Source organism: Stomoxys calcitrans, chromosome 5 (genome assembly GCF_963082655.1).
Source record: "Stomoxys calcitrans chromosome 5, idStoCalc2.1, whole genome shotgun sequence".
Lineage (NCBI taxonomy): Eukaryota > Metazoa > Arthropoda > Insecta > Diptera > Muscidae > Stomoxys > Stomoxys calcitrans.
This window is the reverse complement of record NC_081556.1, coordinates 113,506,565-113,578,653: the sequence shown is the minus strand read 5'-3', so window position 1 is coordinate 113,578,653 and position 72,089 is coordinate 113,506,565.

Genomic DNA, 72,089 nt, shown 5'->3' with positions numbered 1-72,089 from the left:
TCTCTAGGCGCTCGTAGAAAATATCCTTGGTCTGCTCGTCTTTGTCTTCCGTCGGGGCATGGGCACATATAAGAATGATGTTGAAGAATTTGGCTTTTATGCGGATTGTGGCTAGCCTCTCATCCACCGGCGAAAAGCTGGAGACAAGGTGTTTTAGTCTCAGACTAGCCATAAATCCACAGCCAAGCTCATGCCTCGTGTTGTGGCAGCTATGGTATAGCTCGTCACCGTTTGGTGTTGTTGTGACGCCATTCCCAGTCCATCGCACTTCCTGTATGGCGGTAATATCTGTCTAGTACTTCTCTAATACATGTCGTCATGCGGCACGCCGTTCGTAGTCGGCAATACAAAGGAGGCCCCTTATCATTGAGCTTAAACATTAATCGGACTGCTCTCATTTATATGAGAGAAGTATCCCCTGTTCCTAAATGGTCATTTTAGAGTTTGTGCTTCAAATTGTAGCTGATGTTCTTGTTGAACTTCGTTTAACCAATGTTTTATGCAAACTGTGGAGAGTGTGGTTTCCCTCCCTCTATACCTTTGTGCTGATGAAAATGCTCTGGGTTGCTTACGAAAAAGTTCGCTACAAATATGTTACTCCATTTTCGAATTTTTAAAAACACATTCTATATTTATTTTGAAATATTTGTAATATGGTCCATGTATTTCTTAGTTTGCATATTGTTATACTCTCCACAATAGGATGGGGTATACTAATTTTGTCATTCTGTTTGTAACACCTCGAAATATGCGTCTGAGACCCCATAAGGTATATATATTCTTGATCGCCATGTCATTTTAAATCGATCTAGCCATGTCCGTCCGTCTGTCCGTCCGTCTGTTCATCCGTCTGTCCATCCGTCTGTCTGTCCGTCCGTCTGTCCTTCCGTCTGTCCGTCCGTCCGTCCTTCTGTCTGTCGAAAGCACGCTAACTTTCGAAGGAGTAAAGCTAGCCGCTTGAAAATTTCCACAAATACTTTTTATTAGTGTAGGTCGGTTGGGATTGTAAATGGGCCAAATAGGTCCATGTGTTGATATAGCTGCCATATAAACCGATCTTGGGTCTTGCATGAGGTATTTTGGAATCACTCCCAACAACTGCGCTATGTTTGGTTTAAATCGGTCCATGTTTTGATATAGCTGCCATATAAACCGATCTGGGGTTTTGACTTCTTGAGCCTCTAGAGGGCGCAACTCTCGTCCGATTTGACTGAAATCTTGCACATAGTGTTTTGGTATCACTTCCAACAACTGTGTTAAGTATGATTTAAATCGGTTCATAATCTGGTATAGCTGCCATATAAACCGATCTTGGGTTTTGACTTCTTGAGCCTCTAGAGGGCGCAACTTTCTTCCGATTTGACTGAAATTTTGCACGTTGTGTTTTGGTATCACTTTCAATAACTGTGTTAAGTATGGCTCAAATCGGTTCATTTTTTCTTATAGCTGCCATATAAACCGATCTTGGGTCTTGACTTCTTGAGCCTCTAGAGGGCGCAATTCTCGTCCGATTTCACTGAAATTTTGCGCGTAGTGTTTTAGTATCACTTCCAACACCTGCACTAAGTATGGTTCAAATTGAATCATGTTTTGATATAGCTGCCATATATACCGACCTTGGGTTTTGACTTCTTGAGCCTCTAGAGGGCGCAATTCTCATCCGATTTGACTAAAATTTTGAACGTAATGTTTTGGTATCACTTTCAATAACTGTGTTAAGTATGGCTCAAATCGGTTCATTTTTTCTTATAGCTGCCATATAAACCGATCTTGGGTCTTGACTTCTTAAGCCTCTAGAGGGCGCAATTCTCTTCCGATTTGACTGAAATTTTGCACGAAGTGTTTCGGTATCACTTCCAACACCTGCACTAAGTATGGTTCAAATCGGTTCATAATCCGGTATAGCTTTCATATAAACCGATCTTGGGTCTTGATTTCTTGAGCTTCTAGAAGGCGCAATTCTCGTCAGATTTGACTGAAATTTTGCATGAGGTATTTTGGAATCACTCCCAACAACTGCGCTAAGTTTGGTTTAAATCGGTCCATGTTTTGATATAGCTGCCATATAAACCAATCTGGGGTTTTGACTTCTTGAGCCTCTAGAGGGCGCAATTCTCGTCCGATTTGACTGAAATTTTGCACGAAGTGTTTTGCTATCACTTCCAATAACTGTGTTCAGTATGATTCAAATCAGTTCATGTTTTCTTATAGCTGCCATATAAACCGATCTTGGGTTTTGACTTCTTGAGCCTCTAGATGGCGCAATTTTCGTCCGATTTGGCTGAAATTTTGCACGTAGTGTTTTGGTATCACTTTCAACACCTGCGCTGAGTATGGTTCAAATCGGTCCATGTTTTGATATAGCTGCTGTATAAATCGATCTTGGGTCTTGCGTTCTTGAGCCTCTAGAGGGCGTAATTCTCGTCTGATTTGACTGAAATTTTGCGCGTAGTGTCTTGGTATCACTTCCAACACCTGCACTAAGTACGGTTCAAATCGGTATATGTTTTGATATAGCTGCCGTATAAAACGATCTAGGGTCTTGACTTCTTGAGCCTATAGAGGGCGCAATTCTCGTCCGATTTGACTGAACTTTTGCACGTGGTATGTTAGAACCACTTCCAACAACTGCGCTAAGTTTGGTTTAAATCGGTCCATCTTTTGATATAACTGCCATATAAACCGATCTTGGGTCTTGACTTCTTGAGCCTCTAGATTTGGCAATTCTTGTTCGATTTGACTGAAATTTTGCATGAGGTGTTTTGTTATGACTTCTAATAACTGTGTTAAGTATGGCGCAAATCGGTACTTAACCTGATATAGCTACCATATAAACCGATCTTGGGCCTTGACTTCTTGAGCCTCTAGAGGGCGCAATTCTTATCCGATTGGAATGAAATTGTGCACGACGTTTTTCGCTATGGCTTCCAACAACTGTGCCAAGTATGGTTCAAATCGGTCCATAACCTGATATAGCTTCCATATAAACCGATTTTGGGTATTGACTTCTTGAGTCTCTAGGGGGTGCAACTTTCACCCGATTTCACTGAAATTTTGCACATCGTGTTTTGGTGTCATTTCCAATAACTGCGCTAAGTATGGTTTAAATCGGTCTATGTTTTAATATAGCTGTCATATAAACCAATCTTGGGTCTTGACTTTTTGAGCCTCTAGAGGGCGTAATTCTTGTCCGATTTAACTGAAATTTTGCACGTGGTGTTTTGGAATCACTTCCAACAACTGCGCTAAGTACAGTTCAAATCGGTCCATGTTTTGATATAGCTGCCATATAAACCGATCTTGGGTCTTGACTTCTTGAGCCTCTAGAGGGCGCAATTCTCATCCGATTTGACTGAAATTTTCTACGAAGTGTTTTGGCATCACTTCCAACAACTGCGCCGAGTATGGCGCAAATCGGTCCATGTTTTGAAATAGCTGCCTTATAAACCTATCATGGGTCTTGACTTCTTGAGCCTCTAGAGGGCGCAATTCTCATTCGATTTGCCTAAAATTTTGTACAACGGCTTTACTCATGACCTTCAACGTAGTGTTTTGGCATCACTTCCAACAACTGCGCCGAGTATGGCGCAAATCGGTCCATGTTTTGAAATAGCTGCCTTATAAACCTATCATGGGTCTTGACTTCTTGAGCCTCTAGAGGGCGCAATTCTCATTCGATTTGCCTAAAATTTTGTACAACGGCTTCACTCATGACCTTCAACATACGTGTTTAATATGGTCTGAATCGATCAGTAGATTGATACAGCTCCCATATAAACCTATCTCTCTATTTTGCTTCTTGAGCCCCTACAAGGCGCAATTCTTATCCAAATGAACTGAAATATTACACAATGACTTTTTCAAGGTTCGGCATTCATTTATGGTCCGAATCGGACTATTACTTAGTTGGCCTAAAAAGAGATACCACGCATAGAACTCGAGCCATGGTGGAGGGTATATAAGATTCGGCCCGGCCGAACTTAGCACGCTCTTACTTGTTCGATTTTAAAAGTGCGCCAACATGTGGCGTTATACTGCTGAGTCCATACAGTTTTATTTTTTTGTTTTTTAGTTTTCTTTACAAACAAAACAAAAAAAAAACTCAGGTTGTTTTTCACCCCCCCTAAACCCTACATGTCCAGGTGCTGTGGATGTGGCATTTGAATGCTATAGTGGCCAAATATGAAAACTCAGCAGCAATGCACATGTTTGGTTCATCAATACCAAAGTCAGACACATGGGAATTTTATGACAATAGGAATTATTATTGAAAAATATAGCCAAACATAAATATTTATTTTGTCTTAAAATAGACATGCACATGGTTTTGAAGCCACAAGCCACAATTCATAGTACTAGGAGGCAACATGCAGGGTAATACACTCGAAGAAACTTTGGTAATCAAGCCACAATTCATAGTGCTAGGAGCAAACATGCAGGGTAATACACTCGAAGAAACTTTAGCTAACAACAGAAAAGAAAAGTTGTGAATGCTATAAAAAAACATGCCGACTGTTGGTAGTTTTAGTCTCAAATACCTCTCCCATTTCTTTACAATGTTGTTGGTGAAAAATTTTATTTTTTTTTTTATGCTTATATCTCTAGTACCAAAATTCCCACCATTCATTACCTGTAAGTGTATGATTCTGAATTTCCACTCTCAAATTTTAAGTGGCACATCGCACCAAAACTTGGCAATGATTATGAAATGCATTACTCTAAGCACCAGAAGGCAGTGCCAAAAACTAAACCTACCTCAGCCAAAACGTTTTGAGTGTAGAGGTAGAGCTTTAAGGGACACATTGGCAGCCATCTTTCAAGTGTGAATCTCTGTTGCAAGTGTACTGTGCACATGAGAAAAATATTGAAAAGAGGCAGCTAAAGTGAGGCTGTTGATGTTCCATGAATGGGGTAGGTGAGATAGAAAGGCTGCTGCCAAGAGTCTGGCCCTTGTGAGTAAATGTTTTTGTGAACAATGAATCCGGAATGGCATTTGTCGGTGACAATAATGACAACAAAACCTAGATTTTATGATGATGCTGATGATAATAAGGCTAGTAATGGTGCTGGTGCTGGTGATGCTGCTGCTGCTGTTGCCGTTAATGGGGTTGAGATTTAGACTGTCCTTCTTTGGTCTGGAATAATGGGGCAATAAAACTGATGATGATGACAATTTGCCACTATTAACCCACTTTTGACAGACTGAAAGAGCTCGAAACAAGTAAAAGCGTGTTGAGTTCAGCCGGGCCGAATCGTATATACCCTCCACCATAAATCGCCTTTGTCAAGTTCTTTGCCCGACATTTCTTTAAAGGTAAACAAAGGATAATGGAAAACAAAATAAATTAGGTTCAGCCGGGCCGAATCTTGGGAGCCCACCACCATTGGATTCTGCTATAAATCGAGTGATCGGTTTATATGGGCGATATATCAGGTTATAGACCGATTAGGTCCGTACTTGTGGTTAGAAGTCAAAGCAAAACACCGCTTTCAAAATTTCAGTCAAATTAGACAAAAATTTCGGCTTCCAGGGTCTTAAGAAGTCAAATCGGGAGATCAGTTCATATGGAAGCTATATCAGCTTATTGACTGATTTGAACCGTACTAGGCATAGTCGATGGAAGTCATTGCAGAGCACTACATGCAAAATTTCAGTCAAATTGGACGAAAATTACGGCTTCCAGGAGTTCAAGAAGTCTAATCGGGAGATCGGTTTATATGGGAGCTATATCTATATCTGAACCGATATGGCTCGTTTGCAATCCCCAACGACCTATATCGATATTAAGTATCAGTGCCTAATGTCAAGTGTCTAGTTTTATGCGTTCGACCTGTATCGTGATTTCGACAGATGGACGGACGGACATGGCTAGATGGACTGGATTCGAGACAATCTAGAATATATTTACTTTATTGGGTCTTAGACGAATATTTCGACCCTTATCCTATGGTGGTTGGTATACAAATCAGGTTTTTAACGATTTGGACCATACATGGTTTGGACGTTGGATACCATAGTAGATGTCTTTGTGCAAAATTTCAGACAAATCGGAAAGATGTTGCGTCATGTAGGAGTTCATGGGTGAGAGCTATCTAAGGATATGGACCGATTTAGACCATATTTGACAGGTAGGTTGAATGTCATAAAAGAATTCGTTCAACAATGCTCCCGCGGACTAAGTTAAGAATTTCGTCCTCAAGAGGCTAAACTAATACAATCCGGAAATAGGTTTATATGGGAACTACATCAGGCTATGAACCGATTGAAACCACCAGATATTAATCCGCCCCATGCCACTATGGTCATACACCTAAGCCAGTAATCAGCTTGTTGTGCGCTCTAAAAACTATAAAGGAACCTCTAAAAAGAAAATTTTAAGTTAGGAATTCCGTGCTACTTTCAAAATCCTAAATTGTTTGCAAAACCTCTCCCCTAAGTAGGTTCATGTCTGGTATTGTATCGCCACCTAAGTGCCGGTATCTGTTAGACGCAAAAGCCGAGCAATGACAAAGGAAATGCTCCAACGTCTTGTCGTCTTACCCGCCTGCCCTACACAAGCTATCACTTGCCGCACCGATTTTACATAAGTGAGCTCGTAGTCCTATGTGTCCCGTTATGATACCAATATCTATAATGACCTCCTTCTTGCTTCCTTTCAGTAATAGCCTCGTCTTCTCATGATCTGGATCCCCCCATAGGATTTTCGCCGTCCTATCGACCGTTTCGCTGTACCACAGGGTTGCATGCACATTCATCACCCACGCCCTTAACTCGGACTGCGTCAACCCGAAAGGCTTCGGGATAACCAAGTTTATTGACTGCAGTCCTCTGGCCTTCACCTCGAAATCGTCTGCCCTTTCATTTACCCTTACGCCGTTATGGCCCGGCACCCAAACGATGCGGATTTTGCCATGCTCAGAGAAGGCGTTAATCTTATTCTTACACTGCAAGAATGATTGTGACCTTACTGTCCTGGTTGTAATTGCCCTAATGGCAATTTTGCTGTCGGTAAAGATGTTCACACTCGACGTCCTCGTGTTAGCACCACATCACTTCACGCATTTCGTGATCGCCCGGATCTCCGCCTGGAGGACAGTATTATGATCAGGCAGTCTATAACAGATCTCAGTCCCTGGGTTCTCAATGTAAACTCCCAAGTCCACTCTATCATCTAGCTTTGATTCATCCGTGTAACATGATCTTCCAGATGGCAATACTAGGGTTCCGTCAATCTAAGACTGTGCCAATGGCAGCAGTGCCTCTCTGAACCTGTTGTATGGTCCTTATGTTTCACGTTTTCTTCATAGCAGTGCACCAAACTACTGAGGCGTAAGTAAGTATTGTAGTTTGGTGGACTGCTATGGAGAAAAAGTTTAATATAAGGACCATACAACAGGTTCAGAGAACACCATACATCTGTTGGAAGTCAAAACAGAACAATTCTTGCTCAAATTCAGCTCCATCGGATAATAATTGCGTCCACTAGTGACTCAAGAAGTTAAGATCCCTTATCGGTTTATATGGCAGCTATATGAACCGGTTTAAACCATTCTTGGCACAGTTATTGGAAGCCAAAACAAGACACCTCATGCAAAATTTCAGCCACATCGGATAAAAATTGTGCTGTCTAGAGGCCCAAGAAGTCAACATCCAAGATCAGCTTATGTGGCAGCTATATCGAAACATGGACCGATATGGTCTGTTTACAATCCCAACAGACCTACACTTTTAGGCGGACAGATGGACGGACGGACAGATGGACGGACGGACAGATGGACTGACGGACAGATGGACGGACTGACAGATGGACGGACGGACAGATGGACGGACGGACAGATGGACGGACGGACAGATGGACGGACGGACAGATGGACGGACGGACAGATGGACGGACGGACAGATGGACGGACGGACAGATGGACGGACGGACAGATGGACGGACGGACAGATGGACGGACGGACAGATGGACGGACGGACAGATGGACGGACGGACAGATGGACGGACGGACAGATGGATGGACGGACAGATGGACGGATATACGGACAGACGGACGGACGGACAGATGGACGGACCGACAGATGGACGGACGGACAGCCACCCAGACAGATGGACGGACAGGCGGACGGACATACGGACGGACGGACAGACGGACGCAAAGACGGACGGACATACGAACAGACGGAGTGACATTAATCAACTTAAAATGTCAAGAAGATAAAAAATTTATGTACTTTGCTGATTCTCAGATCAAAATTTCAATGTGATACCAACGGAGTGACGAAATTAATATACCCACATTTTATGGTGGAGGGCATAAACATTCATTTATTCCACTACAAATAGTAAGATATAGTGTGAAGTTAGTGGGTGACTACTCCAGGAAAACCGTTTTGCTCCATTATAATACCCCATTTAGAGGAAAGAAAGAAGTACAGAGGAAGACAACGGATGAGAAGGAGAGAAGAGAAACGGAAATGGAAAGGCGTGAGTATCAGCGAATTGAGATCTACAGAAGTCGGAAGGAAGTCTGGAAATTCTACTAAAGAATTAAACATCAAACCGATGGCTTTGGTGCCTGCACATCCTCCTGCAGAGACAAAGTAGAAATCTGGTAACTGACACAGATAGCGTGCTGAAGATTTAATTAAAAGATTTTTCACAACTGCTAGTGTCCGACGTTGGCGGCCGCTTTGGGCAATATGGGTATCAAATGAAAGGTTTTTTTAGAGTAGTAGAGTTCAAATCTGACATAAAAAGTTATTCTTTGGTGTCTGAGTGACTCCTCACCCCACAAAACCCCCAGCAGGATATATTTACCGATTGGGATATATCCATATTATCCCAAAGAATGATATGTATTTAAAAGTAGTGTAAAAAACTGATATAAAAATTTCTTCCTTGATATACGAGGTGCCCCCCACCACCCAAATAGGGGACATGTTTTATTTACTCCATAGGTCCCCTAACCATTTGTAGAAACTTTTTTGCATCTAACAATATTTGTGGCCTCCATGGATCAAATAACAATGCTCTTTTACGGCCTTAAGGCTCTAAATCGCCAGATCGGTCTATATGGGAGATATATCCAAATATATTCCGATATGGTCCATTCAATGAAATACGGGTCTGTGCAAAATTTCAACTCAATAACTCACTTTTTAACGATTGTAGCGCTACAGAAATGAGGACATCGTTAAGTTTTTTAACAAAATCTGGTAGTACATGCGGTTTTAAAGGTTTAAGATCCTCTAATGACTGATATTTCTATATGGCAGTTATATCTAAATACGATCCGTTTTAAGAAATGGGAGTCCTAATCTAACTCACTGTTCCAAATTTGAACGAAATCGGGTGGTAAATGAGGTTTTTTGGGGCTTAAGACCCTATAACGGAAGATTAGTCTATCAGGCAATTTCATCCAAATATGATCCGATGTAGACCATTTTCGGTTTACACAACCGGAGTGCTAGTCCAATTCACTGTTGTAAATTTCAGTGAAAGCGAGTAATAAATAACGCTTTAATATACTTAAGACCCTATATCGGCAGATCAATCAATATGGCAGCTATACCGAAATATAGTCCGGTCTGGACCCATATTTGGGTCGAATGTCGGGAGGCTTAATTCAAATCAATGTTCCCAATTACACCGTAATCGGTTAAAAGTGCAGCAGTTATGGGCTCAAGACCCTTAATCGGTAGATCGATCTTTATGGCAGCTATATGCAAATATGGGATGATCTGGACTATATTCGTGTCACACGACGGCTGGCGTATTAGAACCCGCTGTTTCAAATTTCAGCGAAATCGGGTAAAAAATTAGTTTTTTAGGGTCTTAATACCTTAAATCGGCAGATGGATCTATTTGGCAGCTACATCCAAATATGGTCCGATTTGGCCCGATCAAGAAGTTAATCATCATATGGAAAAATTACGGAGCAGTGTCGACTTTCAGCTCACCTTTCATTTTCTTTGTAGTTTGACTACAACAGACGGTTAGCCAGAAAGACGAACAAACTTACGGACGAACAGACATAGACATCCTAGGTTAGGTAAGGTAAGAGTGGCAGTCCCTTACAGACTCACTTACTTATCTTTAAGCCCATTGTGATAGCACAGTAGCGACAGACCAGGGACTCTGGTGGAAATCGAACCCAAGACCCCCACACCGGCAATCCGAGCACGCTACCAACTAACACATACATCTTAACACAGAAATACTAACACAGACATCCTAACACAGACATCCTAAATCGTATTAAAATTTTGCGACTTCCTCCAATTTTAAGAGACTTTGTCTCTAGACCGAAAAATGGTTTGTGCTAAATTTTAAGATAATCTAATCACAAATATGCTTTGTACACAAATTGCCATGAAAAGACAGGCTGACATATAGAAAAAAGACAAACAGACAAAAACAAGCAAAAAGGCACTAAGTTAGGCCGGGCTGAACTTTGCGTATATATGTAAACCCCCTTTCGCCACAATCTAGTGAAAAATGCATAATCTATGCCCCCATATCGAATTATAAATGCGCCTTTTGTGGGGCCAAGACTTTAAATCGAGATATCAGTCTATATGTCAGCTATATCCAAATCTGAACCGATTTGGGCCAAGTTGCAGAAAAATGTCAAAGAGCCTAACACAACTCACTGTCCCAAATTTCGGCGAACTCGGACAATAAGTGCTCCTTTTAAGGGTCCAAAACCTTAAATCAAGAGATCGGTCTATACGGCAGCTATATCCAAATCTGGACCCATCATAGCCAAATTGAAGAAGAATGCTGAAGGGCCTTACACAACTCACTGTCCCATATTTCAGCGACATCGCACAATAAATGCGTCTTTTATGGGTCCAAAACCTTAAATCGAGATATCGGTCTATATGTCAGCTATATCCAAATCTGAACCGATCTGGGCCAAGATGCAGAAAAATGTCGAAGAGCCTAATGCAACTCACTGTCCTAAATTTCGGCGAACTCGGACAATAAATACGCTTTTTATGGCCCCAAAACCATAAATCAAGAGATCGGTCTATACGGCAGATATATCCAAATCTGAACCGATCCAGGCCAAATTGAAGAAGGATGTCGAAGGGTCTAACACAACACACCGTCCCATATTTTAGCGACATTGCACAATAAATGCGCCTTTTATGGGTCCAAAACCTTAAATCAAGAGATCGGTCTATATGGCAGCTATATCCAAATCTGGACCGATCAAGGCCATATTGAAGAAGGATGTCGAAGGGCCTTACATAATTCACTGTTCCAAATTTCAGCAAAATCGGTCATGAGAGAATCCATCGTACAAAATTTCAGGCAAATCGGATAATAATTGCGACCTCTAAAGGCTCAAGAAGTCAAGATCCCAGATCGGTTTATATGGCAGCTATATCAGGTTATAAACCGATTTGAACCATACATGACACATTTGTTGGATATCATAACAAAATACTACGTGCTAAATTTCATTCCAATCGGATAAGAATTGCGCACTCTTGAGGCTCAAGAAGTCAAGACCCAAGATCGGTTATATGTCAGCTATATCAGGTTATGAACCGATTTGAACCATACTTGGCACATTTGTAGGATATCATAACAAACCACGTCGTGCAAAATTTCATGCCAATCGGATAAGAATTGCGCTCTCTAGAGGCTGAAGAGGTCAAGACCCAAGATAGGTTTATATGACAGCTATATCAAAACATGGACCGATATGGCCCATTTACAATACCAACCGACCTACACTAATAAGAAGTATTTGTGCAAAATTTCAAGCGGCTACCTTTACTCCTTCGGAAGTTAGCGTGCTTTCGCCAGACAGACGGACGGACGGACAGACGGACGGACGGACGGACAGACGGACGGTAATGTCTAGATCGACATAAAATGTCGCAACGATCAAGAATATATATACTTTATGGGGTCTCAGACGAATATTTCGAGTAGTTACAAACAGAATGACGAAATTAGTATACCCCCATCCTATGGTGGAGGGTATAAAAAAAGAATCTGATCAAAGCTTCTGCTCAATATCTCTATTTTTAAGTTCTGTGCTGAAGTTTGAAACAGTGAGTAGTTTAAGGCTTCCCGAAAACTGACCCAAAAATCGTTCAGATCGGACTATATTTAGACACAGCTGTCATATAGACCGATCTGTCTATAAAGGGTCTGAAGCCCATAAAAGCTTTATTTACTACCCGATTTCGCTGAAATTTACAACAGTGGGTTATCTCTATCCTCCCGACGTATCACGTAAATATGGATTAGATCGGTATATATTTAGATATAGCTGCCATATAGACCGATCTCTCGATAAAGGGTCTGAAGGCCATAAAAGCTTTATTTATGACTAGATTTCGCTGAAATTTAAAACGTTGGTTTATTTTAAGCCTCCCAATACCTGACGTAAATATGGTTCAGATCGGACTATATTTAGATATAGCTGTAATATAGACCGATCTCCCGATAAAGAGTCTGAAGGCCATAAAAGCTTTATTTATGACTCGATTTCGCTGAAATTTTAAACGGTAGGTAAGTTTAAGCGTCCCAATACCTGACGTAAATATGGTTCAGATCGGACTATATTTAGATATAGCTGCCATATAGACCGATCTGCCGATAAGGGGTCTGAAGCCAAAAAAGCTTTATTTATGACTCGATTTCGCTGAAATTTGAAACGGTGGGTTAGTTTAAGCCTCCCAATACCTGACGTAAATATGGTTCAGATCGGACTATATTTAGATATAGCTGCCATATAGACCGATCTGCCGATAAGGGGTCTGAAGCCAAAAAAGCTTTATTTTTTATCCGATTTCGCCGAAATTTAAAACCGTGAGTGGTTTTAGACCTACCAATATTTGACCCAAATATGGTTCAGATCGGACTATAATTACATATAGCTGCCATATAGACCGATCTCCCGATAAAGGGTCTAAAGCCCATAAAAGCTTTATTTATAGCCCAATTTTGCTGAAATTTAAAACAGTAGGTTATCCTGACATCTGATCTAAGTATGGTTCAGATCGGACTATATTTAGATATAGCTGCCATATAGACCGATCTCCCGATAATGGGTCTGATGCCGATAAAAGCTTTATTTTTTAACCGATTTCGCTGAAATTTAAAACAGTGAGCTGTTTTAAGCCTCCTAACATAGGATCCAAATATGGTTCAGATCGGACTATATTTAGATATAGCTGTCATATAGACCGATCTGCCGATAAAGGGTCTGAAGGCCATAAAAGCTTTATTTTTTAACCGATTTCGCTTAAATTTGAAACAGTGAGTAGGTTAGGACCTCCCAACATCCGACCTAAATATGGTTCAGATCGGACTATATTTAGATATAGCTGCCATTTAGACCGATCTGCCGATAAGGGGACTGAAGCCCATAAAAGCTTTATTTATTCCCAGATTTCGCTGAAATTTTAAAATGTGAGTTTTTCTGAGCCCCACGATATCCGCACTTAATATGGTTCAGATCGATTTATAATTGGATATATCTGCCAAAGAGACCAATATTTTATTCTACAAAATTGAAAAGTGACATATATGTTGGACCACTCAATGTCCGTGCCGAATTTGGGTGCTTAAGTTATCCAATTTTCACCGGATTGTGACGAAATGGGATTTACATTTATACCCGAAGTGGTGGCTATCCAAAGTTCGGAACGGCCTAACTAAATGCCTTTTTACTTGTTTTGGCTTATCTATTTTGCTACTGAGTGATATACCTAAGTAATGGTGTTTTTACAAATCTTCCCTTTAAAAATCTCCCATTGTGCCTTCACAATCGAAAGAACAATGCCGTCAACTTTGTTTGTGTTCATGGTATGCTTCGCTTACCTCTTAATGATGTTGGTTGGTTGGTTTGTTTTTCCTTTTTGTTTGGTTTTGTTTTTTTAATATTTTTCTTCTTGGTGTCGCCGGGCTGTTGTTGTAGTTTTTTGGTCCAAGCTCGATTTTTAGTATGTTTTAATTCGTTCGTGTCTGTAGGGGGTTTTCCTTTCAAGTCTCAAGTTGTTTGTTATGCACTTTTTGTGCTCCTTTTACGTTTCGGCTGAGGCGTTTTATGAGAATTGAAAAACAAATTTAAGAAAATATTAAAGCACACACAACGCATTTGATTCGGGGTTACCAGACTTGGCAAAATCCAAGCAACACTTTAAACGTAAACAGAGATTATTTCCAAGAAGGGAAATCTTTTCGAGTTTCTTTGGGTGTAAGTGTGTGTTTATCTTTATGGTCTTATATAAACATAAAATTCCTTGGTGTGAGAAGGATTATAAGAAAACAAAACAACAACAAAAAAAAAAATAATGCCGAAAGCCGCAACAGAGAAACGCACGCGAGAGCAACAACGACGAGGGCGACAATGTTGACTAGTAAATAATTCCGTTTTGCATTATTTACATATTTGCTGAGACATACAGACACCCCCTCACACCACACTAAAACACGGTCCTACACACACACACACACCCATACACACACAGTGGTTACAATGAAAACAACAATACTTTTACGCTGTACTTGCTACTATGTTAGAGTACAAGACAATAACAACACCAACAACAACCGTTATTTTTACGAGCTATGTGCAACAACAACAAAGCTATGCAAAGCTATTTGCCGTTTAGTGTAACGTTGATGCGTAGAATAAGGAAACGGATGCGGAAACAAGGACTGCGATTACGCCTGGTCTACTACTGCACGACACTGAGTGCCTACATTGCTCTAACTACTCATAGTAGCAATGAAGATGAAGATGATGATGGTATTGCACGGCATTGTTGTTTTCCTTTTTTTCGGTTAAATAGAAAATAAAATTGATTTTCTTGATTTTATTTACTTTTCGCTCGCGGTGTTTGTATAACTATTTGATTTAAATTTAATACCCGTTACAATTTTGGTTTGGTTTCTTTTTTTTTGAATTTCAATTAAATTTTGATTAATTGCGGTTGGTTTTTGCTTTGATTTTTGTCACATTTTTGTGCCTTCACTAAAAGTATACATATTTCCTTTTATTTTTTTTGGGGGGTTTTTTCTATTTTCTTTCTATGCGGTACACCAATCACTTTAATTTAAGTATTAGGGATTCTGTTAAGTGTTGTTCTTGTATTGCAATGGCTCCTTTGGCTAGCCAGCTTTGATGGCATTTGCGATTGTTGTTCTTGTTTTTGTTATTGTCCTCACTGCCGCTGGTGCTTGTGCTGCTGCCGCTATCTTGACCATAATCACTTTGTTGGTACACCACCACACACATGTTTGCAGTGATACACTCTTAGCGACTGATACACCTGTTCACGCTTCGTTTAAATGACAAACTAGTTTTTTTTCATTTTAAGGCACACAAAATCACATCAAATTGTGGCCAACAGCTGATTGCCGTTTGGAGACTTCAGCACTGCGCATGTCACACATTTCGATAACATCAAAATTCACTGAGAGCCGTGAGAAATGAGTTATTTTCGAAGAGTATGCGAATTTCGAAATCTCCAATCTCTCCATGGGCATGATGAAGCCCATCGCTAGCATCTGTTTGTATTTCAAGTTTAAGTTGAACAAACTGTTGGTATGGAATCTTTCCTCACTTTTGTTGGCGGAGTCCCCACATAAGCTCTATGGGTTATGTGTGAGTGTGTGTGACTGTGTGTTTGTGAATAAAGGCCCATTGCTAGCGTTTAAGTTCGTTTAGGCCATGGCATTTATTCCGGGAAAAAAAAAGAAAACTTTTATCTGTTGAATGACGATAAGCAGACAGCACCAGAACATAACACACACACAGAGAGAAGAGCACAGAGAGTTCCCTTAGCTTTGTTTGGGCCCCGGAAGGGCCAAACCCTCACCATGGAGGCATTAAGCAGCAGTGTTACCACAAATACTTCAATCTAATAGGCCAATATATTTTTTGAAATGAATGAGAAAAAAACTAAATTTGTTGAAACTCAAAACAAAAGTTTGGAAGCAAAGAATCACAGAAAGATTGAAAAACAAGTAAAAAGACATAAAGTTCGGCCGGGCCGAACTTTGGATACCCAGCACCGGATGCGGTATATATGAAAACCCCCTTTCGTCGCAATCCGGTGAAAATTGGATAACTTGTGCACTCAAATTCGACACGGATATAAGTCACTGTTGAATTTTTTAATATCAAATTTCAACAAAATCGGGCAATAAATAAAACTTTTATGAACTTTAGACCCTTAACCGATATATCGGTCTATATGACAGCTATATCCAAATACAGTCCGATCTTTACCATATTTAGGTCGGATGGAGGGTGGGTAAACTACTCACTATTTAAAATTTCAGCGAAATCGGATAAAAAATAAAGCTTTTATGGGCTTCAGACTCATTATCGGCAGATCGGTCAACATGACAGCTATATCTAACTATAGTCCGATCTGATTCATATTTGGGTCCTATGTTGGGTGGCCTAAAACTACTCATTGTTTAAAACTTCAGCGAAATTGGATAAAAAATAAAGCTTTTATGGGCTTCAGACCCTTTATCGGCAGATCGGTCAATATGGAAGCTATATCCAACTATAGTCCGATCTGATTCATATTTGGGTCCTATGTTGGGTGGCCTAAAGCTACTCATTGTTTAAATTGTCAGCGAAATCGGTTAAAAAATAAAGCTTTTAGGAGCTTCAGACCCTTTATCGGCAGATCGGTCTATATGGCAGCTATATCTAAATATATTCCGATCTATACCATATTTGGGTCGGATGTTGAGAAGCTTAAAACTGAGCACTATTCCAAATTTCAGCGAAATCGGATAAAAAATAAAGCATTTAAGGGCATCAGACCCTTTATCGGCAGATCGGTGTATATGGCAGCTATATATATAGTCCGATCTGAACCATATTTGGGTCAGATGTCGGGATGCTTAAAATAACTCACTGTTGCAAATTTCAGCGAAATCGGTTAATAAATAAAGCTTTTATGGGCTCCAGACCCTTTATCGGGAGATCGGTCTATATAGCAGCTATATCGAAATATGAACCGATGTAATCCATATTTAGGTCAGATGTTGGGAGGCTTAAAATAACCCTCTGTTTCAAATTTCAGCGAAATCGTATAATATACAAAGCTTTTATGGGCTTCAGACCCTTTATCGGCAGATCGGTCTATATGGCAGCTATATCTAAATAAATTTCGATCTGTACCATATTTGGGTCGGATCTTGAGAAGCTTAAAACTGACCACTATTCCAAATTTCATCGAAATCGGATAAAAAATAAAGCTTTTATGGTCATCAGACCCTTTATCGGAAGATCGGTCTATATGGCAACTATACCTAAATACACTCCGATCTGAACCATATTTGGAGCAGATTACGGGATGCTTAAAATAACCCTCTGTTTCAAATTTCAGCGAAATCGGGTAATAAACAAAGCTTTTATGGGCTTCAGACCCTTAACCGGGAGATCGGTCTATATAGCAGCTATATCTAAATATGAACCGATCTAATCCATATTTGGGTCAGATGTCGGAAGGTTTAAAATAACCCTCTGTTTCAAATTTCAGCGAAATCGGGTAATAAACAAAGCTTTTATGGGCTTCAGGCCCTTAACAGGGAGGTCGGTCTATATAAAGGGTGATTTTTTTGAGGTTAGGATTTTCATGCATTAGTATTTGACAGATCACGTGGGATGGGTCCATATTGGACTATCTTTAGATGTAGCTGCTAAAGGGTGATTTTTTTTGAGGTTAAGATTTTCATGCATTAGTATTTGACAGATCACGTGGGATTTCAGACATGTTGTCAAAGAGAAAGATGCTCAGTATGCTTTGACATTTCATCATGAATAGACTTACTAACGAGCAACGCTTGCAAATCATTGAATTTTATTACCAAAATCAGTGTTCGGTTCGAAATGTGTTCATTCACCGTAACGTTGCGTCCAACAGCATCTTTGAAAAAATACGGTCCAATGATTCCACCAGCGTACAAACCACACCAAACAGTGCATTTTTCGGGATGCATGGGCAGTTCTTGAACGGCTTCTGGTTGCTCTTCACTCCAAATGCGGCAATTTTGCTTATTTACGTAGCCATTCAACCAGAAATGAGCCTCATCGCTGAACAAAATTTGTCAAAATTTGAACACATTTCGAACCGAACACTGATTTTGGTAATAAAATTCAATGATTTGCAAGCGTTGCTCGTTAGTAAGTCTATTCATGATGAAATGTCAAAGCATACTGAGCATCTTTCTCTTTGACAACATGTCTGAAATCCCACGTGATCTGTCAAATACTAATGCATGAAAATCTTAACCTCAAAAAAAATCACCCTTTAGCAGCTACATCTAAAGATAGTCCAATATGGACCATATTTGGATCAGTTGTCGGGAAGCCTTAAACTACTCACTCTCTATATAGCAGCTATATCCAAACATGGTCCGATTTGGCCCGTTCAAAAACTTAACCAGCGTACATCAAAAGAACGTATCTGTGCCAAATTTCAGCTCAATATCTCATTTTTTGAAGGCTCTAGAGTGATTACAACAGACGAAAGGACAGACGGATAGACGGACAGACATACGGACATCGTTAAATCGTCTTAGAATTTTACGACGATCCGAAATATATATACTATGTAGAGTCGGAAATTAATATTTCGGTGTGTTGCAAACGGAATGACTAAATGAATCAAATACAAGCGTGCTTAGTTCTGCTGGGCTGAATCGTGGGAACCCACCACTATGGATTCTGCTAAAAATTTATGCAAAATAAATTAAGCTGTAGGGCATAACATTGTTTTAAGCTTATAGAAACCGTACAAGGTTGATCGAGAGATGGGTTTATATGGGAGCTATATCAGGTTATAGACTGATAGGCACAGTTGTTGAAACACAACACTGCATGCAAAATTTCAGCCAAATCGGGCAAATTGCGGCTTCCAGGGGCTCAAGAAGTTAAATCGGGAGATCGGTTTATATGGGAGCTATATCAGGTTGTGAACCGATTTGGACCGTACTTAACACAGTTGTGGGAAGTCATAACAGAACACTACAAGCAAAATTTCAGCAAAATCGGACAAAAGTTGCGGCTTCCAGGTGCTGAAGAAGTCAAATCTGGAGATCACTCTATGGCAGCTATATCAAAATCTGAACCGATCATGATCAAATAACAGAAAGATATCGAAGAGCCTAACATAACTAACTGTCGCAAATTTCGGCGAAATCGGACAATAAATGCGTCTATTATGGGCCCAAGACCTTAAATCGAAAGATCGGTCAATATGGGAGCTATATTCAAATCTGGACCGATCTAAGCCAAATTAGAGAAGGATATCGAAGATCCTAATACAACTCACTGTCCCAAATTTCGGCGAAATCGAACAATAAATGCGACTTTTATGGGCCCAAGACTCTTAATCGAGAGATCGGTCCCTATGGCAACTATATCCAAATCTGGACCGATCTGGGCCATATTGCAGAGAAATGTCGAGGGGCCTAACTAAATTCGCTATCCCAAGTTTCGTCGAAATCGCACAATAAATTCACATTTAATGAGCCCAAGACCAAAAATCGAGAGATCGGTCTATATGGCAGTTATATCCAAATCTGTGCCGATCTGGGCCAGATTCCAGAAAGATGTCAAGGAGCCTAACACAACCCACTGTCTCAAATTCGGCTACATTTGACAATAAATGCGTCTTTTATGGGCCCAAAACCATTAATCGAGAGATCGGTCTATACGGCAGCTATATCCAAATCTGGACAGATCGGGGCCAAATTGTAGAGGGATGTCAAGGGGCCTAACACAACTCACTGTCTTTAATTTCGGCTACATCGGACAATAAATGCGCATTTAATGAGCCCAAGACCATAAATCGAGAGATCGGTCTATATTGCAGCTATATCTAAATCAAGACCGATCTGGTCCAAATTGCCGAAAGATGTCAAGAGGCCTAACACAACTCACTCTCTCAAATTTCGGCTTCATCGGACAATAAATGCGTCTTTCATGGACCCAAAACCACAAATCGAGAGATCGGTCTATATGGCAGCAATATCTAAATGTATACCGATCTGGTCGAAATTATCGAAAGATGTCAAGAGGCCTAACACAACTCACTGTCTCAAATTTCGGCTTCATCGGACAATAAATGCGTCTTTCATGGACCCAAAACCACAAATCGAGAGATCGGTCTATATGGCAGCTATATCTAAATCTATACCGATCTGGTCGAAATTATCGAAAGATGTCGAAGAACCTAACACAACTAACTGTCGCAAATCTCGGCGAAATCGGACAATAAATGCGTCTTTTATGCGCCCAAGACCTTAAATCGAGAGATCGGTCTATACGGGAGCTATATTTAAATCTGTATCAATCTGGGCCAAATTGAAGATGGATGTCAAGGGGGCTAACACAACTCACTGTCATAAATCTCAGCGACATCGGACAATAAATGCGCTTTTTATGGGCCCAAAAACTTTAATCGAAAGATTGGTGTATATGGCAGCTATATTCAAATCTGAACCGATCTGGGCCAAATTGAAAAAGAATGTCAAAGAGCCTAACACATCTCACTGTCCTAAATTTTAGCAAAATCAGACAGTAATTGTGGTTATTATGCACCTAAGACCTTAAATAGGCGGATCCGTCCATATGGGGGCTATATCAAGACATAGTCCAATATAGTCCATCTTTGAACTTAACCTGCTAATGAAAAAAAAGAATCTGTGCAAAGTTTCAGCTCAATATCTCTATTGTTGAAGACTGTAGCGTGATTTCAACAGTCAGACGGACGGGCATGGCTAGATCGTCTTAGATTTTTACACTGATCAAGAATTTACATACTTTATAGGATCGGAAATGGATATTCCGATGTGTTGCAAACGGAATGACAAAATTAATATACACCCATCCTTCAGTGGTGGGTATAAAAAGATAGTGATGCGCGAATTAGACTCCAATTGTTTAAAGAAACATTAATTGAAAGATATACTCTACTGAGTTAACTTGAAGGAGAAGTTGAATAATGACCAAGAGGTAATTTTTGAATCTGTATTGTGTTGCTAGTTTGATGTTAGCCGTGAGGGAGCACATTCCAGAAACGTACAGAGAAATGCCAATCAGAGACAAGGCTTCGATAACGAATACGAATAATACTCCTGCCTTTATTCGACCTTGCAAACCGAAGTGCCAAAAAAAAGTGCTTTATGCGAATAAATAATTTTATGGAGAAACCAAAACCGACTTAACCTCCAGCAGCATATCAAAAGTTATCCCAAATAGCAAAAAACCCATATCTTGAAATACGATCATAGCGCCTCAACCCATAAACGTAAATGCAAATGCAAATTTTGCCCATGAACATTCCACCAACGAACAGGGGCAAACCTCATCACATATCAATGAGTGCAGTCCGATTCAAGTTTAAGCTCAATGATAAGGGGCCTCCTTTTCATAGCCGAGTCCGAATGGCGTGCCGCAGTGCGACACCTCTTTGGAGAGAAGTTTTACATGGCATAGTATCGCACAAATGTTGCCAGGATTGGGAGAGGAAAACCACCGCTGAAAATATTTTCTGATGGTCTCGCCAGGATTCGAATCCAGGCGTTCAGCGCCACAGGACATGCTAACCTCTGCGCTTTGGAGAAAATTATAAAAAATGTTGAGCTGTGTTAATCCCCACCTAATGCTGGCGACATTTGTGAGGTTAGGTTAGGTTGAAAAGAGGGTGAAGATATTGATCCGCACCATGCCACTATGGTCATACACCTAAGCCAGTAATCGGCTTGTTGTGCGCTCTAAACATTACGTCATCAGCCAACGTCTCGTCATCTGCCCCGCATGCCCTACCCATGCCATCACTTTCCGCAACGATTTTACATACGTAAGCTCGTAGTCCTATGTGTCCCGTTATGGTGATACCAATATCTATACTGACCTCCTTCTTGCTTTCTTTCAGTAATAGCCTCGTCTTCTCACGATCTGAATCCCCCCATAGGATTTTCGCCGTCCTATCGACCGTTTCACTGTTCCACAATGTTGCAGGCGCTTTCGTTGCCCACTCCTCCTTAACTCGGACTTCGTCGACCTGAAAAGCTTCGGGTTAATCAAGTCTATTGACGGCAGTCCTCTGGCCTTCATCGCCAAATCGTCTGCCCTTTCAATTCCCCTTACTACGTTATGGCCCAGCACCCAAACAATGTGGATTTTGCCATCCTTAGAGAAGGCGTTAATCTCCTTCTTAAACTGCAAGACAGTTTGTGACCTTACCGTCCTGGTTGTTATTGACCTTATGGCAATTTCACTGTCGGTAAAGATGTCCACGCTCGACGTCCCCGCATTAGCACCACACCACTTTAGGCATTCCGTGATCGCCCGGTTTTCCGCCTGCAGGACCGTTTTATGGGCGAAGCAGTCTAAAACAGATCTCAGTCCCTGTGTTCTCAATGTAAACCCCTGGGCCCACTCTATCCTCTAGCTTTGATCCATCCGTGTAACATAATCTACCAGATGGCAATATTAGGGATCCGTCAATCCAAAACTGTGCCGATGGCAGCAGTGCCTCGCACTCGACTTCAAAGGTCATCTCAGGTATGCGATCGGAAACTTCTTCCCTTCCTTCCAGGTTTCCCATCGTCGCCTCGATATATCGCGATGGTAAGAGCTGCTCCCATCATCAATCCATTCACCCATCGCCTTAAGTCTCACATTTGTGAGGTACTATGCCATGTAAAAACTTTCCCTCTAACAGACGTCGCCCTGCGGCACGCCTTTCGAACTCGCTATAAAAAGGAGGTACCTTATCATTGAAATTATTTCCATTTTATGTTCTAGCATGATTCCTTAAGCAAATAATTCGCCTACCAATGACATTATAAACGGCAACTCTGCATACAAAAAATCTACCAACGGAACAGCTATTCAGTCAGTCAGCCTGCCTGACACTCACTTCAATGCCAAAATGGGGATAAAAGTGCCAAATTCTTAAAGTTAAGATACTTTTGATGTTTGAAGCCCTGACTGAATGTTGCTGCCGCACAGATATGGGGGCCATTTGATGTTAACAATGATAAGTTTGGCTGTAACAACTTATTGCTCTTTTGTTGATATCAGCCAGTGAAATGTATACATTTTCATTTCATATCCTTTCGCTTAATATTTTGTTGTTTTTTTTTTCCTTATTTTTTTCTGCCATTGAAATTTATTTCATATTGCATTTCTATTGTTTCCTTATTTTTTGGTATTTTGGTTTTTTTTGGAAGTTTGTCTGTTGGAATTTAAGTTGGAATTTATTTTTTGAATAAACTCGTAAAAATGAAATGGAGTGTAAAGTGATTTCACCAAATTCTTTAAAGCTGAAAACAAAAACTGAGCAAAGATTTTCTAAATCTGTCAATTCTTGATTTTATCAAGCAAATTATATCTCATGTCATTACATTCCTATGAGGTATTTCTTTGTCTGTCTACCTTTTGCTTTTTCAGTTTTCTTTTCTGCTGGTCTATGCAAACATTTATCCTTTCGTCATCCTGTCTATGGCTTCATCTTCTATGGAGGTTAGATAACTACAATTAAACTGTCAGGCATCTGAGGAGTTGTGTTAGAGTTGGGTCACATTGTTTTCAGCACTTAAGAAATGACGTCATATCATGCCTATTGCCCAGTTGTTGTTGTAATGGAGTGTTGTGCCTTCACTCTTAATTTGTTAGCGAGGTCTGGCACAAATAACTGGATCAAGCAACTCTTCAAATGAGGGTAGACTGTTTACAAAGTGATCTGGTTATACCCTACACCACCACAGTAGTACAAGGTTTTACAACTTTGTGCATTTGTTTGGAATGCTAAGAAGAAGAAAAAGAAGAAGGGCTAGACCCACTGATAAGTATATCGATGGGCTTGGAATCACTTCCTGATTCGATTTAGCTTTATCTGCCTGTCTGTCTGTCCGCCTGTCTGTCTGTCCGTCTGTCTGTCCGTCTGTCTGTCCGTCTGTCTGTCTGTCCGTCTGTCTGTCCGTCTGTCTGTCTATCTGCCTGTCTGTCCATCTGTCTGTCCGTCTGTCTGTCCGTCCGTCTGTCTGTCCGTCTGTCTGTCTATCCGCCTTTCTGTCCGTCTGTCTGTCCCTCTGTCTGTCTATCTGCCTGTCTGTCCCTCTGTCTGTCCGTCTATCTGTCCGTCTGTCTGTCTGTCCGTCTATCTGTCCGTCTGTTTTTCTGTCTGTCCGCCTGTCTGTCCGTCTGTCTGTCTGTCCGTCTGTCTGTCCGTCTGTCTGTCCGTCTGTCTGTCCGTCTGTCTGTCCGTCTGTCTGTCCGTCTGTCTGTCCGTCTGTCTGTCCGTCTGTCTGTCTGTCCGTCTGTCTGTCCGTCTGTCTGTCTGTCCGTCTGTCTGTCCGTCTGTCTGTCCGTCTGTCTGTCCGTCTGTCTGTCCGTCTGTCTGTCCGTCTGTCTGTCTGTCCGTCCGTCTGTCTGTCTGTCCGTCTGTCTGTCTGTCCGTCTGTCTGTCCGTCTGTCTGTCCGTCTGTCCGTCTGTCTGTCCGTCTGTCTGTCCGTCTGTCTGTCCGTCTGTCCGTCTGTCTGTCCGTCTGTCTGTCCGTCTTTCTGTCCGTCTGCCCGTCCGTCCTTCCGTCTGTCTGTTGAAAGCACGCTAACTTTCGAAGGAGTAAAGCTAGCCGCTTGAAATTTTGCACAAATACTTTTTATTGGTATAGGTCGGTTGGGATTGTAAATGGTTCAAATCGGTCCATGTTTCGATATTGCTGCCATAAAAACCGATCTTGGGTCTTGACTTCTTGGGCCTCTAGAGGGCGCAATTCTTATCCGATTGGAATGAAATTTTGCACGACGTATTTCGGTATTACTTCCAACAACTGTGCTAAGTAAGGTTCAAATCGGTCAATAACCAGAGATAGCTGTCATATAAACCGATCTTGGATCTTGACTTCTTGAGCCTCTAGAGGGCGCAATTCTTATCCGTTTGGAATGAAATTTCGCACGATGTGTTTTGTTATGATATCCAGAAACTGTGCCAAGTATGGTTCAAATCGGTCCATATTTTGATATAGCTGCCATATAAACCGATCTTGGGTCTTGACTTCTTGAGCCTCTAGAGGTCGCAATTCTTATCCGATTTGACTGCAATTTAGCATGAAGTGTTTTGTTATGACTTCCAATAACTGTGTCCAGTATGGTTTAAATCGATCCATGTTTCGATATTGCTGTCATATAAACCGATCTTGGGTCTTGACTACTTGAGCCTCTAGAGGGCGCAATTCTCATTCGATTTAATTGAAATTTTGCATGAGGTGTTTTGTTATGACTTCCAATATCTGTGCTAAGTATGGTTAAAATCGGTTCTTAACCTGATATAGCTGCCACATAAACCGATCTTGGGTCTTGAATTCTTGAGCCTCTAGAGGGCGCAATTCTCATCCGATTTGACTGAAATTTTCCATGAAGTGTTATGTTATGACTTCCAATAACTGTGCTAAGTATGGTTCAAATCGGTACATAACCTGATATGGCTGCCACATAAACCGATCTGGGATCTTGACCTCTTGAGCCTCTAGGGGGCGCAATTCTCATCCGATTTGGGAGAAATTTTCTCAACATACATGTCTAATATGGTCTGTACCGGCTTCTCTCAACATACATGTCTAATATGGTCTGTACCGATCAATTGCTTGATACAGCTCCCATATAAACGGATCTCCCGATGTGTCGCAAACGGAATGATTAAATGAGTATACCCCCTATCCTATGGTTGTGGGTATAAGTGGGAGTGTAATGAACCAAAATCGGCAAATCGTTCACTATATTAGCTGAATAAATAAATGAACTTTTAAAGCCTGTATCGTGATTATTGAACTGATGTAGTAGCCGTTGAGTCCGCTTCACACTTGTTTTTATTTCACTCCTCAAAGAAAAAATAACAAAATATCCGTATCTCGGAATAGGTACTACCTATTACGACAAAAAATTTAAAGCCTTTTGCGGTAGGCTAGAAATGGACTCCAAAGACTCAACATCTGCGGTGGAGGCTTGATGTCCTCCCCTCCCATAGGTGTGGGTGCCTTGGCACCTGTAGTCAAGCGCACAACTAGTAGTCAGACTAATTAATGAGGAAGAGACGGATAAACCAGCGGAATGCACAGTTCCTCCCCAGCCTTTAAGTAAAAGCGGTGTTTCTAACTCGGATTCAGACAGCGGCTATGTTTATTTGGGATGTGTATTACACACGGCTCAAGGAATACAATAAGATTACCAGAGCGGCAAAACGTGCCTCCTGGAAGCTCATTCTGTGAATGACGCCGCCAAGATAAAAACGTTTCTCTCAAAGACCCATATCCTAACTGAAACTTTAGTAGACGATATGGGAGTGAGAGCAGAGACAGCGGAGGACATGTTGAGGCTTTTGATGAAAACCCATTTTCCACAGGATACGACGGGACTCACAGAGACAATGGAATCTTGGAATAATGACGTTGATCAAAGGTTTATCATAACGGAATTTATGGCCAAGGAAGCCTTGTTGAGCTTCAAACCATTTAAGTAACCCGGACTGATGGAATATTTCCGGCGTTACTACAAAAGGAGGCCCGACTATCTGGCGCCCCACATCGTCACTTTTTTCACAGCTTGCATAGGACTTGCATATACTCCGAAAGCCTGGCAGGACGCAAGGGTGGTGTTTACACCCTGATGCCAGGTAAGGCAAGTTATGCGACACCAAAGGCCCGCAGACCCATAAGCCTTACGTCGTTTCTACTCAAAACCATTGAACGCAGTGTAGATACCATGATAAAGAGTAGGACATCCAGCGAACTGCTCAAATACAAACAGCATGCCTATGTCAAGGGAAGGTGGGTGGAGACTGTCCTTCGGCAGATTGTACATAAAATAGAAAAATCCTTCGATGCCAAAACGTACACATTGGAAGTTTGCATTGACATCGAGGGGGCGTTTAATAATGTGAGGACCGACACATTGATCGAATCCCTAGACCAGTACCGGGTGGACCCAGTCCTTAGAGTCTGGATAAACCATATGCTAAGAAGCAGGTGGATGAATTGCGGATCCCATGACATACATATATAAGGGAGAAAGTGGCACAGGGCTCGCCTTATGGGGGCATTTTATCGCCACTCCTTTGGGTGACCACCATAAATAATCTATTGGGTTGCCCAAAAAGTAATTGCGGATTTTTCATATAGTCGGCGTTGACAAATTTTTTTCACAGCTTGTGACTCTGTAATTGCATTCTTTCTTCTGTCAGTTATCAGCTGTTATATTTGATTAAAGTTCACTCTAAGTTTTATTAAAAATGCATTTACTTTCTTTTAAAAAAATCCGCAATTACTTTTTGGGCAACCCAATATTACGGATGCTGACTGAGGAGGGACTTGAACCCGTCTGCTATGCGAACGATGTTATAATACTTATTAGAGGTAAGGATTCGAACCAGCTATGCAGAAGAGCCGAAAGGGTCTTGCATATGGCATATGACTGGGCCAGACCCAGAGATCTCATTGTTAACCCAGAGAAGACTGAAATTTTCCTGTTCACAAGGAAGACGAAGGTGGGCCAATTTAACTCACCACGTTTCCTCCATAAGACGATTTCGATATCTGACAAGGTCAAAACCTAGGTGTGATCTTGGACAGGAAACTGAATGGGAAGTGTCACATTCAGGAGCGTACTGAGAAGGCTCACAAATGTTGGGCAATATGTGGAAATGGGGTAAAGGCCTAGGGGCCGGCAGCAAAAACTAGCCCCAAAGGAAGGATGTCAACCGATGTCGACAATATGGAACTCAAATCAGTGGTATTTGAGAGGAAAATAGGAATCTGGTGTTAGGTTATTGTCCTAGCATCCAAGATTTATGTCCTAGCATCCGCGTAGGCCATCATGTGACCCATTGTGCTTCCTCGGGAACTCTTCCTCTTCTTTCATCAATGAAGAAGACAGTTTTCAATACCCTTTCTTGTACCATTTTGCCGCTTTGAGAAAGGCCTTGTATTTGACTGACTTTACGCCTCTGAGTTCATCTAGTGCCTGAAAGAAAAACGAACCAAATATCCTATTTCTAGTTTGGGATAGAGCAGGGCATTGGCATGGGAAATGAAAGCTGTCCTCTTCAGCGTCTGTTAAGTGACACCATCTGCAGAAACCATCATTTCCAATGCCTATGTGAGACTTGTGTTTACTTGACTTGTTATGTCGACTTATGATCCCAATGACTGCCCATCTTCTCCACTGACAATAGAGCGTCTATGTTCCACCTCGAACGTTCGTCGCACATCAACTTTGTTTGCTCACAACTTTCGATCGCATTCCAGCTATTTAACCAAGTTCTTTGAAGCCCTCGTAGAGACTAATAAATGATTGTGAGAGAGAGAGGGAGAGGGGGTGGTACTCATCCATGACCGACACAAGGGGTTGATTCACTCCGGCCTAAGCAAGTCCATCTGCCCTTTCATTTCCCTTTATATCTTTGTGCCCCGGCAGCCAGCATAAGGTCAAGGTATGGTACTCCTTTAGACGCATCAGGAACTCCCGACAGCAGCCCAGGAACTTGGATCTCACGCACGTTTTATTTAACGCCGAACTGCCGCCGAAAATGTGAATTTCCGATCGATGTCCAACGTAGGCTCCGCTGCTGCAGCCATCGCATACACATCTGCCGGAAAATGCTGCAATCAACTCTCATCCGTAAGGAGACGTTGATATCGAGTTCACTGCAGTAGATACCACACCCTTTTTCATTCTCCATTTTCTACCCATCTGTAAAACATTGCAAATTGCAAACTTGCCCACGAACATTCCATTAAGGAACTGGGGAAAACTTCCCACAAATCAATGAGTGCTGTCCGATTCAATTTTAAACTCAATGATAAGGGGGACCTCCTTTTTGTAGCCGAAGCCGAACAGCGTGCCGCAGAGTGACACCTCTTTAGGGAGAAGTTTTTACACGGCATAGTGCCTCACAAATGTCGCCAGCATAAGGAGGGGATAACAACTGCTGAACAATTTTTTTATGATGGTCTCGTCAGGATTCGTAAAACATTAATGACTGAAAATCCAACCCGCCCTTTCTGCCACTCCGTCAGTGTAGGTAATATTACTTGCAATCCCTTATCCATCTCATATTTTCCTATCTGAAAGTCCGTCTGAGAGATCGCCGTGGTACTACCCAATGTAAGTGTGTGTGTCGCCGGTGACCCACGAATCAATCCAAGCTGCGACAATGTGAAAAGAGTTCCCTCTGTTGTCTTCCTTACAATTAAATCCATAGGCTGAATACTCATCTTTACCTCTAATGACCCAGTCGCAGTGGTTCCCATAGGTTCAGGAACCAATCAAAGTGTAAGTTTTGCGCCACGTCCCAGGAGGACGTCCCCTTGCCCTGATATGATAAAATGAAGTTTGAAAACTGTTTAAAAATTCTCTTCGAATTAAAAAAAAAACTAACAAATTAGCTAAGAAGCACTCAACCATTTACGATCCATTAAAAAAGCAAATTCTTCATAATTTTTCTTATTACATGGCTTTGTACCGCATTGGCTTTACACATAGTTTCACTAAAGGCCAAATTTACCATTTTGTTGACTGCTACGTTTTTGGCAACAAAATTGTTAATAGGTTTCTTCATTTCAATTTCTGTTCATTTAATGATTTTTTAATTGGGATGCAATTACGTGATTTCAGCTGCTTCCACAAATGGCACAATGGTATGGCCACAGTTTCATGAGCATGGTCAGTGACAGGTTAGCAGTATAGCAAATTTACTGCTTGCATATACAAACTTGCATTAATGTTAACGACCCGGTAATAAACAACAGATTTTGAAAAATGGCAATGGATGTCGTCAACACAATTGCCCAGTCTTGCAGAAATGCAAAGATTTATAAATGGAAAAAGGAGTCAACAAGTATATGGACATTAAGTTTGGTTAGGCCGACACGGGATAACTATGAGCACCACACAGGATGGAACTTGGACTTGTGTGGTGTCCATCGTTACCACCGGAAGCTTAGCTGAAAGCTATCGGGCGCGTCCACAGGTTGCGGATGGTGGAAAGCTCCAATTTCATGCGGAGTAGCTGCAAATGCGGCCGCGGGCAGTCAGCGATTTTCGAGAGGAGAGTCTCAGTGAGGAGTCAGGTGGCACTGGCTCTTAATTAAATACTGAGTGCCAATGATACTCGAGGTGACAAGGCGTGTTATTGGCGCCTTCAAATAACCAATGGCCAACATCAGCGTTTGTTCCCAGTTTAGGGGTGGCTGGAGGCGAGCGACGGATCTTGGAACAAGCGGCTTGCCATAACGAGGGGTACATGTGCTATCCCACCAAACCCATGCGGTGGGGGCGCTGGGCCAGTTACCTGCCCAAAGAAAACTATGAGAACTACTATGAGAAACAAAGGAAAAGTAAAAACGGACCCCCCCCCCCAACATTGACGACCCACGCAAACGAAAAAGGACCATGATTTGCGAATCTGCACCTGGAATGTCCGCACTCTTATAGAGAAGGTGACGACCCACGCAAACGAAAAAAGGGCCATGATTTGCGGATCTGCACTTGGATTGTCCGCACTTTCTATAGAGAACGTGCTGTATACGCTTTGGCGGATGTACTAGAGAAGTACAAGGCAGATATTACCGCCTACCAGGAAGTGCGATGGACTGGGAATGGCGTCACTACAACACCAAACGGCGACGAACTACACAATAGCTGCCATAACACGAGACATGAATTTGGCTGTGGATTTGTGGTTAGTCGGAGACTAAAACACCTAGTCTCCAGCTTTACTCCGGTGGATGACAGGCTAGCCACAATCCGCATAAAAGCCAAATTCTTCATCATTAGCCTTATTTGTGCCCATGCCCCGAGGGAAGACAAGGACGAGCAGAACAAGGATATTTTCTACGAGCGCCTAGAGAGAGAATATGACCGCTGCCCTAACCATGATATCAAAATCGTTCTGGGAGATTTTAATGCGTAGATAGGGAAGGAAGACATCTTTGGTCCAATAGTCGGAAAGTTTAGCCTCCACGAGATAACGTCCGGTAATGGGTTGAGGATGATAGATTTCGCCGAGGCAAAAAACCTGGTACTCTTAGAGAGAGGATATGACCGCTGCCCCTGACCATAAATTAAAAATCGTTCGAAGATAGGGAAGGAAGACATCTTTGGTCCAACAGTAGGAAAGTTAAGCCTCCACGAGATAACGTCCGGTAATGGGTTGAGGATGATAGATTTCGCCGAGGCAAAAAATATGGTACTCAGTAGCACCAGATTTCAGCATAAAAATATTCACAAAGCCACATGGCTGTTACCCGATCAACACACGAGGAACCAAATTGATCACTTTTTGAGAGATGGAAGGCACTCACCCAGAGCGTTAGATGTACGATCGATCCATGGAGCAAATATAGACTCGGATCATTACCTTGTTGCAGCAAAGGTTCGCCCCCGTTTGAGTAGGGCGAGAAAAGTTCAATTTGACACTGCACGGAAGCTCGACATTTAAAAGCTGCAAACACATCAGATGGCAGCGGCATACTCCACTCGACAGACCCAACTGTTTGATGAAAGCACTCCTTGTTCCGATGATATAATGGCGCAGAGGCACACTATTGCCCACTCCATAGAAAATGCTGCGAAATCCGTACTTGGGTACAGGAAGCCTCCTCCAAGAAACCCATGGTACGACCAAGAGTGTTGAGATGCTACTGGAACCAAAAATGCGGCGTATAAAGCAACCCTGCAATCAGTAGCAACGCGCCAGATGAAGGAGAGCTATAGGGAGAAAAGGAGAGACGAGAAACGTCTATTCCGCAGAAAGAAAAAGGGTATGGAAAGATGTGAGTGTGAGCGAATTAAGATGTACAGGAGTCAGAATGAAGTCCGGAAATTCTACCAAAGAATTAAACACCAAACCGTTGGCATTGGTGCAAGCACATCCCCCTGCAGAGACAAAGAAGGAAATCTGGTAACTGACGCAGATAGCATGCTGAGGATATGGAAAGAACATTTTACCCAACTGCTAGTGTCCGATGTTGGCGGCGAAGAGGATACCGCAGAACCAATCCCTGATGATGGTATAGAATGTTTACCTCCTAGTCAGAATGAGATCCAAGTAGCAGTGACCCGACTAAAGAACAACAAGACAGCAGGAACCGACGGGTTACCCGCTTAATTATTTAAGACCGGGGATACACGATGATAAGGCGTATGCATCAGCTTATATGCGCAATCTGGCTAGAAGAAAGCATACCTGATGATTGGAACCTCAGCATACTATGTCCCTTACACAAGAGTGGAGACAAGACGGAATGTGCCAACTACAGAGGAATAAGTCTCCTCCCCATCGCTTACAAGATAGTCTCGAGCGTACTGTGTGAGAAATTAAAACCCAAAGTCAATGAGATAAATGGACGATTTAAATGTGGTATTAGGCCTGGTAAACCCAATATAGACCAGATATTCACCCTGCGCTAAATCCTGGAAAAGACCCGAGAAGGACAGATCAACACGTACCATCTCTTTGTTGACTACTAAGCTGCTTTCGATGCTCTTTTATTTTCAAAGTTATTTCAAGCAATGTCTGGGTTTGGTATCCCTGCAAAATAAGTAAGACTCTGCAGGATGAAACTTGCTGATATACGTTCCTCAGTAAGAATAGGAAGTAATCTCTCCGAACCATTTAATACCAAACGAGGTTTCAGACAAAGAGACAGCCTGTGATCGTGTGATCTCTTTAATATCCTGCTGGAGAAGATTATACGATATGCAGATGTGAATAGATATGGCACACTAATCACAAGAGAACACACGTACTCGCCTACGACGACATCATAGGTCGGTCACCGGAAGTAGTAACTGTTACCTTTGAAAGAATAGAAAGAGAGTCAGTGAAAATGGGCCTGGAAGTAAATGGAGATAAGACGAAATGGATGGTTTCAACTCCCACAAAGCCTTGCAGAACCGAGCAGATAAAGAAAATGGAGAACGTTGGGAACCACAACTTTGAGATAGTCAAATGCACATTTTGCCCATGAATATTCCACTAAGGAACAGGGGCAAACAAATCAATGAGTGCTGTCCGATTCAAGTTTTAGCACAATGATAAGGGGCCTCATTTTTATAGCCGAGTCCGAACGGCATGCCGCAGTGCGAAACCTCTTTGGAGAGAAGTTTTACATGGCATAGTACCGCACAAATATTGCCAGCCTTAGGAGGGGAAAAACACCGCCGAAAAAAAATTTTTTAGATGGACTCACCAGGGTTCGAACGCAGGCGTTCAGCGCCATATGCAGGACATGCTAACCTCTGAGCTACGGTGGCCTACAAAATATTGAGATAGTCAGCAACTTTATCTACATCGGCACTGCCGTAACCGAAACGAATGACACCAGTTTTGAGATTAAGCGAAGAATAATACTGGCAAACAGATGCTACTTTGGACTAAGCAAGCAGTTTAGAAACAAGGCCACCTCTCGACAGACGAAGACTACACTTTACAAGACACTGATACTACCCGTGGTGTTATATGGTTCTGAAGCATGGACACTTATGAAAACAGATGAGGCAGTACTTGGAGTATTTGAGAGAAAGATTCTTCATAAAATATATGGACCAGTTTGCGTGAATGGAGAATATAGGTGACGTATGAATCACGAGCTGCATGAGCTGTATGACGATGATAACATAGTTACACGCATCAAAATACAACGGCTGCGTTGGCTAGGTCATGTTATCAGAATGGATGAAGAAGCTCTAGCAAAGAAGTCTTTTGAAGGCAAACACGATGGTACACGCAAACCGGGAAGACCAAAAGCCCGATGGAAAATCAAGCAGTGGGAAACACCTCGAACCTTGTCAGAGAGAGATTTTAGAATGAGTGCAGAAGATCGAGGCGCTTGGAGCGCTATTCTACGTTCGGCTAGTGGAACAAATGCTCGGTTGTAGCCAATTTAAGTAAAGTAAAAGTAAAGTAAGTAGGCCGAAGCTTATATAACATACTCTATGAATTGCGTAGGTCTCTTTGTATTGCCAATGGATTGAGACTTTTTTTTCGAGATCTGAATTTCATGAAGATTTACTTGGGAGGCCACCGCAGCGCAAAGATTATCATGTCCGCCTATGACGCTGAACGCCAGCGTTCGAATCCAGGCGAGACCATCGGAAAAATTTTCAGCGGTGGTTTTCCCCTCCTAATGCTAGCAACATTTGTGAGCTACTATGCCATGTAAAACTTCTCTCCAAAAAGGTGTCGCACTGCGGCACGCCGTTCGAACTCGGCTATAATAAGGAGGCCCCTATTCGCTGAGCTTAAACTTGAATCGGAGTGCACTCATTGATATGTGAGAAGTTTGTCCCTGTTCCTTAGGGGAATGTTCATGGGCAAAGGCATTAAGTTCGGCCGGGCCGAACTTTGGATACCCACCACCTCGGGTATATTTGTAAGCCCCCTTCCGTCACAAACCGGTGAAAATTGTATAACTTATGCACCCAAATTCGACACGGATATGGAGTGAGCTAATAAATATAAGTCACTGTTGAATTTTGTATTTCAAATTTCAACCAAATCGGGTAATAAATAAAGCTTTTATGAGCCTCAGACCCCTAATCGGCATAACGGTCTATTTGACAGCTATATCTAAATATAGTCCGATCTGAACCATATTTGGTTCAGATGTTGGGAGTCGGAATCGGATACAAAATAAAGCTTTTATGGACTTCGGAGCCTTTATCGGTAGATCGGTCTATATGGCAGTTATTCGGTTGCCCAAAAAGTAATTGCGGATTTTTTAAAAGAAAGTAAATGCATTGTTTATAAAACTTAGAATGAACTTTAATCAAATATACTTTTTTACACTTTTTTTCTAAAGCAAGCTAAAGGTAACAGCTGATAACTGACAGAAGAAAGAATGCAATTACAGAGTCACAAGCTGTGAAAAAATTTGTCAACGACGATTATATGAAAAATCCGCAATTACATTTTGGGCAACCCTACATATCTAAATAAAAGTAAAAGCGTGCTAAGTTCGGCCGGGCCGAATCTTATATACCCTCCACCATGGATCGCATTTGTCGAGCTCTTTCCACAGCATCTCTTTTTAGGCAAACAAAGGATAAACGAAAAGAATTGCTGTGTTATTGGAACAATCTCAAGCTATAGTTCATTTCGGACCATAATTGAATTGAGTATTGGAGACCATAGTAGAAGTCATTGTGGAAAATTTCAGCCAAATTTAGTAAGAATTGGGGCTTAGGGGCTGAAGAAGAAAAATAGTGAGATCGGTTTATAGGAGGGAGACCACCGTTAGCATGTCCGCCTATGACGCTGAACGCCTGGGTTCGAATCCTGGCGAGATCATCAGAAAAAATTTTCAGCGGTGGTTTTCCCCTCCTAATGCTGACGACATTTGTGAGGTACTATGCCATGTAAAACTTCTCTCCAAAGAGGTGTCGCACTGCGGCTCGCCGTTCGGACTCGGCTATAAAAAGGAGGTCCCTTATCATTGAGCTTTAACTTGAATCGGACTGCACTCATTGATATGCGAGAACTTTGCCCCTGTTCCTTAGTGGAATGTTCATGGGCAAAATTTGCATTTTTTGGTTTATAGGGGAGCTGTATTAGGCTATAAACCGATTCATTCCATATTCGACACGTATGTTAAAGGTCATGAGAGAAGCCATTGTACAAAATTTCATCCAAATCGGATAGGAATTGCTTCCTGCAAGGGTCAAGAAGTCAAGATCCCTTATAGGTTTATATGGCAGCTATATCAGGCTATGGACCGATTTGAACTATTCTTAGCACAGTTGTTGAAAGCCATAACAAAACACCTCATCCAAAATTTCAGCCAAATCGGATAATAATTGCGTCCTCTAGAGGCTCAAGAAGTCAAGACCCCAGATCGGTTTATATGGCAGGTATACCAGGATATGAACCGATTGGAGCCATACTAAGCACGTCAGTTGAAAATCATAACAAGACACCTCATGCAAAATTTTAGCTAAATCGGATAATAATTGTGCCCTCTAATGGCTCAAGAGGTAAAGACCCCAGATCGGTTCATATGGCAGCTATATCAGGTTATGAACCGATTTTAACTATTCTTAGCACAGTCGTTGAAAGTCATAACAAAACACCTTATGCAGAATTTGAAAAAAAAATCGGATAATAATTGCGCCCTCTAGTGGCTCAAGAAGTCAAGACCCCAAATAGGTTTATATGACAGCTATATCAGGTTATGGACCGATTTGAACTATTCTTGGCACAGTTGTTGGAAATGATACCAAAACACTACGTGCAAAATTTCAGTTAAATCGCAAGAGAATTGCGCCATCTAGAAGCTCAAAAAGTCAAGACCCGAGATCGGTTTATATAGCAGCTATATCAAAACGTGGACCGATATGGCCCATTTACAATCCCAACTGACCTACACTAATAAGAAGTAATTGTGAAAATTTTTAAGCGGTTAGCTTTACTCCTTCGATAGTTAGCGTGCTTTCGGCAGACAGGTGGATGGACGGACGGCGGACGGACAGACGGACGGACATGGCTAGTTCGACTTATAATGTCACGACGATCAAGAACATATACTTTATGGGGTCTCAGACGAATATTTCGAGAAGTTACAAACAGAATGACGAATTTATTATACCCCCATCCTATGGTGGAGGGTATAAAAATTATAACTTAAATAGTCTACGACTACATAAAATTTTGGTTTTTTTTAGAAATGTAACCTACTTCACTCACTGATTTTCTCCTACAAACGAACACAACGATTGCTTTTAAACTTTTAATACAATTTAAAATTTTATACAACAATTGTCGTTTACTCGATTTGTGTTGATGCCACATGATTTACAACAGAGTCGTGTCTCTTTGAATTATCTATGACTTCATTAAGAATGTTGACAGTTAATTTAAATCAAATTCATTATTAACTAGCAGAAACTAAAATGCTTTCGACAAAGTTTCAAATGGTTTGAGTTTGTGGTTTTTTTTCCATTTTTTTTTTTATTTCAGCAAGTGCAGAAAAAATGGAAACTTAATTAGCAATTGTAGCCAAAAATTGTAAGAACTTTAAAATGAATTTCCGACCCAGAGACAGAAACGAGTAGAGTGCGTTTAGAAAATTCGAAATATACTTGTGTGAAGAAAATTAGATCTTCTCGGTGGGTAAAGAAAAACAAGTGAGGATGAGTTAAAGTTGGGAAAAACCCTACACCACTTTGGGTATGTAGGCCAAGTCGTCGAAATTAAAGTTTGCTTAAATTTGAAAAGAAACATTTTGCCAAAATTTTACATATTGATGGAGTTGTGCTGGAAATGGCTATGAAAATTTTTGAGAAGATAGGTTAATATTGGGTTGCCCAAAAAGTAATTGCGGATTTTTCAAATAGTCGGCGTTGACAAATTTTTTCACAGCTTGTGACTCTGTAATTGCATTCTTTCTTCTGTCAGTTATCAGCTGTTACTTTTAGCTTGCTTTATAAAAAAAAAGTGTAAAAAAAGTATATTTGATTAAAGTTCATTCTAAGTTTTATTAAAAATGCATTTAAAAAATCCGCAATTACTTTTTGGGCAACCCAATAAATGCGCTTGCAAATCACTCTACAGCCTTAAGCTCAAAAATGTACAATATTTTGACATAAAAAACTTTATACCGATCCCCGATGAGAAATTTTTAGTTCATAAAGTCTTACTTCTGCCCCAATGAACAACCGTGCCGAGTTTGGATAGAGCGATCTCCCAATTTAAGTGTTTGATCCCTCAAAGGCCTTTTTTAAAACCCATTTCCGACTTTACACTGAGTTGAATGGGCCAGATTTGACCATATTTGTATGCAGCTGCCTTATATGACTGTTTTCCGACTGAAGGCATTGAACGCACAAAACCGCATTTCCTACCCAGATTTACGAAATCTATTGGGTTGCCCAAAAAGTAATTGCGGATATTTCATATAGTCGGCGTTGACAAATTTTTTCACAGCTTGTGACTCTGTAATTGCGTTCTTTCTTCTGTCAGTTATCAGCTATTACTTTTAGCTTGCTTCAGAAAAAAAGTGTAAAAAAAGTATATTTGATTAAAGTTCATTCTAAGTTTTATTAAAAATGCATTTAATTTATTTTAAAAAATCCGCAATTACTTTTTGGGCAACCCAATAGAAGAGATTTCTTAACACTCGTACCTTTTATAGTCAACACCAAAACATACGCCCGTTTTCCTGAAATTTGAAAAAGTGAGACCCCCTGGTAAAGTAACATCCATGATTTTGTTCTGCGCTCCTAACAAATACAGAGAATAGACATGAAGTGAATAAGTTTTGAGTTATTCCCGGCGATTTTTCAGTAATTACAATAATACTGGAATACTGGAGGCCACCGTAGCGCAGAGGTTAGCATGTTCGCCTATAACGCTGAACGCCTGGGTTTGAATCTTGGCGAGGCCATCAGGAAAAAAAAATCAACGGTGGTTTTCCCCTCTTAATGTTGGCAACATTTGTGAGGTACTATGCCATGTAAAACTTCTCTTCAAAGAGGTGTCTCACTGCGGCACGCCGTTCGGACTTGGCTATAAAAGAGAGGCCCCTTATCGTTGACCTTAAACTTGAATCGGACTACACTCATTGATATGTGAGAAGTTTGCCCCTTGTTCCTAAGTGGAAAATCGCTGACGATTTTCTCTGATGGTCTCCAGGCCAGGATTCGAACCAAGGCGTTCAGCGTCATAGGCGGACATACTAACCTCTGAGCTATGGTGGCCACCAACCTGCCAAGAGAAAAACCTACCAATTTTAGTAGGAACCTACCAAAAGCGGCAATACTGGTCAGGTTATGAATCGATTCGGGCCATACTTGGCTTGGATGTTAAAGACCCATTGTGCAAACCAAGTCGTATAAGAATGGAACCCTAGAGGGACGTCAGAAGTATAATGGGGAGATCGATATGCATGGGAGCTATATCAGGTTATAGACCTATGCAGACCTTATTCGGGCCATATATAAGAGAGCATAAAAGTTGTCATTGTGTAAAATTTCAGCAAAATCTATTAGGAATTACGCCCTCTAGATGCTCAAGATGTAAAATCGGGATCTCGGATTATATGGGAGCTATATCAGGTTATAGACCGATTCAGACCATATTTGGTATGTGAGGTTAGAGGTCATAGATACAATGGCTGTGTCAAATTTCAGCAAGATCCGATAAGAATTATACCCTTTAGAGGCACAAAAAGTAAAATCGGGAGGTCGGTTTAGATGGGAGATGTATCAGGTTTTAGACCCAACTTGGTACATCCATTAAATGTTATAGAAGACGTCATAGTACAAAATTTCAGCCGATTCGAATAAGAACCGGGCCCTTCAGAGGCTCAAGAAATCAAATCGGGGATCGGCTTGCATGGGAGCTATGTCAGGTTTAAGGCTTGGCAAGTAAGTTGGAGGTCATTGAAGAAGTCATTGTGTAAAATTTTAGAAAAATCGAATAAGAATTGTGCTCTCTAGAAGCTCAAGAAATAAAACCTGCAGATCGGTTTATATGACAGCTTTATCTTAATATGGACCGATATGAACCATTTATAATCCCAACAGACCTGCGCTAATAGAAACTGTTTGAGCAAAATTTTAAGCACCTAGCTTTACTCCTTCGAAAGTTGGGGTGCTTTCCACAGACAGACAGACGAAAGGGCACGGCTTGCAAATTTGCCAGTGAATATTCCATTACGAAACAGGGACAAACTTCTCACAAATCAATGAGTGCTGTCCGAACCAATTTTAAGCTCAATGATAAGGGATCTCCTTTTTATAGCCAAGTCCGAAGGGCGGGCCGCAGAGCGACACCTCCTTGGGGAGAAGTTTTAACATGGCAAGGTACCTCACGAATGTTGCCAGCATTAAGAAGGGATAACCACCGCTGAAAAGTTTTCTGATGGGCCTGCCAGTTAAAGTAAAGTAAGCCATTTACTATAATTGGCTATGAGAGAACATTTGTTCCATTAGCCGAACTTAGAATAGCGTTCCAAGGGTCTCGATCTTCTGCGCTCCTTCAATAATCTATGACACCTAGTCATAGATTATTGAAGCCAACGCAGCCATTGTATTTTGTTGCGTGTAACTATGCTATCGTCGTCATACAGCTCATACAACTCGTGGTTCATACGACGCCTATCTTAACCATTAACGCAAACTGATCCATATATTTCACGAAGAATCTTTCTCTCAAACACTCCAAGCACTGCCTCGTCTGCTTTCACAAGTACCCATGTCTCATGACCATATAACAACACGGGTAGTATCAGTGTCTTGTATAGTGTAATCTTCGTCTGTCGAGAGGTGGCCTTGTTTCTTAACTGGCTACTTAAGCCCAAGCGGCATCTATTCGCTAGTATCATTCTTCGATTTATTTCAAAACTGCTGTCATTCGTTTCGGTGACAGCGGTGTGAATATTTGGTCCAGGGTGGATTTACCAGGTCTAAAGCAGCATTGATAGGGCCTAATTACCTCATTGACTCTTTCATACAATATGCTCAAGAGTATCGTGTATGCGATTGGAAGGAGATTTATTCCTCTGTAGATGGCACATTCCGTCTTGTCTCCTTTCTTGTGTACGGGACATAGTATGCTGAGGTTCCAGTCATCGGGTATGCGTTCTTCTAGCCATATTGCGCAGATAAGCTGACGCATACGTCTTATCAGCGTGTCGCCTCCGGTCTTAAATAGTTCAGCGGGTAACCCGTGGGCTCCTGCTGCCTTGTTGTTCTTGAGTCGGGCAAACATTATAGTAGGCAAACATTCTATACCACCAACGTCGGACACTAGCGGTTGGGTAAACTGTTCTTTTCAAATCCTCAGCATGCTATCAGTGTCAGTTACCAGATTTCCATCATTGTCTTTGCAGGAGGATGTGCCTGCATCAAAGACATCTGTTTGATGTTTAATTCTTTGGTGGAATTTTCAGACTTCATTCTGATCCGTATTAAGATGTACATCTTAATACGCTCACACTCACGTCTATCCATTTCCTTTTTCTTTCTGCGGAATAGACGTTTCTCCTCTCTCTCTGTTTCTCCCGATACCTCTCTTTCATCTGGAACTTTGCTACTGATTGCAGGGTTGCCCAGTATGCTGCATTTTTGGCTTCAGTAGCATCTCGACACTCTTGGTCGTGCCATGGGTTTGAGGAGACTTCTGGTACCCAGATACGGATTTCGCTGCATTTTCCATGGAGTGGGCAATAGTTTGCCACTGCGCCATTATATCATCGGAACAAGGAGTTCTTTCATCAAGCAATTGGGTCAGTTGAGTGGAGTATGCCGCAAGTCACTGAAGCGGCGATTGGTATACTCTGTGAAGCCAGCCCAATCGGCCTTCTTCTAATTGATAAACGTCCGGCGCTCAGAGGTCATGAAGTCGGGTAGTCGGTCTATGATGGGAATTATGGGAAGGTGGTCTGACCCCGAAGAGATGACGGATTGCCAGGTTCTTCACTCAGAAGATCAGGGGATGTAATGGAAATGTCTGGCGAGTTGCTACACCTCCTCGTAATCCTAGTGGGGGCATCCTCATTCACCGCGCAAAACGTGGAGCCTTTAAACTGCTCTTCGAAAGCTATGGCTCAGCTGGTCGTTACCTGGACTATGAAATGTGATGCGCGTTAAAGTCCCTTAGAATCAGACGATTATGGCCTGATTGTAACCCACTTATGTCGGGGTTGTAAGCTTGGCCATTAATTGGGACACAGCTACCAACCGGCGATATGTACACGTTGTATAGCTCCATCTAGGCAGTACCGGACCTGACTGCTATCCCCATGCACTCCATATAGGGGTCAGTAGCACCAGGCGTAGGCGAGATGGGTCTACACTGCACGGAATGGTGTATCATGAAGGCCATTCCCCCAACTCCACTCCTTGAGCGATCATTATGTAGCACATTGTACCCGTGACAACTGTGCAAGCTTTAGATGTTGGTCAGCTTTACATAATTTTCGAAGGGAATGTAGATACCAACACCATACAATAGAAGGTTTAAGCATTGAAAATGTGAGCAACAAACAGACACTGGCCTTAGCAACTTAGGAATTTTGTGTAAACAAGTTACCGTTATCCCGGAGAGTATAAAAAGGGACATTGAAGTGTGAAGTTTAATCGCGGCAGTATCCTGGTAGGTGAAGTGAAAAAGACTTTAGTGTGCTGAGCCTGAGTGTCAGAGCCTGTAGATAAACATAGTCGCCAGCGTTTTGCCCGGTGTCCACTAGACATAGGAGCCGCTGAGTCAGTGAACACTCGAACCATCATCCCGTGACGTAGTGCCGTATTTCCACCGTGAGTGAATCACGTCTCTAAAACCAACGTAGCCAGCACATCGCCTTTAACCTTCAGACATAAGAGCCGCTGAGGCCGCGAACACACCCACGTGCCGTCTGTTTACGACCATCACCTCGTGACTTAGTGCAGTATCCGTGCTGTGAGTGAATCACGTCTCTGAAACCAACATAGCTAGCACATCGACTTTGTCCTTCAGACATAAGAGCCGCTTAGCCCACGAATACACCCACGTGCCGTCTGCCGTCTGCCTTCGACCATCACCCAGGAACTTGGTGCCGTATCCGTGCCGTGAGTGAATCACGTCTACAAAACCAATATAGCCAGTTCCACGCATTGGTCCTTCAGACATAAGAGCCGCTGAGCCCCCGAATACACCCACGTGGCGTCTATCCACGACCATCACCGCCGTATCCGTGGCGTGAGTGAATCACGTCTCTGAAACCAACATTACGAGCTTCTCGATTTTGTCTTTCAGACATAAGAGCCTCTGAGCCCCCGAATGCACCCACTTGCCGTCTTCCTACGACCATCACCCCTGTGACGTAGTGCCGTATTCCCGTCGTGAGTGAATCACGTCTCTAAAACCAACATAGCCAGTACATCGCCTTTGACCTTCAGACATAAGAGCCGCTGAGCCCGCGAACACACCCAAGTGCCATCTGCCTACGATCATTACCTCGTGACTTAGTGCCGTATCCGTGTCGTGAGTGAATCACATCTCTGAAACCAACATAGCTAGCACCTCGACTTTGTCATTCAGACATAAGAGCCGCTGAGCCCGCGAATACACGTCTACACCCTCGTGCCATCGACCTGGCACCGCCTCACCGTGACTTAGAGGCATATACACGCCGTGAGCGAATCACGTCTCCAGGATTGACATTGCCAGGACGCAGATCTCCTCCTCATTGAAAACAATACAAACCGCATTTTCTCTCTCTCTGTCACTGACACATATAAATTTCTGTGACTGACCCTGCCCCCGGTGAGCTGTACCCCAGCAACTAGAGGTAAACTCGTCCTTACAAGGATTCCAACAGGTCAATCCGGAAGTACAACCGGCTGCCATGGAATTGACCATGGATACCGTATTAGGGAACGGTGACACAGTCTAATGTGCATACCGCACAAAAACATCGGTCCATGCCCACTTCAGTATCAACTCGTCAGCATCATCAATATGGAAAGCTTGTACTTCTGCAGGATATGAGCAAATCAAGTGCTCAATTGTGGGGCACAAGGGAATAAGGATCCCTTGTGCCCCACCATATCGCCTATCAAGAGGAACCAGGGTTGACACCTCTCATAATGTTCAGTGACTGATTGTAAAAGCAAGCAATTCGTCCGTCTTTCTTCGATCGGTCGATGTTAAAGAGTTCTGCCAAACCAACCTTCATGTACAGACTCGTACCTCCGCACTCGCCATCTTTTGTAAAAGGCTCAGTATTTCGTTGACTGGTTCACTCGGCGACGACCACTTTCTAATTTTTATACTCTCCACCATAGGATGGGGGTACACTAATTTCGTCATTCTGTTTGTAACTACTCGAAATATTCGTCTGGGACCCCATAAAGTATATATATTCCTGATCGTCGTGACATTTTAAGTCGATCTAGCCATGTCTGTCCGTCAGTCTGTCCGTCCGTCCGTCCGTCCATCCATCCGTCTGTCGTAAGAACGCTAACTTTCGAAGGAGCAAAGCTAGCCGCTTGAAATTTTGCACAAATAACTCCTATTAGTGTAGGTCGGTTGGGATTGCAAATGGACCATATCGGTCCATGTTTTGATATAGCTGCCATATAAACCGATCTTGGGTCTTGACTTCTTGAGCCTCTAGAGTGCGAAATTCTCAGCCGATTTGAATGAAATTTTGCACGACGTGTTTTGTTATTATTCCCAACAACAGCGCCAAGTATGATTGAAATCGGTCCATAACCTGATATAGCTGCCATACAAACCGATCTTGGGTCTTGACTTCTTGAGCCCCTAGAGGGCGTAATTCTTATCAGATTTGAATGAAATTTTGCACGACGTGTTTTGTTATGATATCCAGCAACTGTGCCAAGCATGGTCCAAATCAGTCCATGTTCTCATATAGCTGTCATATAAACCGATCTTGGGTCTTGACTTCTTGAGCCTCTAGGGTCTTGACTTCTTGAGCCTCTAGAGTGCGCAATTCTTATCCGATTTGAATGAAATTTTGGAAGACGTGTTTTGTTATGATATTCAACAACTGTGCAAGTATGGTTCAAATCGGTCCATAACCTGATATAGCTGTCATGTAAACCGATCGTGGGTCTTGATTTCTTGAGCCTCTAGAGTGCGCAATTCTTATCCGATTTGAATGAAATTTTGCACGACGTGTTTTGTTATGATATCCAATAACTAGGCCTAGTATGGTTTAAATCGGCTCATAACCTGATATAGCTGTCATGTAAACCGATCTGGGGTCTTGACTTCTGGAGCCTCTAGAGGGCGCAATTCTTATCCGATTTGAATGAAATTTTGCACGACGTGTTTTGTTACGATATCCAATAACTAGGCCTAGTATGGTTTAAATCGGCTCATAACCTGATATAGCTGTCATGTAAACCGATCTGGGGTCTTGACTTCTTGAGCCTCTAGAGGGCGCAATTCTGATTCGATTGGAATGAAATTTTGCACGACATTTTTCGTTATGATATTCAGCAGGTGTGGCAAGTATAGTTCAAATCGGTCCATGTTTTCATACAGCTGTCATATAAACCGATCTTGGGTCTTGATTTCTTGAGCCTCTAGAGGGCGCAATTCTTATCCGATTTGAATGAAATTTTGCACGACGTGTTTTGTTATGATATCCTGCAACTGTGCCAGGTATGGTTCAAATCGGTAAATATTTTGTTATAGCTCCCATATAAACCGATCTGGGGTCTTGACTTTTTAAGCCTCTAGAGGGTGCAATTCTCGTCCGATTTAACTGAAATTTTGCACGTGATGTTTTGGTATCACATCCAATAACTGCGCTAAGTATAGTTCAAATCGCTGCATGTTTTGATACAGTTGCCATATAAACCGATCATGGGTCTTGCCTTCTTGAGCCTCTAGAGGGCGCAATTCTCATCCGATTTGGCGGAAATTTTGACCAACGGCTTCTCTCATGACCTTCAACATACGTGTTTAATATGGTCTGAGTCAATCAATAGCTTGATACAGCTCCAATATAAACCAATCTGCCGATTTTGCTTCTTGAGCCCCTACGCAAGGCGCAATTCTTATCCGAATGAATTGAAATATTACACAATGACTTCTACAATGTTCAGCATTCATTTGTGGTCTGAATCGGACTTTAACTTGTTATAACTCCAATACCATAACAGTTCTTATTCAGTATTCTCTGTTTTTCCTAAAATGAGATACCGCGCATAGAATTCGACAAATGCCATCCATGGTGGAGGGTATATAAGATTCGGCCGGGCCGAACTTAGCACGCTCTTGCTTGTTTGGAATATCATTGCTGGTGTCCTGGTGTCTATTCAAGAATTCAACTGAAGTTGAGTTGCTATCTATATTCAACCTATTGTGCAGTTTCAGCTTCATACTAATATTAATCGCATCGACCCAATGCTGTTCCCGTACAAATGCTGAAGCCGTCAGTGAAGATTAAAACCATCCTCTGCCTTCCCTCCGCATATATAATATACGAAATGCAACTGTCGCCACACCCTTGGGTTTGTCGTCAACCCATTTCTTGTAGCCCTCCGAAGCGAAATAGGTAAAATATTATCCTTCATCCCCCCTCTATCAAAAAATTACTACACAAAAATAATTATTTGCCCTTCTTTCAATTTGAATAAGATTGTATTTTTGTGGGATAAGTAAGCTTTCTTTCATTTAAGACTTCAATCAATCTCATAAATTTCGACAGACTCACACATTCTCGGTCCTGCAATTGATAAGGCATCATGCATTATGTGTAGTACGTGAAAGTGTTTGCCAATTTCATCGCAATTTTATTTTACACTACCACAGCATAGTCGCACTCCCAAAATTTCCATGGGGTATGTTTGCCTAATTGATGTTGTGTTAAACCTCCTTTTTGATTGCAAACAATAAACCATCGTTGAAATTTTCACGGTAAGACTTGTGGGATTTCCTACGGAAGATGCTCTCTCAAAGACATGCTTGTTAGCGTGGGTGTGTGGCTTCGCAGCAGGCGAAATAAAGCGAATGATTCCTCCATTCCACCAACAGACTTTGCCAAATATTGGAATGCAACCGTGTTTAAAGAAATTCCATAGCGACATGGTTTCATTTCACACTTTTTAATGAAACCATATAAATTTTGATGAGCGATGATGGGGTGTGAGGCAGAGATGCGGCAATGCCAAATACAATGCTCGTTTCCACAGGCACGCATAACGCAACACAAAACACACAGATATTTCGCTGTGAGCTGAAGGTATACAAGCGAATAGTCACACACACACACACACATACATATACCTATGCTAAATGACAAACACGTTTAAATTCAGCGTTGAAAAGGAAACCTAAGCAATAACGATGACACTGCATTGAAAGTAAAACATGTACGAAGGATATTTTGGCAATAAATTTTTGTCTAAACATTACACATTAGAGTGTTATGAGATACACAACAGGGAAACAATGTTGTGAACATATACTTGACAACGTTTTAGACTTTAGTGAGGGAAAATATCAAAACGTATTTTTTGACTTATTGGCAACTTCTTTAAGTATTCTAGCTTCGTCAAGATTATTTATAAGGCTTGGGAGCTGTGCGGTACACCATATTTGGTACAAAAATAAGAAAATTTCACATTTTTGGTTACAATAGGAATCAAAATTCTGAGAAAATAATTCAGTACAAGTATGTGTTCGTTAATTCCCCCATACCATTAAAGGCATGCACCTAAGCTAGTAATCGGCTTGTTGTGCGCTCCAAATAGTAAAAGAAGTAACCCGAAAACAAAGAGCTATGCTAAGTATTTTTTCAAGTACTTAGAGCTATAAAGTATAGTGAATGTCGCAAAATTCTAAAACAATTTTCTATTATAATCAACCAACTGCCAGCATTGGAATTATACTACAATGAAAAAATTTATGTCTAAACTTCAAAGATTCGAATAAAAGATTTGCAAATTTAAAGAAGATCAATTTTCCACATTTTTAAGCTAACATTCCTTTTGGTGGAAAACACATTCCTTCACATCAGGGAGTTTTTCATTTTAAACTAGCTGAACCGGGCCCACTCCGCTGCGCCTTCTTTTACTTTATATGGAATAAAATTTTGAATATTTTTTTTCTACATTTAAAAATCTTTTAGCGAAATACCATGATACGAAAATAGCATATCGCTTGGCAAACAGTTTAGCCTTTATCTGAATCCCATATGATATTTGTTGGTCTACGAATTTAAGTTTGGATTTAAGGTGTACACCATTCTTAAAATACTTTATTTCAGCCCGCTACTCTCATGATATTTGATTTAGGGGTGTTTTCGGGGGTGAGGTGGTCCCCCAGGCACTTGGCCCTGAAAAACTATCAGTATCGTGCTCTTCTTTCAAATACCATTTATTTAAACCCCATATTACCATTGGTTTAGGGGAGTTTACACGACGAGGCGTCCCCAAACATTTGGCCCAAAATAGGTTATCAAATTCGTTTTCTAGTCTTAAATACCACATATTGGCATGGTCGAAAATTTTTTACCCTTTGCGGGGTGTTTTGGGAAGGGGTGATTCCCTAAATACATGGTCCTAAATTTGGATATCAAATACGTATTCTACTCTCAAATACCTTTATTTGAGCCCCATTTTGCAATGGTCACTAAAAAATTGCTGTTTGTGGGGTATTTTATGAAAGGGGTAGACCCCCAGAAAAGTGGTCCCGAAAGTGGGTATCAATTCTTGCTGTACCCCCCAATACCTTTCATTTAATCTCCACATTGACATGGTCGGTAAATAAGGCCGATTTAGGGGTGTTTTGGGGATTGGGGTGGTCCCCCAAAAACTAAACCCGGAAAATATATCAGCCACGTGCTCTATTCTCAAATATCTATATATCATTTATTTGAACCCCATATTGCCATTGGTCTCAAAATTGGATATCAAATTCGTTTTCAAATCTCATTTAAACTCCTTATTGCAAAAGTCAGCAAATATGTCCGGTTTGGGTTCGTGCTTTACTCCCAAAGACCTTTCATTTGAGCTCCATATTGTCCCCTTTGGGGGGTGTTTTTGGGGAGAGTAGGCCCCCCACCAAAACATTAGGCCCCCCATATTTGGATATCAGATTCGAATTCTATACTTAAATACCTTTCATTTGAGTCCCATATTGCCATGGTCGGTAAAAAAGTCCTGTTTGGGGGGTGTATTGGGGAAGGGGTGGACCCCCAGGAACTTGATCCCACAATTGGATATCAGATTTGTATTTTACTCGCAAATACCTTTCATTTGAGTCCCATATTGCCATGGTTGGTAAATATGTCCGATTTTGGGGTTTTTTTTTGGGGGGTTGGGGTGATCGCCCAAACACTTGGTCCGACAATTGGATATGAGATTCGTTTTCTAATCTTAAATACCTTGCATTTGAGTCCCATATTGTGGTGATTGGTGTATATATATATATATTTGGTAGGTTTTAGGGAGGGGCGTCCCCCCTAGGAAACCCATCCAAAATTTGGGTACCAATTTTTGTTTGTTTGGGTCCGGACGGACTATTTCGATAAAGTGAAGTCACCCACACCCAAATTTCATTCCATGAAGTAAATCACCGTATTCCGTACAAATCTTTAAGATGATTTTTAAAACCACCATCATTGGATGGGGGCATACTAATCTAGTCATTCCGTTCGTAACACCTCGAAATAGTCCGTCCGGACAGACGGACAAAAATTTGGTACACAAACAAACAAAAAATCGGTACCCAAATATCGGATGGGGTTCCTAGGGGGGGTGCCCCTAGGAACCCCATTATAAACGGAATGACTAGATTAGTATACCCCCATCCTAAAGTGGTGGTTTTAAAAATCATCTTAAAGATTTGTATAGAATACGGTGATTTACTTCATGGAATGAAATTTGGGTGTGGGTGACTTCACTTTGTCGGCTTTCCTGGACATAGAAGGTCCGCTCAAAAACAAAGCTCAACGCGCTGATTCTGTTTTAGCCTGTAGAGTTGTGAAGCTTGGGCCAGCTGCTGGTTTTCGATGGTGGTGGCGACAAATATGAAACCGATCTAATCCCTGAAGATGTTACATATAGTACGCCGCCTAAAAAGAATGAGCTTAACTTAAGAATAGAGCGGCGAAAGGGTTTAAGATAGGGCGGCGAAAGGGTTTAAGACTGGATGAGGCGTATGAAACAACTCGTCTTACCATCAGATCGAAACTAACACATCAAAACTACACATTAACATGTGTTTCAAGCAATATGTGTGCTTCGTGTCATCTACAAGATTTCATGTTTCTCCATGGCCAGACGAGGTTTTATTCTAGATGGCAATTTATCGTGTGATCTATTTGATATTCTGCCCAAAACTTATGTGCAAGATGTAGGTGCGAATCGGCATCAAAATACAAACAATGATTAAATTGGTTAGGTAACGTTGTATCAAATTCTGAACACAAATGAATGTATTTGTCGCCTTCACTTTTCCATCAGTTTTTGTATGGCTTCATCAAACATTTGTTTGGTGTTAAAAAATTTGTCTGAGTGTATATATATCTTCAGAATATAACAGAGATATTCCCACATGTTTCTTGTATAATAACAAAACTTTGGTCAGTATATAAATAGGAAATGTAATTTGATTTGTGGTTTTCATATTGGGTTGCCCAAAAAGTAATTGCGGATTTTTCATATAGTCGGCGTTGACAAATTTTTTCACAGCTTGTGACTCTGTAATTGCATTCTTTCTTTTGTCAGTTATCAGCTGCTACTTTTAGCTTGCTTTAGAAAAAAAGTGTAAAAAAAGTATATTTGATTAAAGTTCATTCTAAGTTTTATAAAAAATGCATTTACTTTCTTTTAAAAAATCCGCAATTACTTTTTTTGCAAACCCAAAATATTCTAGTTTTCATTCATACTTACTGTGCAAGGAGGCGTATGACAAATTTCGTTGCGTTGTTGACGTAACGTATACCACACAGTGGCCGTCAAGAGATTTGCATTTTCCGGGGTGATCAATAAACCGCCTTTTCCAAAAAGGGTTTTCGAACTATTGGAAAATTGAGCTATTTTAAAAAACCGGTTCAAGTTATTGGGATTTTCAAAAACCGGTTAAGCTGACTATTTGTTCTATAAATGTTAAACCCGTTTTAGTTAGAGGCAAAAGTCAACCAGCATACATTATTTTGTTTCTGAGACATCATTGATTCAGAGTGGAGACTCCATTGAACGAAGAACGTTTCGATGAAATTTTGCTGAAAAGAAAAAAAAATATTTATATATAAAGTTTTCCGAGCCGATATTTTTAATTACGTATTCCCTAAAGACAAAATTTGGGTTACATTTCCTTAGACAAATTTTTTTAATACAAAATATTTTTTGAAAGCTTTCCAATAGAGAATTGACAAAATTTTCTATAAAGACTTGCGTCTTCGATGAAAATTTCTTTGGAGACAAAATGATGACAGCAGTTCGCAAAAATGTTTAAGACTTTTGCACTTAAATACAAAGTCCAAGAACTTTTATAAAAAGAAAAGTTTTAATAAAATATATCTGTTTAATATCCCAAAATGAGATAAGAAGTGCATCAACAGTAAGAAACCGGTAAAATTTTAGCAAGAAACCAATTAAAAAAAAAATAAATAAATTTTTTAAGAACCCGATTAGTATATTAAGCTTAACAAGTAAAAAGGCGTGAACTTGGGCCGGGCCGAACTTTGGAACCCACCACCTCGGGTATATATGTAAACCACCTTTCTTCAAAATCCGGTGAAAATTGCATACCTTATGTCCCATAGCAGTTATGTCGAAATATGATCCGATTAGGACCAAATACTAATAAGTACAAGTCATTGTTCAGAGAAAATCCCTCCTGCCGAATTTCGGGAAAATCGGTTAAAAAAAGACAATTTTATTGCAATATTACTGCAAATCGGACGAACATATATATGGGAGCTATATCTAAATCTGGACCGATTTTGACCAAACTCTATGTATATTGTGGTAGTCATCGAGGAAAGCGTTGTGCAACATTTTGGCAAGATTGGTCAACAAATGCGCTTGCAGTGGCTCTTAAAGTGAAAATCGGGCGATATACATATATGACAGCTATATCTAAATCTGAACCGATTTCCATGAAATTCACTATTAATGTCGATAGTCGTAAAAAAATCCTTCCTGCCAAATTTCGAGAAAATCGGTTAACAAATGACCACTTTATTAATGCATAACTCCAAATCGGACGAACATATATATGATAGCTATATCTAAATCTGAACCGATTTTTATGAAATTTATCAGTAATATAGACATTCATAAGAAAGTCCCTCCTGCCGAATTTCGGGAAAATCGGTTAACAAAAGACCATTTTATTGCAATATTACTGAAAATCGGACGAACATATATATGGGAGCTATATCTAAATCACCACCGATTTCGAGCAAACTTCTCAGATATTGTGGTAGTCATCGAGGAAAGCGTTGTGCAATATTTTGGCAAGATTGGTCGATAAATGTGCTTGCAGTGGCTCTAGGAGTGAAAATCGGGCGATATATACACATGAGAGCTATATATAAATCTGAACCGATTTCCATGAAATTCACCAGTAAGGCCGATATCCGTAAAAAAATCCTTCCTGCCAAATTTCGTGCGAATCGGTAAAGAAATGACCATTTGATTGCGTTATTACTGAAAATCGGATGAACATATATATGGGAGCTATATCCAAATCTGATCCGCTTCTTGCCAATTTCAATAGGCTTCGTCTCTAGGCTGAAAAACATGCATGTACCAAATTTGAGGACGATCGGATGAAATCTGCGGCCTGTACTTTGTACACAAATTAATATGGGGCCAAGACTTTTATGGGGCCAAGACTTAAAATCGAGATATCGGTCTATGTGGCAAATCTAGATTGATCTAGACCAAATTGCAGAAATATGTGGAGGGGCTTAACTCACTGTCCCAAATTTCGGCAACATCGGACAATAAATGCGCTTTTTATGACCTCAAAACTTAAAACCGAGAGTTCGGTCTATATGGCAGCTATATCCAAATCTTAACCGATCAGTGCCATAATGCAGAAGCATGTCAAGGGGCTTGACCTAACTCGCTGTCCCAAATTTCGACAACATCGGACAATAAATGCGCCTTTTATGGGCCCCAAAACATAAAATTGAGGAATCGGTCTATATGGCAGCTATATGGAAATCTGATCCTATCAAGGCCAAATGGAAGAAAGATTTTGAAGGACCTAAGACAACTCGCTGTCCAAAATTTCATCAAAGTCGGATAATCAATGTGGTATTGAAGGGCCTATGACCCTAAATCGGAGGATCGGTATATATCTGAACCGGTCTATATCTGAACCGGCAGCTATAACCAAATCTGGACCGATCTGGGCCAAACTAACGAAGCATGTCGAAGGGTCTACAACAACTCACTGTCCCAAATTTCAGCAAAATCGGATAATAAATGTGGCTTTTATGGCCTAAGACCCAAAATCGGAGGATCGGTCTATATGGCAGCTATAACCAAATCTGAACCGATCCGGGCCAAATTAACGAAGGATGTCGAAGGGACTAACCTAACTTACTGCCTCAAATTTCAGCAAAATCGGATAATAAATGTGTCTTTTATGGGCCTAAGACCCTAAACCAGAGGATCGGTCTATATGGCAGCTATATCCAAACCTGGACCGATCTGGGTCAAATTTACTAGGGATTTCGAAGGGCCTAACACAACTCACTGTCCTAAATTTCAGCAAAATCGGATAATAAATGTGGCTTTTATGGGCCTAAGACCCCAAATCGGAGGATCGGTCTATATGGCAGCTATAACCAAATCTGGACCGATCCGGGCCAAATTATCGAAGGATGTCGAAGGGCCCAACCTAACTCACTGCCTCAAATTTCAGCAAAATCGGATAATAAATGTGGCTGTTATGGGCCTAAGACCCTAAATCGGAGGATCGGTCTATATGGCAGCTATAACCAATCCTGGACCGATCCGGGCCAAATTATCGAAGGATGTCGAAGGGCTAACCTAACTTACTGCCTCAAATTTCAGCAAAATCGGATAATAAATGTGGCTTTTATGGGCCTAAGACCCAAAAACGGAGGATCGGTCTTTATGGCAGCTATATCCAAACCTGGACCGACTTGGGTCAAGGGCCTAACACAACTCACTGTCCTAAATTTCAGCAAAATCGGATAATAAATGTGGCTTTTATGGGCCTAAGACCCCAAATCGGAGGATCGGTCTATATGGCAGCTATAACCAAATCGGGACGAAGGATGTCGAAGGACCCAACCTAACTCACTGCCTCAAATTTCAGCAAAATAGGATAATAAATGTGGCTTTTATGGGCCTAAGACCCTAAATCGGAGGATCGGTCTATATGGTAGCTATATCCAAATCTGGACCGATCTGAGCCAAATTAACGAAGCAAGTCGAAGGGCCTAACACAACACACTGCCTCAAATTTCAGCAAAATAGGATAATAAATGTGGCATTTATGGGCCTACGACCCTCAATCGGAGGATCGGTCTTTATGGCACCTATATCCAAACCTGGACCGATCTGGGTCAAATTTACGTGGGATTTCGAAGGGCCTAACACAACACACTGTTCCAAATTTCAGCAAAATCGAATGACAAATGTGGCTTTTATTGGCCTATGACCCTAAATCGGCGGATCGGTCTATATGGGGGCTATGTCAAGGTATAGTCCGATACAGCCCATCTTGGAACTTAACCTGCTTATGACCAAAAAAAAGAATCTGTGCAAAGTTTCAGCTCAATATCTCAATTTTTAAAGACTTTAGCGTGATTTCAACAGACAGACGGAGGGACATGGCTAGATCGTCTTAGATTTTTACGCTGATCAAGAATATATAGCTCTCCCAGTGGAGATCTTACCGATTTCCTAGCAAGGTCTATGGAAATTAGCGATCCATCCCTAGTCAGCTCGTAAGTGCGAGGCAGCAACTGAGGTTATGAGACTAAAGGCGTTGAAAGATTTCATAGATAGAAGATGGGAGCAGGTCACAAGATCGCTGTATAGTCGGGGCGGCGAGGGGAAGCCTTAAAGGAATGGAAAAGGTTTCCAACCGGATACCAGAGACGACGCTTGAGGTCATATGCGAGGCACAGTCTTGGATTGACGGATTGCCTGTCTGGAAGATTATGCTACACTGATGGATCAAAGGTAAAGAACAAAGTGGGTCTAGCGGTCTTAATTGAGAACCAAGGTACTGAGATTAGTTTTATACTGCTTGACCATAATACGGTTCTCCAGGCGGAGATCCGTTTGATCACGGAATGCTAGAGGTGTTGTGGTGTTAACGCGAGGACGTCGAGTGTGAACATCTTTGCGAACAGTAAACTGGCCATCAGGGCAATAACAAGCAGGACGGTAAGGTCACGAATAGTCATGAAGTGTAAGAAGGATATTAACGCCTTCTTTGAGGATGGCATGATCAGCATTGTTTGGTTGCCGGACCATAAGGGGTAATGAAAATGGAGACGATTTGGCATTGAATGATGGAGCACCGCCTGTTAACCCGAAGACCTGGGCTCCCCAGTAGCCAAGTTGGTAGAGTGCTTGGATTACCAGTGCAGGGGTCGTGGGTTCGATTCCCGCCAGAAGCCTTGGTCTGTCGCTACTGTGTTATCACAATGGATTTAAAATTGTCTAAGTGAGTCTGTAAAGGACTGCCACTTTTACCTAACCTAACCCGAAGCCTTTCAGGTCAACGCGATCCGAGTTAAGGGAGTGAGCGTAGAACGAATGATGAAATGGTCGGTAGGACGACGAAAATCCTATGAGAAGATCCAGATGATGAGTAGACGAGGCTATTACTGAAAGGGAGTAGGAGGTTAGTATAGTTTTGGATGTCATAACGGATGCAAAATAGCTGCCGCAAATGATAGTACACATGCCAACACTTGCCTTGTGGGAAAGATGATGCAACATTGGAGCATTGACTATGTTATTGCCCGGCTTTCGCTGCAACAAAAAATTTGCTGCTCTGGGAAAGCATTTTTTTGCTAAAACAGGTAACGTTTTTGTCAAAAAAAAATACCTTCTAAGTAACATTAAATTTTGATCTATACTGTGGGAACAAACTTATACTTCTATTGGGTTGCCCAAAAAGTAATTGCGGATTTTTCATATAGTCAGCGTTGACAAATTTTTTCACAGCTTGTGACTCTGTAATTGCAATCTTTCTTCTGTCAGTTATCAGCTGTTACTTTTAGCTTGCTTTAGAAAAAAAGTGTAAAAGTTTAAAAGTGTAAGTTTTATTAAAAATGCATTTACTTTCTTTTAAAAAATCCGCAATTACTTTTTGGGCAACCAATAGTTATACATCTCCACATAAGCGCAGACATTTTAAGCTAGCACTTTGCATATTTAATCTATTATGGTTGTTAGACATCATTTAAACATTTAAATGTTAAGGGCCATGAAAACGTTTCGCTTTCAGTTCATTTTGGCTTTGGCTAGTCAATCTCCGGCGGTAACTGGTCATTTAGAATTTTAACAGCACATTACTTTAGTCTTTCCTTTGGGATATTTTTTAGTGGGACCATTAAATGTTGTCCTTGTAGTGATTTTCCTTCCATGTAACTAATTTCGTTTGACTAATTAGATGGAAACCGTTAAATATTTGCATAGGCCCACAAAGTGTTTGTTGTTGATTTAGTAACACAGCGACGACAGTGACTATAATTAATATTTGTTTTTTTTTTTTTTTCGCCCGGTAAACATAATGATAAAACATTCTACAAACTGCAAATGTTAACAAGGCCTTGTTAAACGGAAATTAAAAAAAAAATCGTGTGGTAGAGATTTTAAAATTGATTTAAAATAGTCGGTCAGACAAAATTACAAAAATTATATTTTTAAAGACTTTGTTGTGTAATGGATACCTCTCCATCCAATCCAAGTTTGTTGACATACGACTTTTAAGTAATTTTTTACCTTCCTTCCTTTAATGGGAGTATACTAATCTAGTCATTCCGTTTATGCTAATGTTGCCAATGACCACTCCACTAAGGAACAGGGGCAAATCACATATCAATGAGTGCAGTCCGATTCAAGTTTTAAGCTCAATGATAAGGGGCCTCCTTTTTATAGCCGACTCCGAACGGCGTGCCGCAGTGCGACACCTCTTTGGAGAGGCACATGGCATAGTGCCTCACAAATGTTGCCTGTATTAGGAGGGGAAAACCACCGCTGAAAAATTTTTTCTGATGGTCTCGCCAGGAATCGAACCCAGGCGTTCAGCGTCATAGGCGGACTTGCCATTGACAACAATGTCAACAGGATTACGATTGCATTGGTGGGGTCTTTCGAAGACAGAAGTCCTCTTCGGGAAAGGACAATAGCCCAAAAAAAAACAACAGGATTACGATTGCATTGGTGGGGTCTTTCGAAGACAGAAGTCCTCTTCGGGAAAGGACAATAGCCCAAAAAAAAACCCTGGGCGACCGGGAAGATTCGCAATATTGGGAAAGGGGTCCGCAGACTTTTTAGGAGAAAACGTCGCAAAAAAGCTAAAATATTGACGACAATGTCAACAGGATTACGACTGCATTGGTGGGGTCCTTCGAAGACAGAAGTCCTCTTCGGGAAAGGACAATAGCCCAAAAAAAAAACCCTGGGCGACCGGGAAGATTCGCAATATTGGGAAAGGGGTCCGCAGACTTTTTAGGAAAAAACGTCGCAATAAAGCGAAAATATTGAGGGACGGCTCAAAGAAAACCATTAAATAACCAGAGCGTGAAAATGTGCCTCCTGGAAGCTTTTCATCGTGCAGGCCGACAGCGTTAATGACGCCACCGAGAAAAAAAATTCTCTCAAAAACCCATGTCCTAACTGAAACGTTAGTAGACGACATGGGAGTCAGAGCAGAGACAACGGAGGACATTTTGAGGCTTTTGATGAGAACCCATTTTCCGCAGGATACGACGGGAATAACGGGGATACCGAAATCTTTGAATAAAGAGGTTGTACGAAGGCTTGTCATTACAGATTACATGCTGAAGGAATCCTTGAGGAGTTTCAAACCATTAAAATCAACCGAACCTGATGGAATACTTTCGGCATTACTACCAAAGGAGGAGGCCACGGTAGCGCAGAGGCTAGCATGTCCGCATAAGACGCTAAAGGCCTGGGTTCGAATCCCGGCGAGACCAACCGAACAAATTTTTAGCGGAGGTTTTCCCCTCCTAATGCTGGCAACATTTGTAAGGTACTATGCCATGTAAAACTTCTCTCCAAATAGGTGTCGCACTGCGGCTCGCCGTTCGGACTCGGCTATAAAAAGGAGGTCCCTTATCATTGAGCTTAAACTTAAATCGAACTGCACTCATTGATATGTGAGAAGTTTGCCCCTGTTCCCTAAAGGAATGTTCATGGGCAAAATTTGCATTTTACTGCAAAAGGAGGCAGACTATCTGCCGCCTCATCCGGCCAATATTTTCACAGCATGCCTGGGACTTGCATATACTCCGAAAACCTGGCAGGAGGCAAGGGTGGTATTTATACCCAAGCCCGGCAAGGCAAGTTATGCGACACCAAAGGCCTACAGACCTATAAACCTTACATCCCTTCTACTCAAAACCATGGAACGTATTGTGAACACAATGATAAAGAGAAGGATATCCAGCGAAGTGCTCAAACAGCATGCCTATTTCAAGGAAATGTCGGTGAAGATAGCCCTGCATGAGGATCTGCATAAAATAGACGAATCGTTCGATGCCAAGTCGTACACAATGACGGTATGCATTGACGGTATGCATTGACATCGATAGGGATTTTAACAATGTGCGGAGCGACACACAGATTCAATCCTTAGACCAGTACCGGGTGGACTGGGTCCTTAGAAACTGGATAAACCATTGGCTAAGCAACAGATGGATAAATTGTGGGTACATGACATAAATATAGGGGAGAAACTAGCACAGGGCACACCATAGGGGGGGGGGGGGGGGGGGGGGGGGGGGGGGCATTTTATCGCCACTCCTATGGGTGACCACCATAGATTACCTATTACGGATTCTGACTTAAAAGAGATTTGAACCCGTTTGCTATGCAGACGATGTTATAATACCTCTAAGGGCGAAGGGGCTAGACTCAGGGGTCTCAATGTTAACCCAGAGAAAATTAAAATCTGTCTGTTCACGAGGAAGACGAAGGTGGACCAATGTAGAGCCAGTGGACTATCCTCGGATTCAGGCCCCATTTCCAGCCAACGGCCCGTCTACATAGTGCCCAACATCTGTGAGCCTTCTCAGAACGCTCCTGAATGTGACACTTCCAATGCAGTTTCCTGTTCAAGATCGCACCTTGGCTATGAGACTTAAGGCGGTGGGAGAATGGATTGAGAATGGGAGCAGCTCATACCATCGCGGTATAATCGAGGCGACGATAGGAAACCCGGAATGAATAGAAGAGACTTCCGATCGGATACCTTTAACGACACTTGAGATCGAGTGCGAGGCACAGCTTCCAGCGGCACAGTCTTGGACTGACGGAACCCCAGTATTGCCATCTGGATGTTCATGTTACAGGGATGGATCGAAGATAGCGGACAGAGTGGACCTGGGGGTCCACTTTGATAACCCTAACTTTCGAAGGAGTAGAGCTAGCCGCTTGAAATTTTGCACAAATACTTCTTATTAGTGTAGGTCGGTTGGTATTGTAAATGGCCCATATCGGTCCATGTTTTGATATAGCTGTCCTAAAAACCGATCTTGGTTCTTGACTTCTTGAGCCTCTAGAGTGCGCAATTATTATCCGATTGGAATGAAATTGTGCACGACGTGTTTTGTTATGATATCCAACAATTGTGCCAAGTATGGTTCAAATCGGTTCATAACCTGATATAGCTGCCATATAAACCGGTCTTGGGTCCTGACTTCTTGAGCTTTTAGAGGGCGCAATTCTTATCCGATTGGATGATATTGTGCACGACGTGTTTCGCTATGACTTTCAACAACTGTGCCAAATAAGGTTTAAATCGGTTCATAATCTGTTGTAGCTGCCATATAAACCGATCTGCGAACTTGATTTCTTGAGCCTCTAAAGCCTCTAGAGGTCGCATTTATTATCCGATTTGCGGAGGCCACCGTAGCGCAGAGTTTTGCATGTCCGCCTATGACGGTGAACGCCTGGGATTCGAATCCTGACGAGACCATCAGCAAACATTTTCAGCGATGGTTTTCCCCTCTTAATGATGGCACCATTTATAAGGTACTACGCCATGTAAAACATCTCTCCAAAGAGGTGTCGCACTGCAGCACGCAGTTCGGACTCGGCTATAAAAAGGAGGCCCCTTATCACTGAGCTGAGGAATCGGACTACATTATTTGATATGAGAGAAGTATCTCCTGTTCCTTAGTGGAATGTTTATGGGAAATTTTGTAATATTTTGTAATTTAGTATACACCGATTAGGACCGTACTTGACACAGTGGTTGGAAGTCATAGCAGAACACAATGTGCAAAATTTCAGCCAAATCGGACAAAAATTGCGGCTTATAAAGGCTCAATATGTCAAATCGGGGGATCGTTTCATATGGGAGCTATACCAGGTTATAGACCGATTTAAACCGTACAAGGCACAGTTGTTAGAAGTCACAGCAGAACACTATGTGCAAAATTTCAACCAAGTTGAACAAAAATTGCGACTTGTAAGGGTTCAAAAGAAACAAATCAGGAGATTGGTTTATAGGGGAGCTATATCAGGTTATAGACCGATTTAAATCGTACTAGGCATAGTTGTTGGAGGTCACAGCAGAAGACTATGTGCCAAATTTCAGCCAAATCAGACAAAAATTGCAGCATGTTAAGGCTCAAGAAGTCAAATTGGGAGATCGGTTTATATGGCAGCTATATCAGGTTATAGACCGATTCGGGTCGAAATTGGCACAATTCTATAAAGTCATAGCGGAACACCACATTCAAAATTTCAGCAAAATCGGAGAAAAATTACGGTTTTTAATGGTTCAAGAAGTCAAATCAGGAGATTGGTTTATATGGGAGCTATATCATGTTATAGACCGATTTTGACCGTATCTGCCACAGTTGTTGGAAGTCTTAACAGAACACTACTTGCAAAATAACAAGTAAATCGGACAAAAAGTGCGGCTTGTAAGGATTCGAGAAGTCAAATCAGGAGATCGGTTTTTATGAGAGCTATATCAGGTTATAGACCGATTTGGACCGTACTTGAAAGTCATAACATAACACTACATGCGAAATTTCAGCCAAATCCGACTTCCGGGGCTAAAGAAATAAAATCGGGAGATCGGTTTAATGGGAGCTATACCTAAATCTTAACCGATATGGCCCATATGCCATCCCTAACGACTTACATCAATATTAAATATCTGTGCACAATTTCAAGCGGCTAGCTTTACATGTTCGACCGCTATCGTGATTTTGACAGACGGACGGACGGACATGGCAAGATTGACTCAGAATCTATAGACGATCAAGAATATATACATTATGGGGTCTTAGACGAATATTTCGAGATGTTACAAACGGAATGACTAGATTAGTAAACCCCCATCCTATAGCGGTGGGTATAATAAGTTTGCATAACAAATTTATACAGTGCTTATCAAACATCAGATTTATGTACTCTTACGCATTTGTCTACAAAGTTCTCTTACTATTGCTTGCAATCAGAATTTCAATAACTCCTAAATCAGTGGCGGGCAAAAACACGCACGCTCTCTATTGTGTACATGTACAAAAGCAATAGGGTGCACATGTGTTAGTGAGCTCACCACAGCTCTACCTACCTATCATTTCTATAACATGTTATGCATAATTTTCATTCAATTTCTCCTCACCTATACAAATAACTGAGTAGATTGTAATTAGTAAGGGATTTCTCAGAAATTCACCAAAATTATTTTCTTTTCGAATATGGTTTAGTGTATGCATTATGAAACACTTCGATTACTATTTGGAATTACATGGCAATATTCTTTGCAATATTCTGTGAAAATTTTAATGAGGGAATATGAATGAAAGGTGTATGCATTGCTAAAAGTTTAATTGAATTCTAAAACAACAATCCGTAAAGTCAAAGGTAAATTGGAATTTAATTTCATTTTTATCCCTAAATGCAAAGCAATTTCAAAGAAATTAAATAGTTTTAGAACAAAATTGGCAAAACGAAATACTTTGAAAGTTGTAAAAATAATTGATTGTATAAAGAAGAAGAATAAGTGTGGAATTTTTGAAGAGAGCGTAAGAAAAAGTGAAATTAAGGACAGAGACATGGATGAAAAACAGCCAAAATCCACTCAAACCGATATTTTGATCGATTGGCATAATATGGCTATCAAATGAAATCTATTTGGGAACAGAGATCGAATCCTATTTAAAAATTTGGCCCCAATTTGGCTCCACGCCCCAAAAGAGTCCCCAAGATGGCATGTGACACAGTTAAAGCAATATGGGTGTTAAATAAAAGGCATTTCCATGAAGAGTAGTGATCTCATACCGAGATTTTTCTGCAGGACGTTACTTCCCTACAAAACTTAAAAAAAATCACTTTGAGAATAATGTACGAATCTGATTCCCCAGTTAGCAGTGAAGTCTCTGAAGCTTCGCGTCAACATCAAAAAAAAAACAAGTAAAAGCGTGCTAAGTTCGGCCGGGCCGAATCTTATATACCCTCCACCATGGATCGCATTTGTCGAGTTCTTTTCCCGGCATCTCTTCTTAGGCAAAAAAGGATATAAAAAAAGAGTTTCTCTGCTATTAAAACGATATCAAGATATGGTCCGGTACGGACCACAATTAAATTATATGTTGGAGACCTGTGTAAAATTTCATCCAATTCGTATAAGAATTGCGCCCATTGGGGCTCACGAAGTAAAATAGAGAGATCGATTTATATGGGATCTGTATCGGGCTATAGACCGATTCAGACCATAATAAACACGTTTGTTAATGGTCATGAGAGGATCCGTCGTACAAAATTTCAGGCATATCGGATAATAATTGCGACCTCTAGGGGTCAAGAAGTCAAGATCCCAGATCGGTTTATATGGCAGCTATATCAGGTTATGAACCGATTTGAACCTTATTTGACACAGTTGTTGAAAGTAAAAATAAAATACGTCATGCAAAATTTCAGCCAAATCGGATAGGAATTGCGCCCTCCAGAAGCTCAAGAAATCAAATCCCCAGATCTGTTTATATGACAGCTATATCAGGTTATGAACCGATTTGAACCATACTTGGCACAGTTGTTGGATATCATAACGAAATACTTCGTGCAAAAATTCATTCAAATCGGATAAGAATTGTGCCCTCTAGAGGGTCAAGAAGTCAAGACCCAAGATCGGTTTATATGGTAGCTATATCAGGTTATGGACCGATTTGAACCATACTTGGCACTGTTGTTGAATATCATAACAAAACACTTCGTGCAAAATTTCATCCCAATCGGATAAGAATTGCGCACGCTAGAGGCTCAAGAAGTCAAGACCCAAGATCGGTTTATATGGCAGCTATATCAGGTTATGGACCGATTTGAACCATACTTGGCACAGTTGTTGGATATCATAGCAAAACACGTCATGCAAAATTTCATTCCAATCGGATAAGAATTGGGCACGCTAGAGGCTCAAGAAGTCAAGACCCAAGATCGGTTTATATGGCAGCTATATCAAAACATGGGCCGATATGACCCATTTACAATACCAACCGACCTACACTAATAAGAAGTATTTGTGCAAAATTTCAAGCGGCTAGCTTCACTCCTTCGAAAGTTAGCGTGCTTTCGACAGACAGACGGACGGACGGACGGACGGACAGACGGACGGACATAGCTAGATCGACATAAAATTTCACGACGATCAAGAATATATATACTTTATGGGGTCTCAGACGAATATTTCGAGTAGTTACAAACAGAATGACGAAATTAGTATACCCCCCATCTTATGGTGGAGGGTATAAAAAGGCAATGGAAAGACGTGAGTGTGAGAGAATTGAGATGAACAGGAGTCAGAATGAAGTCCGGAAAGTCGACCAAAGAATTAAACATTAAACCGATGCCTTTGGTGCAGGCACATCCTCCTGCAGAGACAAAGAAGGATATCTGGTAACTGACACCGATAACATGCTGAGGATATGGAAAGAACATTTTATCCAACTGCTAGTGTCCGACATTAGCGGCGAAGATGATACCACAGAACCAATCCCTGATGATGGTATTGAATGTTTACCTCCTAGTCAGAATGAGGTTCAAGTAGCAGTCACCGGACTGAAGAACAACAAGGCAGCAGGAGCCGATGGGTTGCCCGCTGAACTATTGAAGACCGGAGGCGACACGCTGATAAGGCATATGCATAAGCCTGTGTGAACAAACTGGCTAGAAGAACGCTTACCTGACGATTGAAACCTCAGCGTACTATGTTCCCCACACAAGAAAGACGACAAGACGGAATGTGCCAACTACAGAGGAATAAGTCTCCTCCCCATCGCATACAAGATGCTCTCGAGCGTACTGTGTGAAAGATTAAAACCTAAAGTCAATGAGACAATTGGGTCCTATCAAAGCGGCGTAAGATCTGGTATATCCACCCTGGGCCAGATATTCACACTGCGCCAAATCCTGGAAAGACCCGTGAAGGACAAATCAATGACTTTGTTGACTACACAACCGCCTTCAATACTCCTTTACGTTCAGAGGTATTTCAAGCCATGTATGAGTTTGGTATCTCCATTTAATACCAAACGTGGTTTCAGACAAGGAGACTGCCAATCGTGTGATCTCTTTTCCTTTCTGCTGGAGAAGATTATACGAGATGCAGATGTGAATAGATATGGCACACTAATCACAAGAGAACACATGCTACTCGCCTATGCCGACCACATCGACATCTTAGGTCGGTCATCGGCAGTAGTAACTGCAGCCTTTGAATGAATGAAAATGGGTCTGGGAGTAAATGGTGATAAGACAAAGTAGAGGGTTTCAACTTCCAAACGCCTTGTACTACCGAGCAGATAAAGAAACTGGAGAACGTTGGGAACCACAACTTTGAGACAGTCAATAACTTTATCTACCTCTGCACCGCCATAACCGCAAGGAATGACACCAGTTTTGAGATTAAGCGAAGTATAGAACTGGCAAACAGGCGCTATTTTGGAATAAGTTAGCAGTTTAGAAACAAGGCAACCTTTCCACAGACGATGATTACACTATGCAAGACACTGATACTACCAGTGTTGTTATATGGTTTCGAAGCATGGGTACTTGTTAAAGCAGAAGAGGCAGTACTTGGAGTGTTTGAGAGAAAGATTATTTGTAAAATATATGGACCAGTTTGCGTTAATGGAGACTATAGGCGTCGTATGAACCATGAGTTGTATGACGACGATAGTATAGTTATAATATCAAAATACAACGGCTGCGTTGGCTGGGTCACGTTGTCAGAATGGATGAAGAAACTTAAGCAAAGAAGTATTTTGAAGGCAAACACGGTGGTACACGCAAACCAGGACGACCATAAGCCCGATGCAAAGATCAAGTGGTGAGAGACACCTCAAAACTTGGTGTTAGAGATTATAAAATGAACGTAGAAGATCGAGGTGCTTGGAACGCAATTCTACGTTCGGCTAGTGGAACAAATGTTCTGTCATAGCCCATTTAAGTAAGTAAAGTAGCTGTTGTAGGTATCCAAATGCAATCTAAAAGTAACAGCTGATAACTGACAGAAGAAAGAATGCTATTACAGGCTGTGAAAAAATTTGTCAACGCCGACTATATGAAAAATCGGCAATTACTTTTTGGGCAACCCAATATATCAACCACCGAAGGACTGCGGTATACAACGACGATATAGACATTTTCGTCCATCCTTTCGTCTGTCGAAATTACTATAGCGGTCGAACGAGTAAATCTATGCGCTTGAAATTTTGTACATATACTTCTTATTGATGTAGGTCGTTGGGGATTGAAAATGGGTTCTATTTGGATATAGCCCCTATATAAACCGATCATCAGTTTTGACTTTGAAATCTAACGCAAGGGCGTCTATCTTGATTTTCAACATCCGGTAAAGACCAAATTCCGGACGGACGGACAGACGGACGGACAGACAGACAGACAGACAGACGGACGGACAGACGGACGGACGGACGGACAGACGGACGGACGGACGGACGGACAGACGGACGGACGGACGGACAGACAGACGGACGGACAGACGGACGGACGGACGGACGGACGGACGGACAGACGGACGGACGGACGGACAGACGGACGGACCAAACCCGTTAAAATTTGTTTATAAACAGATTTAAACGCTCCATATTAACCGGAACTCGGATTATTTTTTCTAGAAGGTTAACAAATAAAACGCGGCTTTAATTGTCAACCGATTTGTTTGATTTGTTTGTGCCGAGTAGAGCCCAAATTGGTCCATAACCTCATAAAGCTCTCATAAAAACCGATCTCCCGATTTCACAGCCACAATATTTGCCCGATTTGACTGAATTTGTGCACCTATTAGTAATCTTTAACGATCGTGTCAAGTGAGGTTTAAGTAGATCTTTAAACTGATATAGCGCTCCTATAAATCGATCTCTCGATTTTTCTTCTACAGTCACTAGAAGCTTAAATTTTTGTCTGATTTGGCAACATTTGGGTACATAGAGGTGTAACCACGTTCATATGTAAATATTTGCAGCAAAGTCCAGGGTGTTGGTTTTGCTGAATATTTTGTTGCTTCTGGCCGAATTTAGCCCGAATTGCTAACCTTGGCAACCTGACACATCAAATGTTCGCTCTACTGGTTTACCATAGTTGGGCTGGAGGTACCAACTCTAGTGTGAAAGAAGAAGTTCAACAAACTCTATCCGAATTCACCCAGAGCCAGAACATTGTCCAAAGTATAGGATCCACTACAGGCTACATTGAATTCGGACAGTCCAAGCTTAATACCTACGTTATTGTTTCTTTGTTAAATAAACTTCCTTGCCGCCATTAATGCTTCATCACCTTCATTGCCTTGTTTTATGAGGTGATATGTTTTACTTATATTTCAGCAACTTTGATTCCTTGCAAACATTGTTGGTTTTGACTGAGGCCATTTGTAGAAAAACGCGTTCAACTCCCCAGTTGCTCTTTTCAACAGGACCATATTTATTGTTATGTTCTCGTCTTAAGTAGTTTGTGCAATTTCCGTTGGCTAAATTTGCCAAAAACCACTTTATTTCCCCCATCCACCCAGTGGGTGGTGCTGCAGAGGGCGTATGCTTATATTTATTAGAGGAACGTGACAATCTGTGCCAAGGCGAATCTTTTCATTTTGACATGGCTCATACGGCGATTGCAGTTACGCCTCTGACTTGTTTTTTGTAGGCACCCCCCCCCCTCCCCCCCCCCCCCAAAAAAAAAAAAGTCAAACGTATTAAAGAGATTTGTATAATGCTGTCCCCATGGCTTGACATTGACTTGAGATTTGTGTGATCCAAGCATAGAATTCAAGTGTCAAAACGCACACACACACACACACCCACACACCAACACACATATCGCTCTGTGGGCAAATTACCATAATACCAAAACTAAATAACATTTTGAGTACAAATCTCGACACTTATGTTGCCTTTTATGAAATTACATTTGTCCTCCCAAGGATGTTGTTTAATGGCCAACCTGTGTGTGTGCAGCTGTGTGTGTGTGTGCGTTTGTGTGAATGAGTAGCCACATCACCTCGTAAACATTTGGCGGAGGTGTTAACCCCCCTTGAAACTACAATGGCTTCCAAGTAATGAATCCTTTTCAAATTGTTTTGTGTACATTTTTGGGGCATGTCCAAATGAATGTACAAATATTCATTTGGTTTCTTGTCTACTGCTAGGGTCCTTCGATGTTTCTGGTCCTGTTGTGCGTGTGAGTTTTGTCTTTTTCATTGTTGTCCTTGTCGTCTGCTCACCCTGCATTGTGGTTTTAATAAATGTCTTTTCTTTATTAAACCCCAGATAATCAATGTGGCGAACACCGCCATAATTACAATAAACACGACCCCTTTGTAGACCACAGTGTAGATCTGCCACAGCACAGTGCCCGGAGCCATGGTAAGATATTCAATAAATGCTTTACAAAACATTTAATTTTTTACGTTGTGTAAAGAGTTAGAAAAAGTAGAACGGATTTCTTTGAAATCTTCACGAAGGTGTTAAAGGTCATGTGGATAAACTGGAATACTTCATATTCCCTTTTTATACCCTCCATCTTAGGATGGGGGTATACTAATTTCGTTATTCTGTTTGTACCACCTCGAAATATACGTCTAAGACCAATAAAGTATATATATCTTGATCGTGTTGCCATTTTAAGTCGATCCAGCCATGGCCGCCCATCCGTCCGTCCGTATGTCCGTCCGTGCGTCTGTCTGTCGAAAGCCCGCTACCATTCGAAGGAGTAAAGCTAGCCGCTTGAAATTTTGAACAAATACTTTTTATAAGTGTAGGTCCGTTGGAACTGTAAATGGGCCAACTCGGTCTATGTTTTGATATAGCTGCCATATGAACCGATCTTAGGTTTTGACTTCTTGAGCCTCTAGAGGGCGCAATTCTGATCCGATTTGAATGAATTTGAATGCACGTGGTGTTTTGGTATCACTTCCAATAACTGCGCAAAGTATGGTTCAAATCGGTTCATGTTTTGATATAGCTGCCATATAAACCGATCTTGGGTCTTGACTTCTTGAGCCTCTAGAGAGCGCAATTTTCGTCCGATTTGACTGAAATTTTTGCACATAGTGTTTTGGTGTCACTTCCAATAACTGCGCTAAGTAAGTCGGTCTATATTTTGATATAGCTGCTGTATAAACCGATCTTGGGTCTTGACTTTTTAAGCCTCTAGAGGGCGCAATTCTCATCCGATTTGACTGAAATTTTGCACATAATGTTTTGGTGTCATTTCCAACAACTATGCGAAGTATGATTCAAATCGGTCTATAATCTGGTATAGCTGCCATATAAACCGATCTTGGGTTTTAACTTCTTGGGCCTCTAGAGGGCGCAATTTTCATCCGATTTGACTGAAATTTTGCACGTGGTGTTTTGGTAGCACTTCCAACAACTGTGCTTAGTATGATTTAAATCGGTCCATAATCTGGTATAGCTGTCATATAAACCGATCTTGTAACTTGATTTCCTGAGCCAATAGAGCGCCCAATTCTTATCCCAGTTGGCTGAAATTTTGCATGAGATGGTTTGTTATCACTTTCTATAACTATGCTAAGTATGTCGTAAATCGGTATAGAACTTGATATAGCTGCCATATAAACCGATCTGGGATCTTGACTTTTTGATCCTCTTGAGGGCGCAATTCTCATACGATTTGGCAAAAATTTTGTACAGGGTGATTTTTTTGAGGTTAGGATTTTCATGCATTAGTATTTGACAGATCACGTGGGATTTCAGACATGGTGTCAAAGAGAAAGATGCTCAGTATGCTTTGACATTTCATCATGAATAGACTTGCAAATCATTGAATTTTATTACCAAAATCAGTGTTCGGTTCGAAATGTGTTTCGCGCTTTACGTCCGATTTATGGTCTACATAATCGACCAAGTGAGCAAACAATTAATACGGTTGTGACCAAGTTTCGCACTCAGTTTACTTTATTGGACATTAAACCAACCACACGAATGCGTACAGTGCGTACAGAGGAGAATATTGCGTCTGTTTCTGAGAGTGTTGCTGAAGACCGTGAAATGTCGATTCGTCGCCGTTCGCAGCAATTGGGTTTATGTTATTCGACCACATGGAAGATTTTACGCAAAGATCTTGGTGTAAAACCGTATAAAATACAGCTCGTGCAAGAACTGAAGCCGAACGATCTGCCACAACGTCGAATTTTCAGTGAATGGGCCCTAGAAAAGTTGGCAGAAAATTCGCTTTTTTATCGACAAATTTTGTTCAGCGATGAGGCTCATTTCTGGTTGAATGGCTACGTAAATAAGCAAAATTGCCGCATTTGGAGTGAAGAGCAACCAGAAGCCGTTCAAGAACTGCCCATGTATCCCGAAAAATCCACTGTTTGGTGTGGTTTGTACGCTGGTGGAATCATTGGACCGTATTTTTTCAAAGATGCTGTTGGACGCAACGTTACGGTGAATGGCGATCGCTATCGTTCGATGCTAACAAACTTTTTGTTGCCAAAAATGGAAGAACTGAACTTGGTTGACATGTGGTTTCAACAAGATGGCGCTACATGCCACACAGCTCGCGATTCTATGGCCATTTTGAGGGAAAACTTCGGAGAACAATTCATCTCAAGAAATGGACCGGTAAGTTGGCCACCAAGATCATGCGATTTGACGCCTTTAGACTATTTTTTGTGGGGCTACGTCAAGTCTAAAGTCTACAGAAATAAGCCAGCAACTATTCCAGCTTTGGAAGACAACATTTCCGAAGAAATTCGGGCTATTCCGGCCGAAATGCTCGAAAAAGTTGCCCAAAATTGGACTTTCCGAATGGACCACCTAAGACGCAGCCGCGGTCAACATTTAAATGAAATTATCTTCAAAAAGTAAATGTCATGGACCAATCTAACGTTTCAAATAAAGAACCGATGAGATTTTGCAAATTTTATGCGTTTTTTTTTTAAAAAAAAGTTATCAAGCTCTTAACAAATCACTCTTTACAACGGCTTCTCTCATGACCTTCAATATACGTGTCTAATATGGTCTGAATCGATCAATAGCTTGATACAGCTCCCATATAAACCTATCTCCCGATTTTGCTTCCTGAGCTCCTACAAGGCCTACGAATGAACTGAAATATTATACAATGACTTCTACAATGTTCAGCATTTATTTATGGTCCAAATCGGACTATAACTTGATATAGCTCCAATAGCATAAAAATTCTTATTCAATATTCTTTGTTTGCCTAAAAAGAGATACCGCGGATAGAACTCGACAAATGCCATCCATGGATGGACGCCCCTTATCATTGAGGATTAATTGGACTGCTCTCATTGAGATGAGAGAAATATCTCCTGTGCCCCGTCAGAAACATCCCATCCTGTCTACAAATCACAGGAGACCTCCCAGAGGTACGTTCGCAATATCACCAATACCGCAGAAGAACAGTCTCCTAAGAAAGGAGAGCATGTGTCCCTGCAGAACCGGGCATGAAAAGAGCAAGTGCTCGATAGTCTCATGCTCATCTTCATGAAGACAACTCCTGCAGAACTCATTTTACAGCATTTTCATGAGCGCCGACATAAGGCCTATGGCACATTGTCCCGTTATGACCACTGCCAATGTGACCGGCGACCTCTTATCGAACGCCAGAAACTCTATACAGTAGCTCGACAAATTTCACGTAGACATGACTGGTGACTGGTTCATCCGTGGCGCAGAGGTTAGCATGTCCACCCATGACACCGAGCGCCGGGGTTCAAAATCCAGCGCGAACATCAGAAAATTTTTTTCAGTGGTGGTTACTCCCTTACTAATGCTGGCTACATTTTGAGGTATGCTGCCATGTTGAAATTTCTCTATCAAGTGATGTCGCTATGCGGTACGACGTTCGGACTTAGCATAAAAAGGAGGCCCCTTATCTTTGACCATAAATTGAACTGCACTCATTGAGATGAGAGAAATATCCCCTGTGCCCCCGTCAGAAACATCCCGTCCTGTCTACAAATCACAGGAGACCTCCCAGAGGTACGTTCCCATGGTCACCATGAAAGGAGAGCAAGTGGACATGGACATTAACAGAGCAAGTGTTCAATAGTCTCATTCTCATCCTCATGAAGACAACTCCTACAGAAGTCATTGTGGGGTATTCCCATGCTCACCGACATGAGGCCTATGACAAAAGTGTTCCGTTATGACCACTGTCAATGTGCCCAGCGGTCTCTTAACGAACGCCAGAAACTCAATGTGCCCAGCGACCTCTTATCGAACGCCAGAAACTCGATTCAGTAGCTCGACAAATGGCACGTAGACAAGACTGGTGACTAGTTCACCCGGCGCAAACGAAATCCTCTTGCCGCATTCGTCCGCCCATTCATTCCCCGGAACCACTTCATGTCCGTGAACCCATATCCGTGTCACATCGTTGACCCGGACCATACATAGGGATTCCAAACAATCGGCCACACAACACGACCTCACCTTCCTCCAACTTAAGGACTTGAGCGCCGCCATACTGTCCACATAAATCATAAGTTTTGATGGCGGTAGATTACTTTCCAGACCTTTTCCGAAAGACCAGACATTCGTCCAGTAGTCTCAGAGACACACCGATGTTGAGTGCGTCCGAGCAGACCCCCAATCCAGTCCCTGACTCCACCTTGAAGACATTAGTGCAGACCGAAGTCTCTCTCCAAGGCCAATTTAGATTGTATGGAAGCTGTAACAAGGAAGAGTTGCAGAAAACTCTTCAATTGGGCAAAAGCCACAAGGGGCACTAAACGACTGTGACGTCTATAAGGCTGTGCTAGAAAATACAAGAGCAAGCTGAAAGAGGCTCAGAACATATCCTGGGTGGAATTATAGCTTTTGGTATCATAACGGGAGGG